Source organism: Eleutherodactylus coqui, chromosome 12 (genome assembly GCF_035609145.1).
Source record: "Eleutherodactylus coqui strain aEleCoq1 chromosome 12, aEleCoq1.hap1, whole genome shotgun sequence".
Classification (NCBI taxonomy): Eukaryota; Metazoa; Chordata; class Amphibia; order Anura; family Eleutherodactylidae; genus Eleutherodactylus; species Eleutherodactylus coqui.
The window spans coordinates 17,992,824-18,064,912 of NC_089848.1; the positions used below are offsets into that span (position 1 = coordinate 17,992,824).

The 72,089-nt window shown below is 47.1% G+C and overlaps 1 protein-coding gene across 1 annotated transcript; it reads left to right on the top strand.

Annotated features, from left to right (window-relative positions):
* Window positions 1–15,990: 15,990 nt before the first annotated feature.
* GPR141 (G protein-coupled receptor 141) lies at window positions 15,991–32,782 on the top strand. Its single transcript, XM_066584514.1, has 2 exons — window positions 15,991–16,083; window positions 29,417–32,782. Exon 2 carries the CDS (start codon window positions 29,428–29,430, stop codon window positions 30,346–30,348), a length of 921 nt encoding a protein of 306 aa, XP_066440611.1. The 5' UTR covers window positions 15,991–16,083; window positions 29,417–29,427; the 3' UTR covers window positions 30,349–32,782.
* Window positions 32,783–72,089: the final 39,307 nt, after the last annotated feature.

Below are 72,089 nucleotides of genomic sequence, written 5' to 3' on the forward strand. Positions count from 1 at the left end.
CATCATCGACCTCCTCACCCACTGAAAGCTCTTGAGACAGTTGCCGGAAGTCCCCAACCTCATCACCCGGACCCCGGGAACTTTCCAAAGGTTGGGCATCAGTCACAACAAACTCCTCAGGTGGGAGAGGAACCATTTTTTCCCAATCAAGGCAGGGGCCCGAGAACAGTTCCTGGGAGTCTGCCTGCTCATCAGAATGTGTCATTTTCATGGAGTGAGGAGGCTGGGAGGAAAGAGGAACAGCAGCAAGAGGATTCAGAGTTGTAGCAGTGGACGGCGTAGAAGACTGGGTGGTCGATACATTTCTGGATGCATTTTCTGCCATCCACGACAGGACCTGCTCACACTGCTCAGTTTGTAATAAAGGTCTGCCACGTGGACCCAAAAATTGTGATATGAAGCTGGGGACCCCAGAAACTTTCGTCTCTCCTAATCCCACAACAGCCGGCTGCGATTCTCCTGGACCAGGAACTCGGCCTGTGCCCACACCCTCACTTGGACCTCGCCCATGTCCACGGCCACGTCCTCTAGGCCTACCCCTACCCCTTAGCATGGTGTATTAGCAATAGAGCAGACACAGAGCGGTCTGAATAATTATGCAATTATTGGCCTGCAGTTGGAGGCTGACAGCGGTTATGTTGCACACACTGCAGTCCGTAAATATTTATACGCTATGCTGCAAAAAGGCCTAGCTGGGTAATAGTGAGCCACTACAACTCCCAGCGGCCACGCAGTAAAATGCACACTGTCACAGGTAGCCCTAAGAAGGAGTTTTTTTTCAAATTTTTTTGAAAAAGCAAACAGCCTAGATAGTGTGTATATGTCTTTCCCTCTATCAGTGGCTGTGGGCGTACGCTGTGCGTGAAGTTGCCGGGACGCACAGAGCGGTGTAAAAAATTAGGCAGTTATTGGCCTGCACTTGGAGGGTCACAGCGGTTATGTAACGCACACTGTAGGCTGAAAAAAATTATATGCTGGGCTGCAGAAAGGCTCTCTGCCAGCGTGTGTCTGAGGCGACCAGCGGGCGGGACTGCTTTATATACTCGGCGGTCACTTGTTCTCGCCAGCCACTCACTGCAGGGGGGTGGGATAGGGCTGGAACGTCACAGGAGGAAGTTGTATTGCCTTCCCTGCATGTCTATTGGCCAGAAAATGGCGTAAAACATGCAGCGAAGGAAATGGAATTGACTCAACTACTGCGTGGTGCTTGTCTCGAATAACGAGCATCTCGAGTACCCTAATACTCGGGCGAGCATCAAGCTCGGACAAGTACGTTCGCTCATGTCTATCTCCTACTCATCTGTATTTACACAAGAAAATCCGCTGACAGATGGCGTGATTAGGGATAATGTCAGTACTTCATTAAGTGTCACCTTCTTCACCCTGCGAGGAGTGCAACACTAAAAACACTAAAATAGACAAAATCACCAGATTCTGAAGAGGTTAAGTAATGTGATGAACCCTCATATCTTATTTTTAAAAGGATTTTGCCATTAGCGTCACCCTTAGGTTGGGGACGGTTTGTTTTGGCCTCTGATTGGCCATAGTGATTATGTGCTTCCACCCCGCTGTCTGACTCCAGGCACTGTGAGTATACCCTGATTTTTTTCTATTTTACGCAGGCCCCCTCTGTTAATTCCTTATTGCCACAGGATGCAAGTTTACGACCTGGTAGGGTAGTAGTTAACACAACAGGACGTAAACTTATGTCGTGCGGATGGCACAGGCTCAGAAGTGAGCCCGCGCCATCTCACACGCTGCCACCTTGAGGATCAATGAGAACACAGATCCCAATGTATATCACGTCATCTAAAGGGTTCACAGAGGTAATTACTAGAGATGAGCGAGCACCAAAATGCTCGGGTGCTCGTTACTCGAGACGAACTTTCCGCGATGCTCGAGGGTTCGTTTCGAGTAACGAACCCCATTGAAGTCAATGGGCGACTCGAGCATTTTTGTATATCGCCGATGCTCGCTAAGATTTTCATTTGTGACAATCTGGGCAATTCAAGAAAGTGATGGGAACGACACAGAAACGGATAGGGCAGGCGAGGGGCTACATGTTGGGCTGCATCTCAAGTTCCCCGGTCCCACTATTAAGCCACAATAGCGGCAAGAGTGCCCCCCCCCCCAACAATTTTTACTTCTGAAAAACCCTCATTAGCAAGGCATACCTTAGCTAAACACCACACTACCTCCAAAAAAGCACAATCACTGCCTGCACGACACTCCGCTGCCACTTCTCCTGGGTAACATGCTGCCCAACCCCCCTGCACGACCCAGTGTCCACAGCGCACACCAAAGTGTCCCTGCGCAGCCTTCAGTTGCACTCATGCCATACGCTGGCCTCATAGCCACACCACCCTCATGTCTATTTATAAGTGCGTCTGCCATGAGGAGGAACTGCAGGCACACACTGCAGAGGGTTGGCATGGCCAGGCAGCGACCCTCTTTAAAAGGGGCGGGGCGATAGCCCACAATGCTGTACAGAATGATAAATCCAATCCTGTGCCACCTCCATCAGGAGCTGCACACGTGGGCATAGCAATGGGGAATCCATGTGCCACACACTATTTATTCTGTCAAGGTGTCTGCATGCCCCAGTCAGACCGGGGTTTTTTATAAATAGTCACAGGCAGGTACAACTCCGCAATGGGAATTCCGTGTGCACCCACAGCATGGGTGGCTCCCTGGAACCCACCGGCGGTACATAAATATATCCCATTGCATTGCCCATCACAGCTGAGGTAACGTCAGGTTTAATGCAGGTGGTCTTCGGCCCACACTGCATGCCCCAGTCTGACTGGGGTTTTTAATACATAGACACTGGCAGGTACAACTCCCTAATGTGAAGTCCCTGTGGACCCACAGCATGGGTGGCTCCCTGGAACTCATCGGCGGTACATAAATGTATCCCATTGCAGTGTCCTGCTCAGCAGAGCTAACGTCACATACAATATAGGTGTGCTTCGGCCCACAGTGCATGTCCCAGTCAGACTGGTAATGTGTACCTTAACAGTAACCGCGTTGGTGGGAATGTGGTGGCGACTGCGGACCTAGTAGCGTGGTTTTATTTCGTTGGTTTTCGGAATGTGGCCAGGATTAAGTGGGCCGTGGCGGGGGGATGGTGGGGGGGCTCTCTTGTGTCGTTAAAGATGAAATTCTTGGACTGCCACCAGACGGACCTATGCAGAAGAATGTTTTCATTGTTGGAGGAGGAGGGGGATGTTTTTGAGGCACTACGTGTCCTCTCCACGTGTCCGTGGTCATATGCACCTTAACAGTAACCGCATTGGTGGGAAATGGCCTCGCCACCATCATGTCTTTGGGAAGCCTCCATTTCCACGCCCCAGTGACATAGCATTAGCAGTGGTATAGGTAGAGCCCAGAATTAGTAACATTTCAGCGGTAGCATTAGGACAGGCCCCAGTAACATATCACTTGCAGCATTATAGGGGGAGCACAGTATTAGTTCCATTTCAGTAGTAGTAGCAGTCCAGACAGGCCCCAGTAACAATTCCGAAGCAGCAGTATAGGGGGAGTACAGTATTAGTTCCATTTTAGTAGTAGTAGCAGTCAAGACAGGCCACAGTAACATTCCCGTTGCAGCAGTTTAGGGAGACATTAGTCTCTTTCACATTTCAGTAGTTGCAGTATAGACAAGGCCCCAGTTACATTTATGTTTATGTAGCAAAAGTGTAGGCCAACCCCACACACCTTGCTGTAGCATGAGTGCAGGCGAAGCCCATAAAAATTACTAGGATTACACTGTAGGCGAGGGCCCAAAAAAATTGGTGTACCAACAGTACTAATGTACCTCAGAAAAATTGCCCATGCCCAACCAAGAGGGCAGGTGAAACCCATTATTCGCTTTGGTTAATGTGGCTTAATTTGTAACTAGGCCTGTAGGCAGCCCAGTTAAAATAAAAATTGGTTCAGGTGCAACTTTCAACGCTTTAATGAGAATTGAAACGTATAAACATTGTTTACTAAAGTAATATGACTGAGCCTTGTGGGCCTAAGAAAAATTGCCCGTTCGGCGTAATTACGTGAGGTTTCAGGAGGAGGAGCAGGAGGATGAATATAATACACAGATTGATGAAGCTAAAAGGTCCCCGTTTTTGATGGTGATAGAGAACGATGCTTCCATCCGCGGGTGCAGCCTACGTATTGCTTAGGTATCGCTGCTGTCCCCTGCTGGAGAAGAGAAGTCTGGGGAAATCCTCTTTGAGTGTAAGCCTGTCGGCACTGTCGGTTGACAGGCGGGTACGCTTATCGGTGATGATTCCCCCAGCCGCACTAAACACCCTCTCTGACAAGACGCCAGCCGCAGGACAAGCAAGCACCTCCAGGGCATACAGCGCGAGTTCAGGCCACGTGTCCAGCTTCGACACCCAGTAGTTGTAGGGGGCAGAGGCGTCACGGAGGACGGTCGTGCGATCGGCTACGTACTCCCTCACCATCCTTTTACAGGGCTCCCGCTGACTCAGCCTTGACTGGGGAGCAGTGACACAGTCTTGCTGGGGAGCCATAAAGCTGGCAAAGGCCTTGGAGAGTGTTCCCCTGCCTGTGCTGTACATGCTGCCTGATCTCCGCGCCTCCCCTGCTACCTGGCCCTTGGAACTGCGCCTTCTGCCACTAGTGCTGTCGGATGGGAAGTTTACCATCAGTTTGTCCACCAGCGCCCTGTGGTATAGCATCACTCTCGAACCCCTTTCCTCTTCGGGTATGAGAGTGGAAAGGTTCTCCTTATACCGTGGGTCGAGCAGTGTGTACACCCAGTAATCCGTAGTGGCCAGAATGTGTGTAACGCGAGGGTCACGAGAAAGGCATCCTAACATGAAGTCCGCCATGTGTGCCAGGGTACCTGTACGCAACACATGGCTGTCCGCACTAGGAAGATCACTTTCAGGATCCTCCTCCTATCTATCTATCTATCTATCTATCTGTCTGTCTGTCTGTCTGTCTGTCTGTCTGTCTGTCTGTCTATCTGTCTATCTATCTGTCTATCTCTCTCATATCTGTCTATCTATCTGTCTATCTCTCTCATATCTATCTATCTATCTGTCTATCTCTCTCATATCTATCTATCTGTCTATCTCATATCTATCTATCTATCTATCTATCTATCTCTCTCATATCTATCTATCTATCTATCTATCTATCTATCTGTCTATCTCTCTCATATCTATCTAGCTATCTCTCTCATATCTATCTATCTATCTATCTATCTATCTCTCTCATATCTATCTATCTGTCTATCTGTCTATCTCATATCTATCTATCTGTCTGTCTCTCTCATATCTATCTATCTGTCTATCTCTCTCATATCTATCTATCTGTCTATCTCTCTCATATCTATGTATCTATCTGTCTATCTCTCTCATATCTATGTATCTCGTATCTATCTATCCCTCTCATATCTATCTATCTCGTATCTATCTATCCCTCTCATATCTATCTATCTATCTATCCATCTATGTCATATCATCTCTCTCTCTCTCTCATATCTCTCTCTCTCTCATATCTATCTCTCTCTCTCATATCTCTCTCTCTCTCATATCTCTCTCTCTCATATCTCTCTCTCATATCTATCTCTCTCTCTCTCATATCTATCTCTCTCTTTCATATCTATCTCTCTCTCTCTCATATCTCTCTCTCTCTCATATCTCTCTCTCTCTCATATCTCTCTCTCTCTCTCATATCTCTCTCTCTCTCATATCTCTCTCTCTCATATCTCTCTCTCATATCTCTCTCTCTTTCATATCTATCTATCTATCTATCTCTCTCTCTCATATCTCTCTCTCTCATCTCTCTCTCTCTCTCTCATATCTCTCTCTCTCTCATATCTGTCTATCTATCTGTCTATCTCTCTCATATCTGTCTATCTATCTGTCTATCTCTCTCATATCTGTCTATCTATCTGTCTATCTCTCTCATATCTATCTATCTATCTGTCTATCTCTCTCATATCTATCTATCTGTCTATCTCATATCTATCTATCTATCTATCTATCTATCTATCTCTCTCATATCTATCTATCTATCTATCTATCTGTCTATCTCTCTCATATCTATCTAGCTATCTCTCTCATATCTATCTATCTATCTATCTATCTATCTATCTATCTATCTATCTATCTATCTATCTATCTATCTCTCTCATATCTATCTATCTGTCTATCTGTCTATCTCATATCTATCTATCTGTCTGTCTCTCTCATATCTATCTATCTGTCTATCTCTCTCATATCTATGTATCTATCTGTCTATCTCTCTCATATCTATGTATCTCGTATCTATCTATCCCTCTCATATCTATCTATCTCGTATCTATCTATCCCTCTCATATCTATCTATCTATCCATCTATGTCATATCATCTCTCTCTCTCTCTCATATCTCTCTCTCTCTCATATCTATCTCTCTCTCTCTCATATCTCTCTCTCTCTCTCTCATATCTCTCTCTCTCATATCTCTCTCTCATATCTATCTCTCTCTCTCTCATATCTATCTCTCTCTTTCATATCTATCTATCTCTCTCTCATATCTCTCTCTCTCTCATATCTCTCTCTCTCTCTCTCTCTCTCATATCTCTCTCTCTCTCATATCTCTCTCTCTCTCATATCTCTCTCTCTCATATCTCTCTCTCATATCTCTCTCTCTTTCATATCTATCTCTCTCTCTCTCTCTCTCATATCTCTCTCTCTCATCTCTCTCTCTCTCTCATATCTCTCTCTCTCTCATATCTATCTCTCTCTCATATCTCTCTCTCTCTCTCTCTCTCTCTCTCATTTCTATCTCTCTCTCTCATATCTGTCAATCTATCTAGCTTTCTATCTATCCAATTTCAGTCACCTATCTTTATATTGATCTATCTATCCCAGATCTATCTATCTATCTATCCCAGATCTATCTATCTATCCCAGATCAATCTATCTATCCTAGATCTATCTATCTATCTATCCTAGATCTATCTATCTATCTATCGTAGATCTATCTATCTATCTATCCCAGATCTATCTATCTATCCCAGATCTATCTATCTATCCCAGATCTATCTATTTATCTATCCCAGATCTATCTATCTATCTATCTATCTATCTATCTATCTATCTATCTATCTATCTATCTATCTATCCCAGATCTATCTATCTATCTATCTATCCCAGATCTATCTATCTATCTATCTATCCTAGATCTATCTATCTATCTATCTATCTATCTATCTATCTATCTATCCTAGATCTATCTATCTATCCCAGATCTATCTATCTATCCCAGATCTATCTATCTATCCTAGATCTATCTATCTATCCCAGATCTATCTATCTATCCCAGATCTATCTATCTATCCCAGATCTATCTATCTATCCCAGATCTATCTATCTATCCCAGATCTATCTATCTATCCCAGATCTATCTATCTATCTATCTATCTATCCCAGATCTATCTATCTATCCCAGATCTATCTATCTATCTATCTATCCCAGATCTATCTATCTATCCCAGATCTATCTATCTATCCCAGATCTATCTATCTATCTATCTATCTATCTATCTATCTATCTATCTATCTATCTATCTATCTATCCCAGATCTATCTATCTATCCCAGATCTATCTATCCCAGATCTATCTATCTATCTATCTATCTATCTATCTATCTATCTATCCTAGATCTATCTATCTATCTATCCCAGATCTATCTATCTATCCCAGATCTATCTATCTATCCCAGATCTATCTATCTATCCCAGATTTATCTATCTATCTATCTATCCTAGATCTATCTATCTATCTATCCCAGATCTATCTATCTATCCCAGATCTATCTATCTATCCCAGATCTATCTATCTATCCCAGATTTATCTATCTATCTATCTATCCCAGATCTATCCCAGATCTATCTATCTATCTATCTATCTATCTATCTATCTATCTATCTATCTATCTATCTATCCCAGATCTATCTATCTATCTATCTATCCATCTATCCCAGATCTATCTATCTATCTATCCCAGATCTATCTATCTATCTATCCCAGATCTATCTATCTATCCCAGATCTATCTATATATCCCAGATCTATCTATCTATCCCAGATCTATCTATCTATCTATCCCAGATCTATCTATCTATCTATCTATCTATCTATCTATCTATCTATCTATCCTAGATCTATCTATCTATCTATCCCAGATCTATCTATCTATCTATCTATCTATCTATCCCAGATCTATCTATCTATCTATCCCAGATCTATCTATCTATCTATCCCAGATCTATCTATCTATCTATCTATCCCAGATCTATCTATCTATCTATCTATCTATCTATCCCAGATCTATCTATCTATCCCAGATCTATCTATCTATCTATCTATCTATCCCAGATCTATCTATCTATCCCAGATCTATCTATCTATCTATCCCAGATCTATCTATCTATCCCAGATCTATCTATGTATCTATCCCAGATCTATCTATCTATCCCAGATCTATCTATCTATCTATCTATCTATCTATCCCAGATCTATCTATCTATCTATCCCAGATCTATCTATCTATCTATCTATCTATCTATCTATCTATCTATCTATCTATCTATCCCAGATCTATCTATCTATCTATCTATCTATCTATCTATCTATCTATCTATCTATCCCAGATCTATCTATCTATCTATCTATCTATCTATCTATCCCAGATCTATCTATCCCAGATCTATCTATCTATCTATCTATCTATCTATCTATCTATCTATCTATCTATCTATCTATCCCAGATCTATCTATCTATCCCAGACCTATCTATCTATCCCAGACCTATCTATCTATCTATCTATCTATCTATCTATCTATCTATCCCAGATCTATCTATCTATCTATCTATCCCAGATCTATCTATCTATCCCAGATCTATCTATCTCAGATCTATCTATCTATCCCAGATCTATCTATCTATCTATCTATCTATCTATCTATCTATCTATCTATCTATCTATCTATCCCAGATCTATCTATCTATCCCGGATCTATCTATCTATCCCAGATCTATCTATCTATCCCGGATCTATCTATCTATCCCGGATCTATCTATCTATCCCAGATCTATCTATCTATCCCAGATCTATCTATCCCAGATCTATCTATCTATCCCAGATCTATCTATCTATCTATCTATCTATCTATCTATCTATCTATCTATCTATCCCAGATCTATCTATCTATCTATCTATCCCATATCTTCTATCTATCTATCTATATCATATCTCTCTATCTATATATCTCCTATCTATCTCTCTCTCATATCTATCTATCCCATATCTATCTATCTCATATCTGTCTATCTATCTCTCTCATATCTATCTATCTAACTCAAATCTATCTCTCTCATATCTATCTATGTATCTAGCTATCTATCTATCCCGTATCTATCTATCCCGTATCTATCTATCTCGTATCTATCTCATATCTATCTATACCATATCTATCCCCTATCTATCTATCTATCCCATATCTATCTATCTATCTATCCCATATCTATCTATCTATCTATCTATCTATCTATCTATCTATCCCATATCTATCTAGCTCTCTCTCTCATATCTGTCTATCTAGCTCTCTCTCTCATATCTGTCTATCTATCTCTTTCATATCTATGTATCTATCTCCTATCTATGTATCTCAAATCTATCTATCTCTCTAATATCTATCTATGTATCTATCCAGCTATCTAATATCTATCTATCTCGTATCTATCTATCCATCTCATAGCTTTCTATCTATCTTTCTATCTACTAATTATCTATCTATCTATCTATCTATCCAATATCTATCACCTATCTATCTATCCATCCATCTGTCTCATATCTATCTACCTTGTATCCATCTATCTATATCATATCTATCTATCCATCTATCTATATCATATCTATCTATCCATCTATCTATATCATATCTATCTATCCATCTCATACCTATATCATATCTATCTATCCATCTCATACCTATCTCGTATCTATCTATCCATCTCATACCTATCTCGTATCTATCTATCCATCTCTTATCTGTCTATCTATTTCTCTCTCTCATATTTGTCTGTCTATCTCCTATCTATCCCATTATCTATCTATCTATCTATCTATGTATCTATCTCCTATCTATGTATCTCAAATCTATCTATCTCTCTAATATCTATCTATGTATCTATCCAGCTATCTAATATCTATCTATGTATCCATCCAGCTATCTAATATCTATCTATGTCGTATCTATCCATCTCATAGCTTTCTATCTCGTATCTATCTATCCATCTTCTATCTATCTTTCTATCTATCTCCTAATAGTCTATCTATCCATATATCTATCTACCATCTATCTATCTATCTCATATCTATGGATCTATCTCGTATCTATCTATGGATCTATCTCGTATCTATCTATGGATCTATCTCGTATCTATCTATGGATCTATCTCGTATCTATCTATGGATCTATCTCGTATCTATCTATGGATCTATCTCGTATCTATCTATGGATCTATCTCATATCTATCTATGGATCTATCTCGTATCTATCTATGGATCTATCTTGTATCTATCTATGGATCTATCTCGTATCTATCTCGTATCTATCTCGTATCTATCTCGTATCTATCTCGTATCTATCTCGTATCTATCCGTCGATCGATCTCGTATCTATCTATGTATCTATCTATCTGTCTATCTCATATCTATCTATTCCGTATCTATCTCATATGTATCTCCTATCTATCCATCTATCTAATATCTATCTATTCCATATCTATCCATCTCCGATCTATCCCATATCTATCCATCTCCGATCTATCCCATATCTATCCCTCTCCGATCTATCCCATATGTATCCCTCTCCAATCTATCCCATATCTATCCCTCTCCGATCTATCCCTCCCCGATCTATCCCATATCTATCCCTCCCCGATCTATCCCTCCCATTTCTATCCCTCCCCGATCTATCCCTCCCCGATCTATCCCATCCCGATCTATCCCATCCCGATCTATCCCATCCCGATCTATCCCATCCCGATCTATCCCATCCCGATCTATCCCATATCTATCCCTCCCCGATCTATCCCATATCTATCCCTCCCCGATCTATCCCATATCTATCCCTCCCCGATCTATCCCATATCTATCCCTCCCCGATCTATCCCATATCTATCCCTCCCTGATCTATCCCATATCTATCCTTCCCCGATCTATCCTATATCTATCCCTCTCCGATCTATCCCATATCTATCCCTCCCCGATCTATCCCATATCTATCTATCTATCCATGCATCTATTGCACATCCATCCCACATCCATCTCTCTATCCCACATCCATCCATCTATCCCACATCCATCCATCTATCCCACATCCATCCATCTATCCCACATCCCTCCCTCTATCCCATATCCCTCCCTCTATCCCATATCCCTCCCTCTATCCCATATCCCTCCCTCCCTCCCTCTATCCCATATCCCTCCCTCCCTCTATCCCATATCCCTCCCTCCCTCTATCCCATATCCCTCCCTCCCTCTATCCCATATCCCTCCCTCCCTCCATCCCATATCCCTCCCTCCCTCCATCCCATATCCCTCCCTCCCTCTATTCCATATCCCTCCCTCCCTCTATCCCATATCCCTCCCTCTATCCCATATCCCTCCCTCCCTCTATCCCATATCCCTCCCTCCCTCCCTCCCTCTATCCCATATTCTTCCCTCCCTCCCTCTATCCCATATCCCTCCCTCTATCCCATATCCCTCCCTCCCTCCCTCTATCCCATATCCCTCCATCCCTCCCTCTATCCCATATCCCTCTATCCCATATCCCTCTATCCCATATCCCTCTATCCCATATCCCTCTATCCCATATCCCTCTATCCCATATCCCTCTATCCCATATCCCTCCATCCCATATCCCTCCATCCCATATCCCTCCATCCCATATCCCTCCATCCCATATCCCTCCATCCCTCTATCCCATATCCCTCTATCCATCTCTTGTATAATTTATACATCTCCCTGGATATTTGTTTTACACAATTTACACACAATAAAAAAAACGCATCAAACCACATGCAGTTTTTAATAGTGTCTGCAGCTCCTTAATAACGTACGTGGTCTTTAGTGGATTTTTCCCATTTCTTCGTTCCCCCCATCATGTGAGATAAATAATGTAATATTTTGATGAATTGGACTTTTATGGACATGGTGATGCCAGTTATGTGAAAACTTTCCAATTCAAATAGAGCGCCTACAGCACAAATAGAATACCCTTGCTTAAGGGGAGGTTCTCACTGCACAGCCACTTCAGGGAGATGGATTCTAATCCTCCACTTGTCACAGCACGAAATCCTATACGAATGGCAGCAGACACACTTAGGTGCAATAAAACAGGTTCTCTTCTTTATTCCATTCTTAGTACAATACACGCTGTACTGAGGATGGAATAAAGAAAAGAACCTGTTTTATTGCACCTAAGTGTGTCTGCTGCCATTCGTATAGGATTTAGTTATGTGAAAACTGGGAAGAGAAGGGTTTTTAGAACTCTAACCCAAAGACGCAGCACTTTATTTTTTCGTTTTTTCCTCCTCACTTAAAAAAAATGATAACTCTTATTTATCCATCACTGTCGCTATCATAAGGCTTGTTTTGGGTGGGATAAGTTGTATTTTTAATGATATTAGGCCAATTCCGCTCCAGAGCCTACATTTACGTCCTGCAGCGTCGGGGTATGTATGAAGAGAGATTGCGGGGCGACCTCTCTGCATACAGTGCAGGCGTCACCTGTTTATTACAGCTGACATCCATGGGCAATAGCTGCAATCGGCCGCACGTCTGTCCGTGGCTATTGACCCGTTAAATGCCGCTGTCAATTCTGCCAGCCGCATTTAGATCCCCCAAACAATGTTCAGGAGTCCCCTATAGCCTCCCCGCGATGAGATCACAGGGAGATGTGCATGTCTCATGGCAGCCGGGGGTCTTCTGAAAGGCCCCAGGGCTGTCTTAGCAGCCCCACTACCGCCGGCCGTCCTCTCCCACCTCTGGTCCCCGCTGGCACTCTCCCTTTTCGTGGGACATTCCCAACAGCTGTCCTCTCGCACCTCTGGTCCCCGCTATCACTCTCCCCGTCTCCCCTGTATTGGCCCTGCTCTTGCTGGCTGTCCTCTCCCACCAGCGATCCCCTTAGCAGTCCCGCTGTCAGTCGTTTTCCCCCGAGTGCTGCTGCCATACACAGGTGGGTTGGCTGAGGAGGGAGCGCACCACAGAGAGGCCTCTGTGAAGGGAAGTAGCTGAGCTCTGCTGCATCAGTGTTCCCCTGTCACAGCAGCGTCTGTATTGATTTGGCTTGCCCTAAGGGTTAGGGCTAGGGTTGCTTTTGCTGGTAGGCTTACGTTATTAGCTGTGGAAGCATGTACAGCTAATAACATAGACCTAACAGGAAAAATTACCCGAATGCTTACCCTGGGGCAGGGCAGCCAAAACTCAATAGAAACGCTGCTAGGACCTTCTGCTATACAGCCAATTGGAAGCTAGAGGTGTAACAGGGCATTCCTGCATCCAAGCCCTGTCAAACCCCTAGCGTCTGATGGCATCAAGATACAATAATACCGATATACAGTATAATATTACATTATGCTGCAAACTGACAGGTAGTCTATCAAGCCACACCATAGGCATGGCTTTATTGGCAATCTGCAATGGCAGCCCTGGGAGCCTTCAGAAGGCCCCTGACTGCAATAGCAACCAAACATCACTCTACAATCTTGTTGCAGGGGGGCTGTTTGGGACGCCCAAACTCCGAACAGGGCAATTAAAGGGTTAACAGCCGTGATTAGCATGAATGCTGATCACAATCAGGATAATGCCACACACACAAAAGGGGGGGGGGGTCACAGGAATGCTTCCACAAGATTGTCACACTTTCGTGGCTGCCTGTTCACCAGATTTATTCCCAATAGAACATGTATCACATCTTGTATCCAAGCTAGAGGCGGTACAAGAGTGTACCTGAGCTTCCATGCAACACCCATATCACATCTTGTATCCAAGCTAGAGGAAATACAACAGGATACGAGAGCCTCCATGCCCGCATCACATCTTTTATCCAAGCTAGAGGCCATACAACAGGGTACTAGAGCCTCCATGCCTGCCCGTATCACATCTTGTATCCAAGCTAGAGGCGGTACAATAGGGTACTAGAGCCTCCATGCCTGCCCGTATCACATCTTGTATCCAAGCTAGAGGCGGTACAATAGGGTACTAGAGCCTCCATACCGCCTGTATCACAACTTGTATCCAATGTAGATGTGGTACCACAGGGTACTAGAGCCTCCATGCCCACCCGGATCACATCTTGCATCCAAGCTAGAGGCGGTATAACAGGGTACTAGAGCATCCATGACCGCCTGTATCATATCTTGTTTCCAAGCTAGAGGCGGTACAACAGGGTACTAGAGCCTCCTTTCAAGGGGTCAGTTTTCCGCAATAAATGACCCTTTTACTCTAATATTGTAATCACTTACATTAACGTTACACTCACACAGAGAAAGTTTCATTCCATTCTGACAACTTCTAGGGGAGGGAGGTTACTGATAATGAGTGTACCTGGGTTTTATGTACTCCGTTTTTACAGTCAGCATAACTCCTTTGATGGACCTTACCACACAAACTCTTTAGAGGGGGACACAGAAAATCTTATCATAATTACTGATGATGTTCATACTGCTCATATAATTATAATAGAGGAGATCCCGGCTCAGCATCCTGATTCTATACATAAGGGGTGAAGAGAAGTTGGGGGGCCCCAAGATAAACATTTGCACCCTGGCCCATGAGCCTTTAGACACGCCCCTGACTTATTGTATGTAGTTTACTTAGGTAATGGCAGTGTCTTCCTTGCAGGCAGAGATGGTACCGGTCCTAGCTGATCATGTGATGTAGTGGTGATGCATCATGAAATTGTTAGCAGAGCATAGGGAAATTGAGCAGGGAAGAAAACTCAGCATCAAGATGCTGTCTGAAAAGTATCAGACAGGAGGCTGTGCTACATGGAATTGACTGCAGTATATAGAGGAAATTTGTGCGACAAGCAATCAGGTGAGGGGGGCAGGTAAAGAAAAATGTCTTTTCAGTGTGACCCACCTTGCATTAGGCCTCTTTCACACAGGCGACGTAATATCGCCGTGAGGAAATCACAGCAATATCGCATCTGTGTTTTATGCAATATCACTGCATTTTCTCACGGCGATATCATGATTTTGTGCTGCTACAAAGTCAAGCGACTTTGTAGCGCTCTTTTGCTGGGATTGGGGGGGGGGGAGGAGTTTGAAATATAAGCCCTATCCTGAAAATAATCACTAGCTGCATAAAAAAAAATAATAAAAAATAAAACCTCACCTAAGAGACGCTGTCAGTTCTGGCACACACCTTCTCTTCAGCTGTTGCACTTGTCTTTAGTATTCTGCCAGCCCTTCCTGGATTGGAGATTCAAATTCCCGCCTCCAGGAAGCGCTTGCTGTGATTGGTTCTTGATCGCTGCACCTCAGCCAATGAGAGCCAGCGTTCGATGAACCAATCATGGCCATTGCAAATTACATTGATCTATCATAGACTCCCATGTAAAGAACGCAACAGTATTACACGTGTATACACACCAAAATAGTGCATGGCGACTGGCGGTCTGCAGCAAGTACGCAATGTCATGGTAAACTCGGTGTGTGCCACGCAAATGTCACATGCTGATGGCACGCAGACAATTACACTCATTTGAAGCTGCCCTAAACCTTCTAAAGAAGGTTTTGGAGACCCGTATACCGTCCGCACAGGTGAAGCAGCGCTAGAGGATGCTTTGTGCAGTTCCTCATTACGCTGCCCCCCGCCGCTTGTTTGTGGAGAAGTATTTCATTCTCACTTGTGTCTTCACACGTACTGACAGGAGTGGTCATCTTCTGTTCGTCTAGCATTTGAGGAAGAAGCAGAAATAGTTTCTGAAAACTTGTGGTGGTGCAGAGGAAACTGAGTGCCTTACAGCTGGGGACGACAATCACACATGTAAGTATTGTTCACGGCGGTTTCTAGTCTTGTATGATTTTATTTTACATCTATTGTTACAGTTATAAATACCCAAGAGAGATCTTTTCTGTAGGATGGAATTTAGTCTGTGTGATTATTGGGTCACTTTTTATAATCCAGACATATTACAAAGGATGTCATACAGACAGGTTACAGTACTCTATGTGGCCTAGTAGCTGGAGGTGGAGCATGCATTCACGTTTCCAGTAGATATCAGTAAGAGCCAATGCAACACCATCTGAGATGTAAAGTAGATCTATCTCTAAGGCCAGTATCACATGAACATATTTGTGCAGCGTTGATTTTGCAGTGAATAAAACCTATTGATTTCAATGGGTTCCTTCACATAATTGTCTTTCAGGTGCAGATTTTGTTTGCACAAAAAACACGTAGCATGCTCTCTTTTCCTGTGCATTTTCCCACTAGAATAGCACATATTGAACTAATTGATGTAATTGCTGACTTCAATGGATGGCAGCATACCAGCATGTTTTTTTTGCACATGCACAGATGTGTGTGCAAATACGCAACACCCATTGCGCAACAATGAGATATTCTAAAGAGCAAAGTGGGTTTGCTACACAGGATCCACAGTATGAAGGGGGCGTTTTGATTTTACTGTGAGTCCTTCCCTCTTCAGTATGTTTCCTCTACATAGAAGTTTCAGTGAAATGGTAGATTGCGTGTGCTATTAGGGCACGATCACGCGGGCTTATGCCTCTCAGATGCACAGTAGATTTTTCGACTTGGATCTGATAGTTGAATGTGCTACGGGATCCCGAGGCTGAGATGTGGTGTTCTGTCGTGGATTTTCGTGCAGATTTGCATCTGGATTTCATAGCCCTAATCAATGGGGCAATTCCGCATTAAGCCACACCGACATGGCATTCACGCATATTTCACATGCAAGCTGCACCAAGAGTTGACATGTCAATTCTTTTTTTCCGCATTGCAGATTTCAGAATCCCTATAAGGAAAAGCCCTTTCCACATGATCTAGATGGTGGATTTACAATGCCAGATTTTACACAGGAGCAATAGTCGTTCAGTTAATGGAGACAGAGTGAGCCGGTGATCGTTTCTGCTGCCTGCCTCCGTTCACATTAAACAGCTGTTGCTCAGACATTGAGCAGCTCCTATTTACATGGGCCGATAGTCGTTTGGTCTTTGGTTCTGCTAAAAACTAAGGGACTCCAAAAAGTGAGCGACTTCTCACTCAGTGTTCTGTCTACACGGGACAGTTATCATCTGAAGACGCTGTTTCACGCAATAATCACTCTGTTTACAAATTTCTTTCACCTATATTTTTTGTACTAATTAAAACTAGATAGTGAAACATGCTTCTCTTCTAATCTGTTTTTATTTTCTGATTTTAACCTTTTTATTGTATTTTATGGTTACGATTATGGGGCGACCATCTTGCCTAAGCTGCTGGTCTGCTTTGTTAAAAGCATTCGGAGATTTGCTTTACAGCAGTCATATGGACCATAGGAAATAATAGTCTGGAGATGTTCATTGATTTCTAGGGATGAGTGTTCTAATCATGTTTTGTGACTGTGCAGAAATCAGTATGCAGTGAGGGGGAGGAGGTGAACTATGACCATCACCTATTGTGAATGGTGGCTTCTTTGTTATCTGTATCTAGTGCTACCTTTCATTTTAATCCCGCTTGTGATGATAATTAGATGCCTACTGAGAAGTTTCCTCTGCAGAACAGGAAGTGTCAGACTATATTATGAGGCTCTGTGGTCAGAGTGAAAAATGCAGGATTTTAAGATTGTTTTAATATACAGTAGAAAGTATGAAGGCAAATTGAAAACTACTTGGTCTATTTCGGTACAAGTTTTGTGCATCTTGCAAGGCATAAAACTCGCAAGAGAGATTCGCTCTTGTGAATTCACTCTTAGGCTCCATTCATACGGACGTGCAATTTTCATGGCGATGCAAAGCATTTTTGATTGAAAATCTGATCACTTCTGTGAAATTGCGATCCTCACGCAGTGTTTTATGCCCGTGAAAGGATAGCAAGCGTTTCCCATTGACTTCAAATAGAAACATTGCTTTTGCAGGTGCACGGTATGTGAGCGCCACGTGATGTCTTTCAAGGTCCCATTGGAAACAATGGGCAAGGCATCCTGAGGGAATGCCCAAGGATTGAAAATGCTATGGATTTCATATTCATGCGACGTTTTGGGGAGCAGGAAGAGGGAATTCCTTGGATCAATGGATCCATCTTATGATCTAACCGAACATCTCTGAATGAACTTTACTGCTTACTAATGGGGTCCATTTGGTTTCTGCTCAGCTGCCCGGAATTTTACTGGAAGAAAAAGTGCTTTATTTAGCGCTTTTTATTCTGGTATTCTGTCCTGGATCTGTCCTGGAACCTTCCAATGGCGGTTCCAGCACAGATGTGAATTTGGGCTTTCATGACCTAAAAGTCCTGACTGTTTAACTACTATTTAAACTCCAGCTATGACTCGTCTGAGTGCAGGAAACCAACAGTAAAATTAAAGTTAGGTTTAGCTACAGTATCAATGAATCATTATCAGTTACATGAAACATCATGTAACTAAAAATAGAACACAAATTACAAGACAGTAAGGCCGGCTGCACACGGCCGTGACGGCCTCTGCCGCGAAATTCCGCGGCGGAGCCCATCACGGCGCCCCCCAGGAGACCCCATACTTACCTGCGGATCCAGCGTCCTCGCTCTCGCATGACGCTTCCCCGCCCACCTCCGCCGCGTCATGTGACAAGCCCACCGCGTCACATAATGCGGCGGCGGTGGGCGGGGAAGCCTTTTCACGCTATCTTCCTCTGTGCTACAGCGGGAGATAGCGTGAACGGATGGCTTCCATTGACTGCAATGAAAGCCGTCCGTGCGTACACCCGCAGCAAATAGAGCATGCCATGGGTGAGAACAGGTGAATTCACAGTGCGGAATTCCGCGGTGGAATTCCGCACTGTGAGCACTGAGCTATTAGGTTCAGTAGAACCTAATAGCTGCGGGCAACGCAGCGGATTTCCGCCGCGAATTACGCGGCGGAAATCCGTTTGTGGGAAGGAGGCCTAAAGCAAAAAAATCTAATTTTATGTAGCACCTAAAGCAGCTACCTTGCTATCATGTGATCCCCACCAGTCTGACTCTTCGAGCCCGCTGTGATTAGCTGATATCACTGGCAGACATCTCTTCCAGCACATGAGCAACCATGATATACACTGCCTCTCAGAGGAGACACCACAGCGTGAATATTTTGTCGCGGCATTATGGTATTTTCTGGGTTTCAGTTCTGGTTTCAGTTATGAAACAAGTTATGAAAATTGATTTCGGATCAATCATGTGATCTGATGGTGTGGTAAAAGAGGAAAACCAGTCTGTGAAGCTAACTTTTTGAAACATTGTCACTAGAGATGAGTGAACATACTCATCCGAGCTTAATGCTCGCTCAAGTATTAGGGTGCTCGAGATGCTCGTTACTCGAGACGAGCACCACGCGGTACTCGGGTCAATTCCATTTCCTTCCCTGCATGTTTAGTGCCATTTTCTGGCTAATAGACATGCAGGGAAGGCATTACCACTTCCTCCTGTGGCGTGCCAGCCCTATCCCACCCCCCTGCAGTGAGTTGCTGGTGAGATCAAGTGACCGCAGAGTATTTAAAGCGGTCCCGCCCGCAGCTCGCCTCAGACACATGCTGGCAGAGATTAGGGAGAGTGCTGTTCCTGCTATAGGGAGAGTGTTAGGCTACTGTTGGCGTCTTCAAGAACCCTTCAGGAACTTCTTAGGGCCACATCTGACCGTGTTCTTTACTGTTGTGGCTGCTTGGAGCAGTTTTGCTCAATGTTTTTTTTTTCATCTTGGGCTGTGCAGGCTATAGCGTTCTCAGTCTGCAGTCAATTATACAGAGTATAGGGGCAGTACTGGTGAGGCAGGGACAGTGGTAGTGTAGAATCCTGTCTACAAGAACCCCAACGGTCCTTCTTAGGGCCACATCTGACTGTGTGCATTACTGTTGTGGCTGCTGGGAGCAGTTTTGCACATTTTTTTTCCATCTTGGGCTGTGCAGGCTATAGCGTTCTCAGTCTGCAGTCAATTATACAGAGTATAGGGGCAGTACTGGTGAGGCAGGGACAGTGGTAGTGTAGAATCCTGTCAACAAGTACCCCAAAAAAGCTCCTTCTTAGGGCTACCTGTGACCGTGTGCATTTTACTGTGTGGCTGCTGGGAGTTGTAGTGCTTCACTATTACCAAGCTAGGCCTTTTCGCAGCCTTGCGTATAATTTTTGGGGGACTGCAGTGTGCGTTACATAACCGCTGTGAGCCTCCAACTGCAGGCCAATAATTGCATATTTTTTACACCGCTCTGTGTGTGCCGTCAACTTCACGCGCAGCGTGCGGTGACAGCCCCTGATAGAGGGAAAGACATATATGCGCTTTCTAGGCTGTTGGTTTTTAAAAAAAAAAATTTGAAAAAAACCTTCTTAGGGCTACCTGTGACCGTGTGCATTATACTGCGTGGCTGCTGGGAGTTGTAGTGGCTCGCTATTACCCAGCTAGGCCTTTTTGCAGCCTAGAGTATAATTTTTTTGGGACTGCAGTGTGCGTTACATAACCACTGTCAGCCTCAAACTGCAGGCCAATAATTGCATAATTATTCAGACCGCTCTGTGTCTGCTCTATTCGTAGTCCACCATGCTGAGGGGTAGGGGTAGGCCTAGAGGACGTGGATGCGGGCAAGGACGCAGAGGTCCAAGTGAGGGTGTGGGCACAGGCCGAGTTCCTGGTCCAGGAGAATCGCAGCCGGCTGTTGTGGGATTAGGAGAGACGAAAGTTTCTGGGGTCCCCAGCTTCATATCACAATTTTTGGGTCCACGTGGCAGACCTTTATTACAAACTGAGCAGTGTGAGCAGGTCCTGTCGTGGATGGCAGAAAATGCATCCAGAAATGTATCGACCACCCAGTCTTCTACGCCGTCCACTGCTACAACTCTGAATCCTCTTGCTGCTGTTCCTCTTTCCTCCCAGCCTCCTCACTCCATAAAAATGACACATTCTGATGAGCAGGCAGACTCCCAGGAACTGTTCTCGGGCCCCTGCCTTGATTGGAAAAAAGTGGTTCCTCTCTCACCTGAGGAGTTTGGCGTGATCGATGTCCAACCTTTGGAAAGTTCCCAGGGGTCCGGGTGATGATGATGGGGACTTCCGGCAACTGTCTCAAGAGCTTTCAGTGGGTGAGGAGGTCGATGATGATGCGACACAGTTGTCTATCTGTGAGGTAGTAGTAAGGGCAGTAAGTCCCAGGGAGGAGCGCACAGAGGATTTGGAGGAAGAGCCGCTGGACGATGAGGTGACTGACCCCACCTGGTTCGTTAAGCCAACTGAGGAGAGGTCTTCAGAAAGGGAGGCAAGTGCAGCAGCAGGACAGGTTGGAAGAGGCAGTGGGGTGGCCAGGGGCAGAGGCAGGGCCAGAGCGAAGACTCCCCCAAATTTTTCCCAAAGCACCCCCTCACGCCAAGTCACCCTGCAGAGGCCTAGGTGTTCAAAGGTGTGGAAGTTTTTCAGTGAGAGCGTGGACGACTGACGAACAGTGGTGTGCAACCTATGTCGCGCCAAGATCAGCCGGGGAGCCACCAGTACCAGCCTCACCACCACCAGCATGCGCAGGCATATGATGGCCAAGCACCCCACAAGGTGGGATGAAGGCCGTTCACCGCCTCCGGGTCGCACCACCGCCTCTCCCCCTGTGCCCCAACCTGCCACTCAGATCCAAATCCCCTCTCAGGACACAGGCATGAGCGCCTCCTGGCCTGCACCCTCACCCTCACCTCCGCTGCCCCTCGGCCCCATCCAGCAATGTCTCACAGCGCAGCATCCAGCTGTCGCTATCGCAAGCGTTGGGGCGCAAGCACAAATACGCCACCACGCATCCGCACGCTCAAGCATTAAACGTGCACATTGCCAAATTGATCAGCCTGGAGATGCTGCCATACAGGCTTGTGGAGACGGAGGCTTTCAAAATCATGATGGCGGCGGCGGTCCCACGCTACTCGGTCCCCAGTCACCACTATTTTTTCCTGTGTGCCGTCCCAGCCCTACACCAGCATGTCTCCCGCAACATCAATCGTGCCCTCACCAACGCGGTTACTGACCAGGTCCACTTAACCACGGACACGTGGACAAGTACTGGCGGGCAGGGCCACTATATCTCCCTGATGGCACATTGGGTGAATTTGGTGGAGGCTGGGACCGCACACGTCCTACCTACACCCAGAATTGCGGGTCCTTTCTTAGTTCTGGTATCTGCGGCGGTCTATGCCAGCTCCTCTAAACCCTCCCCCTCCTCCTCCTACGCAACCTCTACCCCTCAATTAAGAAAAGTGAGCAGCACGTCGCCAGCAGTCGGTGTGGCGCGGCAGCACAGCGGTGGGCAAGCGTCAGCAGGCCGTGCTGAAACTCCTCAGCCTAGGTGACAAGAGGCACACAGCCCCCGAACTGTTGCAGGGTCTGACTGAGCAGACCGACTTCTGGCTTTCGCTGCTGAGCCTCCAACCGGGCATGGTCGTGTGTGACAACGGCCGTAACCTTGTGGCAGCTCGGCAGCCTCACACACTGGCCATGCCTGGCCCACGTCTTCAATCTGGTGGTTCAGCGGTTTCTGAAAAACTACCAGCACTTGTCAGACCTGCTCAGCAAGGAACGCCGTGTCTGCACACATTTCCGCAAGTCCACCGCGGACGCTGCCACCCTGCAGACCCTGCAACATCGGTTTAATCTGCCAGAGCACCGACTGCTGTGCGACGTGCCCACACGGTGGATTTCTACGCTGCACATGTTGGCAAGGCTGTATGAGCAGCGTAGAGCAATAGTGGAATACCAACGCCACCATGGGCGGCGTAGTGGGAGTCAGCCTCCTCAATTCTTTACCGAGGAGTGGGCCTGGATGGCAGACATCTGCCAGGTCCTCGGAAACTTTGAGGAGTCTACCCAGCTGGTGGGCGGCAATGCTGCAATCATTAGCGTCTCCATTCCTCTGCTATGCCTGCTGAGAGGTTCGCTGCAAAGCATAAAGGCAGACGCTTTGTGGTCGGAGCAGGAGATGGGGAAGAGAGTATGTCGCTTGATAGAAAGAGCAACCTCATGTCTATATCTCAGCGCGTTTTGGAGAAGGAGGAAGAGGTGGAGGAGCAGGAGGAGGAGGGGGAAGAGACAGCTGGGCCCACTGCAGAGGGTATCCATGCTGCTTGCCTCCCATCTGTTCAACGTGTATGGCCTGTGGACAAGGAGGAGGAGGAGGATCCTGAAACTGGTCTTCCTAGTGAGGACAGCCATGTGTTGCGTACTGGTACCCTGGCACACATGGCTGACTTCATGTTAGGCTGCCTTTCTCGTGACCCTCGTGTTAGACGCATTCTGGCCACTACGGATTACTGGGTGTACACCCTTCTCGACCCACGGTATGAAGAGAACCTTTCCACTCTCATTCCCGAAGAGGAAAGGGGTTCGAGAGTGATGCAATACCACAAGGCCCTGGTGGACAAACTGATGGTAAACTTCCCATCTGACAGCGTTAGTGGCAGAAGGCGCACTGCCGAGGGCCAAGTAGCAGGGGAGGCGCGGAGATCAGGCAGCATGTTCAGCGCAGGCAGGGGAACACTCTCCAAGGCCTTTGCCAGCTTTATGGCTCCCCAGTAAGACTGCGTCACCACTCCCCAGTCAAGGCTGAGTCGGAGGGAGCACTGTAAAAAGATGGTGAGGGGGTACGCAGCCGATCGTACCACCGTCCTCCGTGATGACTCAGCTCCATTCAACTATTGGGTGTCAAAGCTAGACACGTGGCACGAACTTGCACTGTATGCCCTGGAGGTGCTGGCTTGCCCTGCCGCTAGCGTCTTGTCAGAGAGGGTGTTTATTGCAGCTGGGGGAATCATCACGGACAAGCGTACCCACCTGTCAACTGCCAGTACTCATAAATATGAACAAAGTCTGGATTTCCCCAGACTTCTCTTCTCCACCAGCGGAGAGCAGCGAAACCTAAAGATTCTTTTCGCTGCAACCGCAGATAAAAGCACTCTTCTCTATCACCGGGAAAACGGGGCATTTCTCTTTGTCAATCTGTCTCTGACATTAGTCCTCCTCCTGCTACTCCTCCTTCAGAAACATGTCATCGCGCTGAACGGCCAATTTTTCTGCGGCCCAAAAGGCTCATCTACATCTACCAATGTTTTTACAATTTTGCTAAGTTTTTTAAAAGTATTGAGACTGTAACATGAACCAATTTTTCAACAGGGCTGCCTACAGGCTCTGTTACAAATTAAGCAACAGTGAGCTGTATCTTTAAAAAAATGTTTATGGGTTTCAACTGCCCTCTCGGTTGATAAATTTTTCAGAGGTACACTTGTACTTTTGGTACACTAATTTTTTTTGGCCCACGCCTACACTCTTATCCAACTAATTTTTCCGGCCTTCGCCTACGCTCATGTTATCCCAATGATTCAGAGGTAGGCCTATACTATTACTAGAGAGATTTTACTGGGGTCTGCCTGCCTGCCTATACTTCTGCTACAAGAAAGTTACAGGGGTCTGCCTATACTGCTGCCACTTACATGTTACAGGGGTCTGCCTATACTTCAGCCACGTAAATGTTACAGGGGTCTTCCTATACTGCTGCCACAAGGATGTTACTGGGGTCTGCCTATACTGCTGCCACTTTAATGTTACAGGGGTCTGCCTATTCTTCTGCTACAGAAATGTTACAGGGGTCTGCTTATACTGCTGCTACAGAAATGTTACAGGGGTCTGCCTATACTGCTGCTGCAGAAATGTTACAGGGGTCTGCCTATACTGCTGCTGCAGAAATGTTACAGGGGTCTGCCTATACTGCTGCTGCAGAAATGTTACAGGGGTCTGCCTATACTGCTGCTACAGAAATGTGACAGGGGGCTGCCTATACTGCTGCTATAGAAATGTTACAGGGGTCTGCCTATACTTCTGCCACATAAATGTTACTAGGGGGTCTGCGTATACTTCTGCTACTAAAATGTTACAGGGGTCTGCCTATACTTCTGCCACGTAATTGTTACAGGGGTCTGCCTATACGTCTGCTACAGAAATGTTACAGGGGTCTGCCTATACTTCTGATAATGAAATGTTACTGGCGTCTGTCTATACTGTTATTACAGAAATGTTACTGGGGTCTCCCTAGACTTCTGCAACATAACTGTTACTGGGGTCAGCTTATACCTTTGCTACAGGAATATTACAGGGGTCTGTGTATAGTATGGGTGCACTAAGTCTTCCCATCGCTGTGTTCTACCTATCTGGCCCCAAAAAACCATGACTGACTAGGGCATGGATTGTGGGCCGCAGCCAACATGTATTTCCTTTCACGTAACTTCAGCTATTCGGGGCACTGCAATGGGATTTCTTTATGTACCGTCTGTGGGTTCCTGCTAGCCACCCATACTGTGGGTGCACACAGACTTGCCATAGCGGAGTTGTACCTGCCTGTCCCCAAAACACTGACAGACTTGGGTAGGGTGCAGTGTGCAGATAGTTTACCCCTTACGTTGTCGATGAGTATCTGACACCCAAACAGAATGAGTAGTGTGTGGACACATGGAGTCCCCATTGCTATGTCACTCGCAGCACCTTGGGCCACACAAGGTGTTTGCTGGGACAGAGGCTGACCCTGCGCCTGCTCACATACTTCCCACACCGAGTATTGCTGCATTGTGGAGATGTGTAGAAGTGCTGGGCTGGCAGCGGAGTCCCCTTTATGCCCACGTTTGCAGCTCCTGACGGAGGTGGGACAGGATTGGAATGAGGATCGAACGTCAATCTATTATCAATTCCCAACTGCATTGTGGGCTATCGCCCCCCCTTCCTTTCAAAGAGGGTTGCTACCTGGCCCTGCCAACCCTCTGCAGTGTGTGCCTCTGGTTCCTCCTCATGGCAGACGCACTTATAAATAGACATGAGGGTGGTGTGGCTATGAAGCGAGCGTGTGGCATGAGGGCAGCTGAAGGCTGCGCAGGGACACTTTTGTGTGCACTGCGGACACTGGGTCGTGCGGGGGGGGGGGGGGGGGGGTTGGGCAGCATGTTACCCAGGAGAAGAGGCAGCGGTGTGTCCCGCAGGCAGTGATTGTTCTTGGTTGGAGGTAGTGTGGTGCTTAGCTAAGGTATGCCTTGCTAATGACGGTTTGTCCGAAGTAAAAATTGTTAGGGGGGGGGGGGGGAATTTTGCCGCTATTGTGGCTTAAAGGGGTTGTCCCGCGCCGAAACGGGTTTTTTTTTCCAATAGCCCCCCCGTTCGTCGCGAGACAAACCCGATGCAGGAATAAAAAAAAACAGAAACGGCCAGTACTTACCCGAATCCCCGCGCTCCGGCGACTTCTTACTTACCTAAGTAAGATGGCCGCCGGGATCTTCACCCACGGTGCACCATGCGGTGCACCGTGCGGTCCATTGCCGATTCCAGCCTCCTGATTGGCTGGAATCGGCACACGTGACGGGGCGGAGCTACGAGGAGCCGCTCTCCGGTACGAGCGGCCCCATTCAGAAAGGCAGAAGACCGGACTGCGCAAGCGCGTCTAATCGGGCGATTAGACGCTGAAAATTAGACGGCACCATGGAGACGAGGACGCTAGCAACGGAACAGGTAAGGGAATAACTTCTGTATGGCTCATAATTAATGCACAATGTACATTACAAAGTGCATTAATATGGCCATACAGAAGTGTATACCCCCACTTTGTTTCGCGGGACAACCCCTTTAATAGTGAGACCTGGGAACCTGAGATGCAGCCCTGCATGTTGCTCCTCGCCTGCCCTATCCGTTTCTGTGTCGTTTCCATCACTTTCGTAGCGAGCATCGGTCATATACAAAAATGCTCGAGTCGCCCATTAACTTCAATGGGGGTCGTTACTCGAAACGAACTCTTGAGCATCGCAGAAAGCTCGACTCGAGCAACGAGCACCCAAGCATTTTGGTGCTCGCTCATCTCTAATTGTCACACCTATGAAACTGATTTTGTGCTGTGACTTTTTGTATCTGTATAAGGGCTTATTCACACACATTCTCAGGTGAGTTTTATGCAATGCACAAAAAACTTGCACAAATATGAATCGCAGCGTGTTGTATCTTTTGACGTTCCCTTGGAAAGCTTTAGCAGTTGTTTTCAATTGGGCTTTAATAGCCATCGCATGTCACTCACATGCCTGCAATGTGCATGTGAGTGACGTGTAATGTTTCCCATTGAAGTCAAGGGGAAACACTTGCGATCCTCTGACGTGCATGAAACTTGTGCCTGAGGATCGCAATTTCACCGAACTGATGCAATGCTTTTTAATCAAAAACACTTTGCATTGCCATGACAAATGTATGTTGGGAAGCACGATATTGGCCCATGTGAATCTGGAGTAATTATTAACAAATGAAGATGCCTCTAACAAAGGAAAAAAGACTGCTCCTTAAAAACACTTTTATTAAAAAAATCCATAAAATTACAAATGGTAGGTATTATGTAATACCATATCTACGCTCAAACGCGTTTTGAAAGACACTTCTTTCTTCATCACAGTTATTTAAACCATTTGTCTCACGGTCCGCCTGAGCACCTGAAAATCTTCAAGCCAAAATGGGTAAATACTACCTACTAACTAGAGGAAGATAAGATTGAATTATGTGTTTTGGCAGATGCCTCTAAAGGCTATGTTCGCATCTGCATTCGGAGGTTCCGTTTTCATGCTACATTTTGGAAGCAGTAGAGGTGAATTCCATGGCCGAGCGCTTCTGTCTCATGACGGAAACAAATGGCTCTGATATGTGTATCGTCGTAGTGAGACTAAAGCGCTGAGTTTAACTCCACAATGCACACATCCAGCATCATGCAGCAGCAGCTCCATAATCTACAGTTTGCGACATGCTGCTGACTGCAAGAGCAGATTTGGATGCTCCATTATCGACAATGACAGTTTTGCTTAGATTGACTGAAATAGGTTTGTAGTCAAGCTGTCCGTTACGAAGACTGTCCTTCACACATCATCATCATGAACACTTGCAGTGGTGTCACTCCAGAGCTACTCGTCATTACAATGATTATTGTCTCAACCATGATGGCCACCAAGTGAGGGTCTAGACGCGACGTAGCGATCAGACTGATCCTTCTGCCATTCTAAAGCACCACACAGCTCATTAATGTAAAGTCAGGGTTTGAGATGCTATCACCTTTGAAAGCTGATCACCTCTAGTACGCATCAGGGGCATATTAACGGCATGCCATTATATTGATGTGGTGCTACAGCTCATCGCATCACCATATCTTAAGGGTTCACCTAATGCCATTTTCCAGCAGGATAACATATTCCCACACATTTTACATCAACAAGCATGTTTTACAAGGCATCCCAGTGATTCCTTGACCAGGATGATTCCCAGATCACTCTCCAATTGAGAATCTGTGGGACATGCTTGGACATTGAATTCTCTCCCACAGCCTCGTAATTAAGATGAAAGGGTGAAAGGAGAGTGGAGGAGCTACTCCATGGGTGAATATACAAAGTTTGTTTCAGTGCATGTTTTTTTTATAGACACGAGTTACTCTCTCTAAGTTAGAGGCTTCCAATTGACTGTGACACATTTTTTGCTATACATCTATATGGAGACATTGTTTGTGCCATTGAATGAGTCACTATTAGAGATGAGCGAGCACCAAAATGTTTGGGTGTTCATTATTCAAGTCGAGCTTTTCGAAATATTCGAGAGCTCTATTCGAGTAACGAACCCCAGAGACCCGAGCTTTTTTGCAATGGACCCAGGTGCTGTTTTTTTTTTTTTGTTTGTTTTCTCTCTCTCCCCCTCTCTCTTTCTCCCAAGCCAGCCACATACTGCTGTGGACGTGCGCACGCTGGCACATCACAGCAGGAGGTCGTAAAGCGGGGAGGGGTCAAAACGGGGAAAGGTCGAACACGGCGTGGTTCTCGCTCAAGTAACGAGTACCATCGAGTATGCTAATACTCGAACGAGCATCAAGCTCGGATAAGCATGTTCGCTCAACTCTAGTCACTATGTACCTTCTTAATGAATTTATTGTTATCAACATTATTACTACTATTATGAGGCCATATATATTGCTTGGCTACCACTTTGTAGCTTTCTGCTTCTGCTCATTAAGTGGGGATCCTAAATGAAGACTAATAGGCTGATAGCGCAACAGAATGTTGTGAAATTTTGAATTTCCCCTTATATATGTTTGTAGTGTTTTGCATATTAGTGTTTATTTCTACTGATTTTATTCTGTTTTTCTTGTAGATGAATATCACATGATGGATAAAATGGCTCATTATGTAAATAAAACTGCCAACCAGACAATCTGCTTTATACCATCTGATGTTGCAAATGGCATCCTGATTGCTCTCTATGTTACAGTAATTATTGGTGGGACAATTGGAATCATTACAATGGTATTTCTGTTATGTAAAACCAACACTCGATCTGTGACCACCACTGCAATCATCAACCTTCTAGTCATCCATGGCATCTTTATTCTCACGGTTCCCTTTCGGATTGCCTATTACATTCAGGGAAGATGGATATTTAGTTTTGAATTTTGCAGGTTCGTAAGCTCCATGATACACATCCACATGTATCTCTCATTTATATTTTACGTTGCTTTGCTCAGCATCAGATACATTAGTTACTTCAAACAAAAGGACAAGATTGAGTTCTACAGGAAAATGCATTCGGTGGTGGCCAGCGCCGCCGTCTGGATTATAATATTGCTAGTTTTTTTGCCTGCATTTTACCTCAATTATGGTAGCGATAAACAAAAATATGAAACTTGTAAGTGTTTCTCGTTCCAAAAGGAAATTGAGAAACCTTCTGTGCTCGTCTTGAATTATATCACGATTGCAGTAGTTTTCATGGTTGTATGTATTCTTCTGATTGTCCAAATCTTCATCATTATGAAGATCATGAAGAAACTGAAACGTGCAGCTTTAGGTCATCAAGAATTCTGGGTTCAGTTGAAGAGCTTATTTTTCATTTTGGTGATGATCACTTGCTTCTTTCCCTATCACATGTTTCGTTTCTATTATCTAAGTCATACCAACGACTGCTCCTATTACAATGAGATTTTTCTAGGTATAACAGCCCTCAGTTGTTTAGATCTTCTGTCATTTGCAGTACAAACCTATTTCCAAAAAGTGTTTCAACACATGACATGCACAGTAAAATGTCTGTGACAATCTTTTTGTTGATGTTACATCCTCTTGACCAATTTCCTGATTTGTTTTCCTGATGATAAGCTCAATTTCCTATAAACAACAATTCTTCAACTGGTCAAACCTGTTCTTATATGATAGCAAACATGTAAACTAGCAACAGTACAAATCACCCTATTTGCCCGAGGTTGCCTTTGCACCTGCGTTGGAACGTCTGGTCGGACGTTCCATTGCAGATCCGGCATGAAATACCGGAAGAAATAGTGGTAGAATGCTGGGCAGATGATCGGAAAACAAACACATCCCATTATAGTCAATTGGGTCTGTTTGGCGCTATTTGGTTCTTTCGTAAGATGGATATGTTCGGCCAGGGGATTCCCTTTTCCTGCTCCCTGAAGGAAGCAGCAAAATGGAATCTCCACTGCAGATGTAAAGGAAGCCTAAAATTATGTTTTGTGCTGAAAAATCACTGTCAACTGCTGGCCAGTAGGGATTCTAATAATTTACTATTTGCTGTCTGTGAACTCTGTCTGTAGTAATAGAGGCACCGAATGCAGGAAGTGAGGGTCGATGCTGTCTCATGCTTCCCATAGAAGTCTATAGAGAGGAAAGGGGAATTGCTGCTGGCAGAAGACAGAAGCAGAAAGTCACACAGATGTGGCTGCTGCAGCTAAAGCCACTTTCACATCCGTGAGGAAATCTCCAGTCACAGTTTGCAATGCAGATCTGGCTCAAAATCCCAAAAGAAAAAGCAATACATGCAGCGCTTTTTCTTCCGTCCAAAAGCCGGGCAGCTGGGTGGAAAGTGGGTGGACCCCATTATAGTCAACTATAGGGAATGCAGGGGATGTGGTTGCACCCTGGCCCAGGAGCCTTAGGGGGCCCATAGGGCCTCTCTACTCCAAAGAGGGAGTCTAGTACTATGAATAAAGCATTATGGTTGGGGCCCTGTTACAGGTTTTGCATTGGGGCCCAGGAACTTCAATTTACGCCTCTGCATTAAGGGGTTAAGAGAAGTTTGGGCGGCCCAGATAAACTTTTGCACCTGGGCCCATGAGCCTTTAGCTTCGCCTCTATGCACACACATAGATATCTGAAAATAGTCATGATGTGTGCATGCGCTGATTTCTTAGGGACACAATACAGTAACAGAGCACCAAGTGAGAATAAAAAACACTGCTCCCCAGACTCTCCGTTCCCTCACTTTTGAGTTCCCTTTAATAGCTACACTAATATCAGTACTGCTGTATAATGTCCTCCATGATGTTACCGATTTTCTATCTGTATATTACAAATAGAAAAGAAGATATCCTGCTGTCTTTATTGGGCAGTGAGAGACATCATAGCAGCTATTCTCCTATCAGCCTAGGGAAAGTCGGAACTAGATTGGGAGCCATCAGATAGGAAAACTGGGGAAAAATACAAGATACAAGTCATACAGAAATAGTGTTACTCGTGTACACACATGGCAATTTATTCTGAAAAGTCACATGAAAGTGCTGGTACCCTTGAAGATTTTGTTTTCTGTAAAAATAATGAGGAAATCTAACAATAGAAATACCATAAAAACGTGTGTTTTTTTTTTTTAGAAAGGCTGCCCAATCTTAGCTTATATATAATTGGATATAAAATGCCATAAGGCTAAAATCACACATCAGTACTTTTGGCAGTTTTTGATGTTGTTTGAGCCAAACACAGGAATGTGTATTAAACAGAGAAGTATCAGTCTTTCTTTTATACTTGTCATTACTTTAGATTCACTCTTACCTTTGGCTCAAATAATTGCATCAGAAAGTATCACAAAAACTACATCTGATGCCAGCTGAAGGGCTCCTACAAATTACTTTTCTGTGGTTTCAAATGCTTGTAAAAAAACTAGAAATTTCAAGCATTTTTCACAATAACTTTTTACAAGCATTTTTGGTTGTGTTCGTTATTTTGTAACAAAAAATGTAAAAAATGTAAAAAAAATGTACTTGGACAACCACTTTAACTACAATGTACTAAAATGTTAGAAATTGAGTTATTACTACCCTCAAGCCAGTTCTACATGAGTGTATTGTAATATGTCAGTAATATGGATGTGTTGCTGATGATGTAGCAACCGTATGTCATCAGTATCAGATATGCATAAAGAAATCATCTTCATTGCAGTATGGAGAGAATATTCATAAATGTTATTGTTAAATAACATTAATAAGTCATATTTGGTCTGAGAACACCCTTATTAGTATGTGCAGTTGCCCTATATTTAGAGCCAAGGATAGAATTGCATCTTGTCTTCAGGAAGCCTTTCCAAATGTACAAGAGCTATCTCTGTGCTGGACTATAAATGTTTAAGTCCTGCAAACTTGTTATACATTAAATACAGAGCCATACGGCTGCTGCCTGCTGCTGTACAAATGTTCTGTATCACTGTGATGGGCACCTGCGGTGCCAGCTGCCTCTGCCTATTTAATTGTCTTGGCTAAATAAAAAGTTCCTTTAAAAAAAAAAAAAGGAATATCCTCCTTATTAAGCGTGCACATGTATAAAGAAATATCCACCTCCGCACCGATAGATCTACAACTTCCGACATCCTTGTTCAACATCACTATGTGTGAGTATAATCGTACGGCGTACTCACATTCATGTTCTTACATGCGTACGTTTGTGTTTAGAGATGAGCGAGCACACTCGTCCGAGCTTGATGCTCGTTCGAGCATTAGGGTGTTCGAGATGCTCGCTACTCGAGACGAGCACGACGCGGTACTCGAGTCAATTCCATTTCCTTCCCTACAAGTTTAGCACCATTTTTTAGCCAATAGACATGCAGGGAAGGCATTACCACTTCCTCCTGTGACGTGCCAGCCCAGTGAGAGCATAGGGAAAGTGCTGCTGCTATAGGGAGAGTGTTAGTGTAGGATCCTGTCTACAAGAACCCCAACGGTCCTTCTTAGGGCCACATCTGACCGTGTGCATTACTGCTGTGGCTGCTGGGAGCAGTTTTGCACCAATTTTTTTTCTTTCATCTCGGGCTATGCAGGCTATTACAGCTAGAGCATTCTAAATCTGCAGTCTGTAATACAGAGTATAGGGAAAGTGGTGCTGAGACAGGGACAGTGGTAGTGTAGGATCCTGTCTACAAGAACCCGAACGGTCCTTCTTAGGGCTACCTCTGACCGTCTGCATTTTACAGGATGTCTGGTGGTAGTTGTAGTGCATCACTATTGCAGAGCCAGCCCTTTTTGCAGCCTTTCGTATAATTTTTTTCTGGCTGCAGTTTGCGTTACAATACGGCTCTCGGCATCAAACTGTACGCCAATAATTCCATAATTTTTTACAGCGGTCTGTGTCTGCAGTGAACTTCACGCACAGTATACGGCCACAGCCACTGGTAGAGGGGAAGTCATATACACGCTATAAAGCCTGTATTCTTTTTCAAAAGAATTTATAAAAAAGCTCCTTCGTTGGGCTACCTCTGACTGTCTAAAATTTATAGGGTGTCTGGTGGGAGTAGTAGTGCATCACTATTGCACAGCTAGGCCTGTTTGCAGCCTTCCATTTTCTTTGTTTCTGCCTGAAGTTAGCGTTACAATACGGCTCTGAGCCTCAAACTGTACGCCAATAATTTCATAATTTTTTACACCGCTCTGTGTCTGCAGTGAACTTTACGCACAGCGTATGGCCACAGCCACTGGTAGAGGGGAAGTCATATACACACTATATAGCCTGTATTCTTTTTCAAAAAGAAAAAAAAAAGTTTCATCGTTGGGCTGACCGTCTGAAATTTACTGGGTGTCTGATGGGAGTTGTAGTGCATCACTGTTGCACAGCTAGGGCTGTTTGCAGCCTTCCATATTCTTTGTTTCTGCTGGGAGCTAGTGTTACAATACCGCTGTCAGCGTGAAAGTGTACGCAAATAATTCCATAATTATTTACACCACTCTGTGTCTGTTCTATTTGTAATCCACCATGCTGAGGGGTCGGGCTCGAGGACGTGGACGGGGGCGAGAATGCGGAGGTACAAGTGAGGGTGTGGGCACAGGGCGAGTTCCTGGTCCAGGTGAATCGCAGCGAGGTGCTGCGGAATTAGGAGAGAGGAAAGTTTCTGGGGTCCCCAGCTTCATATCACAATTTATGGGTCCACGTGGTAGACCTTTATTACAAACAGAGCAGTGGGAGCAGGTCCTGTCGTGGATGGCAGAAAATGCATCCAGCAATGTATCGACCACCCAGTCTTCTACACCGTCTACTGCTGCAACTCTGAATCCTTTCGCTACTGCTCCTCCTTCCTCCCAGCCTCCTCACTCCATGAAAATGACACATTCTGATGAGCAGGCAGACTCCCAGGAACTGTTCTTGGGTACCTGCCTTGATTGGGAAAAAATGGTTCCTCTCTCACCTGAGGAGGTTGTCGTGACCGATGCCCAACCTTTGGAAAGTTCCCGGGGTTCGGGTGATGAGGCTGGGGACTTACGGCAACTGTCTTAAGAGCTTTAAGTGGGTGAGGTGCACGATGATGATGAGATACATTTGTCTATCTGTGAGGTAGTAGTAAGGGCAGTAAGTCCGAGGGAGGAGCGCACAGAGGATTTGGAGGAAGAGCCGCTGGACGATGAAGTGACTGACCCCACCTGGTTTGCTAAGCCAACTGAGGAGAGGTCTTCAGAGGGGGAGGCAAGTGCAGCAGCAGGACAGGTTGAAAGAGGCAGGGCCAGAGCGAAGAATCCCCCAACTATTTCCCAAAGCACCGCCTCGCGCCAAGCCACCGTGCAGAGGCCTAGGTGTTCAAAGGTGTGTATGTTTTTCAGTGAGAGTGCGGACGACCGACGAACAATAGTGTGTATCCTGTGTCGCGCCAAGATCAGCCGGGGAGCCACCACTACCAGCCTCACCACCACCAGCATGCGCAGGCATATGATGGCCAAGCACCCCACAAGGTGGGATAAAGGCCGTTCACCGCCTCCAGGTCGCACCACTGCCTCTCGCCCTGTGCCCCAACCTGCCACTCAGATCCAACCTCCCTCTCAGGACACAGGCACTAGCGCCTCCCGGCCTGCACCCACACCCTCACCTCCGCTTTCCTCGACCCCATCCAGCAAGTGTTGGAGCAAAAGCGCAAATACGCCGCCACGCACCCGCACGCACAAGCTTTAAACGTCCACATTGCCAAATTGATCAGCCTGGAGATGCTGCCGTATAGGCTTGTGGAAAGGGAAGCTTTTAAAAACATGATGGCGGCGGCGGTCCCACGCTACTCGATCCCCAGTCGCCACTATTTTTCCCGGTGTGCCGTCCCAGCCCTACACCAGCACGTCTCCCGCAACATCAATCGTGCCCTCACCAACGCGGTTACTGGGAAGGTACACTTAACCACGGACACGTGGCCAATTACTGGTGGGCAGGGCCACTATATCTCCCTAATGGCACATTGGGTGAATTTGGTGGAGGCTGGGACCGAGTCAGAGCCTGGGACCGCACATATCCTACCCACACCCAGAATAGCGGGTCCTACCTCGGTGCTGGTATCTGCGGCTGTCTATGCAACCTACTCTAAACCCTCCCCCTCCTCCTCCTCTGTGTGGTGCGGCAGCACAGCGGTGGGCAAGCGTCAGCAGGCCGTGCTGAAACTACTCAGCCTAGGTGACAAGAGGCACACAGCCCCCGAACTGATGCAGGGTCTGACTGAGCAGACCGACTTCTGGCTTTCCCTGCTGAGCCTCCAACCGGGCATGGTCGTGTGTGACAACGGCCGTAAACTGGTGGTGGCTCTGCAGCTCGGCAGCCTCACACACGTGCCTTGCCTGGCCCACGTCTTCAATCTGGTGTTTCAGCGGTTTCTGAAAAACTATCCGCACTTAGCTGACCTGCTCGGCAAGGTGCACCACGTCTGCGCACATTTCCGCAAGTCCACCACGGACGCTGCCACCCTGAGGACCATGCAACATCGGTTTAATCTGCCAGAGCACCGACTGCTGTGCGACGTGCCCACACGGTGGAATTCTACGCTCCACATGTTGGCCAGGCTCTATAAGCAGCGTAGAGCAATAGTGGAATACCAACTCCAACATGGGCGGCGTAGTGGTAGTCAGCCTCCCCAATTTTTTACCGAGGAGTGGGCCTGGATGGCAAACATCTGCCAGGTCCTCGGAAACTTTGAGGAGTCTACCCAGATGGTGAGCGGCGACCCTGCAATCATTAGCGTTACCATTCCCGCTGCTATGCCTGCTGAGACGTTTGCTGCAAGGCATAAAGGCTGACGCTTTGCGGTTGGAACAGGAGACGGGGGATGACAGTATGTCACTTGATATGAAGTGTGGTTAAACAGCAGCACCAAACATAAAATCCGCGCTGCGGATGTGGAGGAATTGCTTAATACTCGCCGTGCTCGCCTTCCGGATCCTGGATACAAGGAATTCAACAAGAACTGTAAACTATAGAATAATGGAGGGCAGCATCAATCCTCAGGATACAACCGAGAAGTAGAAGACTTTACTTGTATAACATCCTTTTATTCAAGAGTTACTATGCCGCCAAATGCATTCCTAGAGGCTACGACCCCATGTGCGCCCCACTTTAATGGCAGATAATAAAGAATTTTGTGCAAAATTCGTGCCGTTTGATTTGATATTGTTAAACCTAGAATTTCTTCATACAGAAATCACTCTGGCTGATGACACAGCCAAGAGGTTGGAACAGGAGCTATTGGATACAGTGGGTGAACAGGAGTGGTTACATCAGAAAACCAAATGTGACACCCTTCTAAAAAAGTATAAGGAGGAAATGGAAGCTAATATGAAGGCTACGACCCCATGTGCACCCCACTTTAATGGCAGATAATAAAGAATTTTGTGCAAAATTCGTGCCGTTTGATTTGATATTGTTAAACCTAGAATTTCTTCATACAGAAATCACTCTGGCTGATGACACAGCCAAGAGGTTGGAACAGGAGCTATTGGATACAGTGGGTGAACAGGAGTGGTTACATCAGAAAACCAAATGTGACACCCTTCTAAAAAAGTATAAGGAGGAAATGGAAGCTAATATGAAAAGAAAGTGGCAACGTGATCTTGACGATTACAGAACAGGGGCTGTCTATAATTGGCAAGTCAACAAATCTGGTGGGCAAACTCGTCAGGATAATCCTATTCCATTCAAACATAGACAGCAAAGCCCTAACAGACTATGCAATTTCAGACCTACCCTGTTTCCCTGAAAATAAGACATACCCTGAAAATAAGACATAGCATGATTTTCCAGAATTTTTGAGGATGCAAAATGATTTTTCAGGCTTTTTGAGGATGCTTGAAATATAAGCCCTACTCCAAAATTAAACCCTGCTAACAGTTAATTAAATAAAGTCAATTTAAATAGTGTCCAGGCAGCTATACATGTAAAAAAGTTAAACCTTTTTGAACAGAAATTAATATAAGACACTGTCTTATTTTGGGGGAAACACGGTAGAAGCTTGGATTCAATTACCATATATACGTCAGACTCTGCTGATGACTCTGGGGCATCCATTTCCAGAGATACCCGCACTAATCCTTTTTTAGGGACTCGTACCCCGGTTACGACCGGTCTGCAGCGCCCCCGAGAGGACACAGGCGAAGGGGTGGGTGGAAGCATAACCGGTCGAGAAAGAAGCAGACAACGAATGACAACTCCTGCGAAAACACAACAGAGAAACATCCATTAGTAATCAACATATCTTCAAAGGTACTCACTAAAGAACAATCTATGCTGCTGTCTAAAGGATTATCATTTTGTCCATTACCTGATTTGAACTGGTTCCAGTTGGACTTAGACTGTAGAAGATTATTTCGCAATATGCGTCTTAAAACATATTTTTCTTCATTACAACAGTCTACATCTACGGATGTTGCGCAGTCCAACTCCCGTGATGGTTTCACATCGAGGGAGGTTGGACTGCGCAACAAAAGTACTTTTGTTCCTCCAACTACTGATCATAGTGTTAATGTATTTGAACATATGGTTCAGAGAGACATTGCACAACTTCGTGCATCACATAAATATAGGCCCTATCACAATAACCTTACTAGGAATGAATTGTCTATATTAAATACATTGAGTACAGATGACTATTGCCAGCTGACAAGTGGGGAGCCGTGGTTATCATGGACTCCCCTAAATATACATCAGAAGTTATATGCCAACTCAATGATATTGATACGTACGAAGCCCTTACTACTGATCCGACCCCTATGTTTCAGAGGAATTTGCAACTCTTGCTCGATGATGCTCTCTTTGAGAGTATCGTCGATAAAAAACTTCATGACTTCCTTCTAGTTAAACATCCCGTCATGCCAGCGTTATACATTCTCCCAAAGGTCCACAAAAGCCTGGTGGACCTGCCAGGACGACCTATTGTATCGGGCCGAGGGTCACTCTACAATAATTCCTCCAGGTTTTTAAACATAATTCTCCGCAAATATGTACATTCTGCCAAATCGTATATACGGGATACTTCAGATTTCTTATCCAAAATTAAGAATGTCTCTGTAGCCTCCAATGCCATCCTGTGTACATGTGATATTGTCTCGCTATATACAAATATAGAACATGGATTGGGCACTGATGCAGTGAGAAATATTCTTATACAAACAGATATGTCTAACAATAGTCTGAATTTCGTGATGTCTCTACTGGACGAGGTACTACTAAATAACAACTTCCTATTTAACGGTAACTTCTACCGTCAATGCGTAGGAACAGCAATTGGGACTAACGTAGCCCCAATGTACGCCAATTTGTACGTAGCCAGCGTTGAGGAGTCAGCAATATATACCTCCCCACACTGGACTTCGGTACAGATGTGCTGGAGGTATATTGATGATGTCTTTTTTTATCTGGACTAGTACTGTGGAAAAACTGAACCTTTTCCTTCAGGAACTCAACAACATCCACCCCAAATTGAACTTTACCCTATTGTATTCGGATGAGCACATCCAATTTTTGGATGTTCGGATTCTGAAATCTGGTCAGGGACTTTCCACTGATCTATATGTAAAATCCACAGATCGTAATAACATACTTAGATACGAAAGTTGCCATCCACCTAATATAACGAAGTCACTCCCATGGAGTCAGTTCTTAAGAGTCCGACGAATTGTGGATGATGACTTCATAGATGAACGTTTGGCACAAATGTGTCACAAATTATTGACAGAGGGTACCCTAGTGAGCTGGTGGAGCCACTGAAAATCCGTGCCAAATTACAAGATCGTAATAGTTTGTTGATATCTAAGTCCCGACAGGATAAACATCTCACAAGAATCCCCTTCGTCAGCACATACGGCCCTACCAGCGGTGCTATTTCACAAATTATTCATAAAAATTGGTCAATACTTAATGTATGCCATCCTAACATCCCTGAATTTAAATTTCCGCCACTGATGGCCTACAGGCGGGGACCTAATTTCCGTGATAAATTAGTCCATACTTATGTGGACTCTACTAAGGAATTATCATCACTCACTAAGGGCAAAGTGGGTAATTACCCTTGTATATCCTGTGCCAGCTATAACAATCTGGTAAAAGGAACCTCCTTCACGCACCCACGCACAGGTAAACTATACAGAATTAAATATCGATTCACATGTTTATCTCGATATGTGATCTATGTGATCACATGTCCGTGTGGTTATATGTGGGGGAGACCACTCAGATGGTGTGATACGTATGTGACATGATTGAGCTGAGAGACTGTGTATAGCAAAGGTATCCTGTCATAGGTAGGTAGTGATCACTAACTAGTTGTCCTATGATTTTCCATTTGGGTTATACAAGTTCAATAAACTTTTGAACTGGCCTGAACATCCTACTAAAATTCTGTACAGATGCAGCATATTCCAGTTAAAACCAGGTAGAATGACTCAGTCACGGTATGTTGCAAAGTAAGAGTCTAGATGTGGATAACTTCATAGAGAAGTTATGCACTAGTATATGTTGCCAGAGTAGTACGGAGCATGCATACGCCTGATTAGTTATATAAGAATGACGTATATACTCATAACTGCGCAGAAGCGAATATGTTACATAATAAAAAAGTAGTATAAAAAAGGGGGGATTTTCAGGGGAGTTTGGGGACTCAAATTGTTGTCTAGTAAACATGCTGGCGTTTTCCCGGATTCCTCCTACCAGTCGTACTTGGAGATACCCCGATTGCGGAGTGATGCCACAATATCCGGTGATGTATTGATGCTTATCTTTGTTACCCATGGGATCTGTATGCTTTACATGTTAATTAACAGTTTCACTTAAATTTATATACTAAAGAGTAAATAAACTCATGTTTTATATCTGTTTTACCTCAAAACTGTCTCAGTTTGCTTAGTTTGTATGCTAATGAGGCTGTAGAATTGCTAAATCTTGAGCAGGTAAGACATAAATTGGCGTAGTCGGCAGGATATTGTTGTCTTTTGGTAAGGTTGTATTACTGCATAATTTGGTAATGCCATAGTGATTCTCAGTGCACGGGGGGTTGCTGACAGCCATATCAAATTTTGGCCCATTGCCAAGGGGTTCAAATGGTTATAACTAGAGATGAGCGAGCACCAAAATGCTCGGGTGCTCGTTACTCGGGACGAAATTATCGCGATGCTCGAGGGTTCGTTTCGAATAACGAACCCCATTGAAGTCAATGGGCGACCCGAGCATTTTTGTATTTCGCCGATGCTCGCTAAGATTTTCATGTGTGAAAATCTGGGCAATTCAAGAAAGTGATGGGAACGACACAGCAACGGATAGGGCAGGCGAGGGGCTACATGTTGGGCTGCATCTCAAGTTCACAGGTCCCACTATTAAGCCACAATAGCGGCAAGAGTGGGGCCCCCCCTCCCAACAACTTTTACTTCTGAAAAGCCCTCATTAGCATGGCATACCTTAGCTAAGCACCACACTACCTCCAACAAAGCACAATCACTGCCTGCATGACACTCCGCTGCCACTTCTCCTGGGTTACATGCTGCCCAACCCCGCCGCACGACCCAGTGTCCACAGCGCACACCAAACTGTCCCTGCCCAGCCTTCAGCTGCCCTCATGCCACGCCACCCTCATGTCTATTTATAAGTGCGTCTGCCACAGGAAAAGCAGGCACACACTGCAGAGGGTTGGCATGGCTAGGCAGCGACCCCCCCATAAAAAGGGGCGGGCCGATAGTCCACAATGCTGTACAGAAGCAATGAGAAATCCAATCCTGTGCCACCTCCATCTGGAGCTGCACACGTGGGCATAGCAATGGGGAACCTATGTGCCACACACTATTCATTCTGTCAAGGTGTCTGCATGCCCCAGTCAGACCGTGGTTTTTTATAAATAGTCACAGCCAGGTACAACTCCGCAATGGGAATTCCGTGTGCACCCACAGCATGGGTGGCTCCCTGGAACCCACCCGCTGTACATAAATGTATCCCATTGCAGTGCCCATCACAGCTGAGGTAACGTCCGATTAAATGCAGGTGGGCTTCGGCCCACACTGCATGCCCCAGTCAGACTGGGGTTCTTTACAAGTGGACAGATGTAGTAACAACTCCCTGTGGACCCACAGCATGGGTGGGTGCCAGGAAGCCACCGGCGGTACATAAAAATATCCCATTGCATTGCCCAACACAGCTGAGGTAGTAATGTCGTGCTTAATACAGGTGGGCTTCGGCCCACACTGCATGCCCCAGTCTGACTGGGGTTCTTTACAAGTGGACAGATGTAGGTTAAACTCTGTGTGCACCTACAGCATGGGTGGCTCCCTGGAACCCACCGGCGGTACATAAAAATATCCCATTGCATTGCCCATCACAGCTGAGGTAATGTCGTGGTTAATGCAGGTGGGCTTCGGCCCACACTGCATGCCCCAGTCAGACTGGGGTTCTTTACAAGTGTACAGATGTAGTAACAACTCCCTGTGGACCCACAGCATGGGTGGGTGCCAGGAACCCACCGGCGGTACATAAAAATATCCCATTGCATTGCCCAACACAGCTGAGGTAGTAATGTCGTGCTTAATGCAGGTGGGCTTCGGCCCACACTGCATGCCCCAGTCAGACTGGTAATATGTACCTTAACAGTAACCTCGTTGGTGGTAATGTGGTGGTGACTGCGGACCTGGTAGCGCGGTTTTATGTAGTTGGTTTTCGGAATGTGGCCAGGATTAAGTGGGCCGTGGCGGGGGGATGGTGGTGGTGCTCTCTTGTTGTGTCGTTAAAGGTGAAATTCTTGGACTGTCACCAGACGGACCAATGCAAAGGTATTTGCCAAGAATGTTTTCATTGTTGGAGGAGGAGGGGGATGTTTTGGAGGCACTATGTGTCCTCTACACATGTCCGTGGTTATATGCACCTTAACAGTAACAGCGTTGGTGGGAAATGGCCTCGCCGCCATCATGTCTTTGTGAAGCCTGTGTTTCCACACCCCAGTGACATACCATTAGCAGCGGTATAGGCAGAGCCCAGAATTATTAACATTTCAGCGGTAGCATTAGGGACAGGCCCTACTAACATATCACTAGCAGCAGTATAGGGGGAGCGCAGTCTTAGTTCCATTTCAGTAATAGTAGCACTCAAGACAGGCCCCAGTAACATTCCCATTGCAGCAGTTTAGGGAGATAACAGTCTCTTTCACATTTCAGTAGCTGCAGTATAGACAAGGCCCCAGTTACATTTATGTAGCTAAAGTGTAGGCCAACCCCACACACCTTTCTGTACCATGAGTGCAGGCGAAGAACATAGAAATTACTATGATTACACTGTAGGTGAGGGCCCAAAAAAATTGGTGTACCAACAATAGTAATGTACCTCAGAAAAAATTGGCCATGCCCAACCAAGATGGCAGGTGAAACCCATTAATCGCTTTGGTTAATGTGGCTTAAGTGGTAACTAGGCCTGGAGGCAGCCCAGTTTAACGAAAAATTGGTTCAAGTTAAAGTTTCAACGCTTTTAAGAGCATTGAAACGTATAAAAATTGTTTAGAAAAATTATATGAGTGAGCCTTGTGGCCCTAAGAAAAATTGCCCGTTCGGCGTGATTACGTGAGGTTTCAGGAGGAGGAGCAGGAGGAGGAGGAGGAATATTATACACAGATTGATGAAGCAGAAACGTCCCTGTTTTGGATGGTGAGAGAGAACGATGCTTCCATCCACGGGTGCAGCCTACGTATTGCTTAGGTATCGCTGCTGTCCGCTGGTGGAGAAGAGAAGTCTGGGGAAATCCAGGCTTTGTTCATCTTGATGAGTGTAAGCCTGTCGGCACTGTCGGTTGACAAGCGGGTACGCTTATCTGTGATGATTCCTCCAGCTGCACTAAACACCCTCTCTGACAAGACGCTAGCCGCAGGACAAGCAAGCACCTCCAGGGCATACAGCGCGAGATCAGGCCACGTGTCCAGCTTCGACACCCAGTAGTTGTAGGTGGCAGAGGCGTCAGGGAGGACGGTCGTGCGATCGGCTACGTACTCCCTCACCATCCTTTTACAGTGCTCCCGCCGACTCAGCCTTGACTGGGGAGCGGTGACACAGTCTTGCTGGGGAGCCATAAAGCTGTCCAGGGCCTTAAAGACTGTTGCACTGCCTGTGCTGTACATGCTGCTCGATCTCCGCACCTCCCCTGCTACCTGGCCCTCGGAACTGCGCCTTCTGCCACTAGCGCTGTCGGATGGGAATTTTACCATCAGCTTGTCCGCCAGGGTCCTGTGGTATAGCAACACTCTCGAACCCCTTTCCTCTTCGGGAATGAGAGTGGAAAGGTTCTCCTTATACCGTGGGTCGAGCAGTGTGTACACCCAGTAATCCGTAGTGGCCAGAATGCGTGTAACGCGAGGGTCACGAGAAAGGCATCCTAACATGAAGTCAGCCATGTGTGCCAGGGTACCTGTACGCAACACATGGCTGTCTTCACTAGGAAGATCACTTTCAGGATCCTCCTCCTCCTCCGGCCATACACGCTGAAAGGATGACAGGCAAGAAGCATGGGTACCGTCAGCAGTGGGCCAAGCTGTCTCTTCCCCCTCCTCCTCATCCTCCTCATGCTCCTCCTCCTCCTCCTGAACGCGCTGAGATATAGACAGGAGGGTGCTCTGACTATCCAGCGACATACTGTCTTCCCCCGCCTCCGTTTCCGAGCGCAAAGCATCTGCCTTTATGCTTTGCAGGGAACTTCTCAAGATGCATAGCAGAGGAATGGTGACGCTAATGATTGCAGCATCGCCGCTCACCACCTGGGTAGACTCCTCAAAGTTTCGAAGGACCTGGCAGATGTCTGCCAACCAGGCCCACTCTTCTGAAAATAATTGAGGAGCCTGGCCAACATGTGGAGCGTAGAGTTCCACCGTGTGGGCACGTCGCACAGCAGTCGGTGCACTGGCAGATTAAACCGATGTTGCAGGGTCCGCAGGGTGGCAGCGTTCGTATGGGACTTGCGGAAATGTGCGCAGAGCCGGCGCACCTTTACGAGCAGGTCTGACAAGCGTGGGTAGCTTTTCAGAAAGCGCTGAACCACCAAATTAAAGACGTGGGCCAGGCATGGCACGTGCGTGAGGCTGCCGAGCTGCAGAGCCGCCACCAGGTTACGGCCGTTGTCACACACGACCATGCCCGGTTGGAGGCTCAGCGGCGCAAGCCAGCGGTCGGTCTGCTCTGTCAGACCCTGCAGCAGTTCGTGGGCCGTGTGCCTCTTGCCCACGCTGTGCTGCCACGCCGCGCGACACCGACTGCTGGCGACGTGCTGCTGCTGCTGCTGACACATCTTGATTGCGAGACAGAGGTTGCGTTGGAGGAGGAGGAGGAGGGTGCTTTAGTGGAGGAAGCATACACCGCCGCAGATACCACCACCGAGCTGGGGCCCGCAATTCTGGGGGTGGGTAGGACGTGAGCGGTCCCAGGCTCTGACTCTGTCCGAGCCTCCACTAAATTCACCCAATGTGCCATCAGGGAGATGTAGTGGCCCTGCCCGCCTGTGCTTGTCCACGTGTCCGTTGTTAAGTGGACCTTGGCAGTAACCGCGTTGGTGAGGGCGCGTACAATGTTGCGGGATGACGTGGTCGTGCAGGGCTGGGACGGCACATCGGGAAAAGTAGTGGCGACTGGGAACTGAGTAGCGCGGGGCCGCCGCCATCATACTTTTGAAGGACTCTGTTTCCACAACCCTATACGGCAGCATCTCAAGGCTGATAAATTTGGCTATGTGGACAGTTAACGCTTGAGCGTGCGGGTGCGTGGCGGCGTACTTGCGCTTGCGCTCAAACACTTGCGCTAGCGACGGCTGGACGGTGCGAGACATTGGTGGATTGGGCCGAGGACAGCGGAGGTGAGGGTGTGGGTGCAGGCCAGGAGACGGTAGTGCCTGTGTCCTCAGAGCGGGGTTGGATCTCAGTGGCAGGTTGGGGCACAGGGGGAGAGGCAGCAGTGCAAACCGGAGGCGGTGAACGGCCTTCGTCCCACCTTGTGGGGTGCTTGGCCATCATATGTCTGCGCATGCTGGTGGTGGTGAGGCTGTTGGTGGTGGCTCCCCGGCTGATCTTGGCGCGACAAAGGTTGCACACCACTGTTCGTCGGTCGTCAGGCGTCTCTGTGAAAAACTGCAAGACCTTAGAGCACCTTGGCCTCTGCAGGGTGGCATGGCGCGAGGGTGCGCTTTGGGAAACAGTTGGTGGATTATTCGGTCTGGCCCTGCCTCTACCCCTGGCCACCGCACTGCCTCTTGCAACCTGCCCTGCTGCTACCCTTGCCTCCCCCTCTGAAGACCTGTCCTGAGTAGGCGTTGCAAACCAGGCTGGGTCAGTCACCTCATCGTCCTGCTGCTCTTCCTCAGAATCCTCTGTGCGCTCCTCCCTCGGACTTACTGCCCTTACTACTACCTCACCGATAGACAACTGTGTCTCATCGTCATCGTCCTCCTCACCCACTGAAAGGTCTTGAGACAGTTGCCGGAAGTCCACAGCCTCATCCCCCGGACCCCGGGAACTTTCCAATGGTTGGGCATCAGTGACGATAAACTCCTCTGGTGGGAGAGGAACCACTGCTGCCCAATCTGAGCAGGGGCCCGAGAACAGTTCCTGGGAGTCTTCCCGCTCCTGAGCATATGTCATTGTAGTGGAGTGAGGAGGCTGGGAGGAAGGAGGAGCAGCAGACAGAGGATTCGGATTTGCAGCAGTGGACGGCGCAGAACTGTGGGTGGATGATAGGTTGCTCGAAGCACTTTCTGCCATCCATGACAGGACCTGCTCACACTGCTCATTTTCTAATAAAGGTCTCCCGCGTGGACCCATTAATTGTGCGATGAATGTGGGGACGCCAGAAACGTGCCTCTCTCCTAATCGCGCAGTCGGCTGCGATACACCTGGATCAGGAGTTCGGCCTGTGCCCACACCCTCACTTGGCTTCCGCGTCCTCGGCCGCGTCCACGTCCTCTAGGCCTACCCCTACCCTTCAGCATGCTGTATTACCAGTGATTTGATTTCCCAGCCAGGAAATAAATTGGCGCAAGCCTGCTGTTAAACTTAGCTGGCTGCGTATGATTTTTGTTTAAGTTCTCCACCCAGCACACACGTACCCAGAACGCTGAGGACTGTCAGAGGCAGGCCAAACAGAATAGTTCCCCTTTTTTTTTTTTAAAGGAAAGGCCCACTGCGTATATTCAATCAATAATAAATGTGTTGTGGCCCTGTAGTGTGTCACAGAACTGCAGTGTTGCACAGTTATTAACTACAGCAGAGCGGTGATTTCCCAGGCAGGAAATAAATTGGCGCAAGCCTGCTGTTAAACTTAGCTGGCTGCGTATGATTTTTTTTACGTTCTCCACCCAGCACACACGTACCCAGAACGCTGAGGACTGTCAGAGGGAGGCCAAATAGAATAGTAGTTGCCCTTTTTTTTTTTAAAGGAAAGGCCCACTGCGTATATTCAATCAATAATAAATGTGTTGTGGCCCTGCACTGTGTCACAGAACTGCAGTGTTGCACAGTTATTAACTACAGCAGAGCGGTGATTTCCCAGCCAGGAAATAAATTGGCGCAATCAATAAAATGTCTTCTGGCCCTGCCTACACAATTCTGTCACTGTAGTATTACTGCAGGGCGCAATGCTCTGCACGGCCAATTTGGAAAAAAAAAATAAATGTGCAATACTGCTAACAGCAGCCTCCACAGTACTGCACACTGTTAGATGTGGCCCTAAGAAGGACCGTTGGGGTTCTTGAAGCCTACACTAACTCCTAACACTCTCCCTGCCTAACCACCACTTCTGTCCCTGTAGTATTACTGCAGGGCGCAATGCTCTGCACGGCCGATTTGGAAAAAAAAAAAAAAAAGTGCAACACTGCTAACAGCAGCCTCCACAGTACTGCACACTGTTAGATGTGGCCCTAAGAAGGACCGTTGGGGTTCTTGAAGCCTACACTAACTCATCACACTCTCCCTGCCTAACCACCACTTCTGTCCCTGTAGTATTACTGCAGGGCGCAATGCTCTGGATGGCCGATTTGGAAAAAAAAAAATGTGCAACACTGCTAACAGCAGCCTCCACACTACTGCACACTGTTAGATGTGGCCATAAGAAGGACCGTTGGGGTTCTTGAAGCCTACACTAACTCCTAACGCTCTCCCTACAGCAGCTCCGGCACCAGCAACACTGTCCCTCAGCTATCTCACAAGGCATCTGGAGTGAGCCGCGGGAGGGGCCGACTTTTATACTCGGGTGACATCTGATCTCCCCAGCCACTCACAGCAGGGGGGTGGTATAGGGCTGGAACATCACAGGGGGAAGTTGTAATGCCTTCCCTGTCTTTCAATTGGCCAGAAAATCGCGCTAACGTCTCAGAGAGGAAACTGAAAGTAACCCGAACATCGCGTGGTACTTGTTACAAGTAACGAGCATCCCGAACACGCTAATATTCGCCCGAGCATCAAGCTCGGACGAGTACGTTCGCTCATCTCTAGTTATAACTTTGCTTTGGTAAGTGATATAGTAATAATAGTTATTACACATTGATAGTCGCAGTAAGTAATCCTTATTGAACCCATTGGCACGTTGCCAAAATCTTATAAGTTCTGTAACTTTAAGGCAGGTCTCGGGAAATTGGTGCCAGTTTGCAGGGTGGTGTCTCGCAGTAAGGGGGACCTCTGTGCAAAATTTCACCAATTGGCATTCTGCCAAAATTTTGTGAGTTCTGTAACTTTAAGGCAGGACTCGGGAAATTGGTGCCAGTTTGCAGGGTGGTGTCTCGCAGTAAGGGGGACCTCTGTGCAAAATTTTACCAATTGGCATTTTGCCAATAAGACAGCAATATGTTTACAAAAAAGACCAAAAAAGATAAATCTTAACAGGAAATAGACGTCCCCGGCTGGTCCGAGGGTCCCTATGATATATTAGTTCAGGAGTTGATGCATAGTGGGCTTGCAGAATCGTGGGATAGTAAGCTAAAAGATTCAGAGCCCCTCGATGTTGTAAAGGTACTCGAGGGGACCTCTGCCAAGGCAGGTGATGCAGTTCAGTTGGGTAGGAGAAATTGGGTATTGGCCTCAGCCTATAGGAATATCCTTAAAAATAAGTCCCAACTAGGGAGAAAACTTAATCAGGCGGAACAAAAGTTAGCAGAATCTGAAGGAAAGAGAGTGTTGTTGGAATGTTATCAAAAGCTGATAAAGGAAAAATTAGAACATTATCAGAATATTGCAGAAAAGGTTGTTGTAAAAGTTGCTCAAAATAAATATAAGAGACGTAAAGGTAAAGTTGATAAGCGAAAGGTATCGAAAGTTATAGCTTCTGCTTCTGTGGACTGGGACCCAGATAAGTGGGATGGAGACTTATGGGAGTCCTCATCTTCTTCGGGGGAGGAGGACTGGCATAAGGGGGATTGGGAAGACCCACCCAATCCAACAATTGATCCACCCGTTTTAAAACGTGCCCAGCCCATTAGCAGAAGGAAGGAAACTACTGAATATGGACCCGATACCCAGCCTATCCTAGGTCATGATGGGCAATGGTTGCCCAGGTATGATGATCAGGGAAACTATATGTACGATGCCGATGGGAGACTGTTGGTGTAAGAAGAATTGGTGCCACATAGGCGCACCAGGCTTACCCTAGAGGATTTTTCTCAGTCAGAAGTTGATGATATACTGAGTAGATTTAGGCCGCCTGCAGACGAGCGGGTCGGATCCGGCAGCGAGAATTCTCGCCGCGGGACCCGACCCGAGAGCCTGCAGTGACGAGCGCGTACTCTCCCGCGCCTGGCGGCCCCAGCTCTTTCATGTGCCGGCTGCGGCGCAGCCGGCGCATGCGCAGACCGGAGCCGGCGGCCGGGTGAGTGCGTGCCCCGCACAAAAATAGGACATGTCGCGGTTTGTTTCCCACGCGAAATTTCACGCGGCCAAACCGCGGCCGTCTGCATAGGAGTGCGTATTGTAATGCACTCCTATGCAAACTTTCAGCGGCGAAAAACCCGCGGCGGGATTTCCGCCCGTGTGCAGGCGGCCATAGGCAAAAGCCTGGGGAGTCTGACATACCATGGTTGGTCCGTCTATTTGAGCACGGGGAGACTGGGGTGATGTTGCATCCAAAAGATGCAATGAGATTTGTTACTCTAACTAGAGAACCAGTAATCAGTAGAAATTTTAGAGAATACTTTCCTAATCATCAAGGAGAAAGTGGTACTTCCCTGTTTAATATAGTGACAAGTGGGTTTCTTAACAAATTCCTGACAGAGGCAGACATTTCAATCAATAACAAACCTTGGTACACTATCAGGGATGGCATTGAAAGGTTGAAGGAGGAAGCTATGAGGGTCTCACTAATTATCATCGAGCAAAATGGAAGATTTGGAGACTCGGCTGACAGCAGGAATTAGAAATCGCTTAATTAAGACTGCACCTCCGGCTTATAAAGCCGTGATGATGACCCTACTTTTATCCATGACTAATGAGCCAATATCTGCGGTTGTGGCTAGAATGCGGGAATTGCAAGATATGGGAAACTGGGATAGAGAGGAAAAGCGAACAGATCGTGATAGGTCTAGGAATCCTAGTTCCCAGGGGACTAGTGATTCAGGGGTGCCAAGGGTATCTCGTAGAGATATGTTTCAGGCTCTCCTGAAAGCTGGAGTATCCAAGGACACCATTGATGGAAAAGATACAGGTGATTTGTGGCGTCTTTATAAACAGAAGTTATTATCCAACAAAAAGGTGGATAAAAGGGAAGATTCAGTGGCCCCAAAAACTTCTAAAAAGAAAGAGAAGCAGGTCACTAATTCAGAACCTAAGGAATTAGAATGGGAGGACTTTCAAAAGATCTATCCATGGGAGAAGATGGCTGCAATGGTAGCTACCCAAGTGCAGGACCATATGAAGCCATCTGTTTCGCTCCTGGAGGAATCAGATTCTGATTCTGCATAGGTAGCAAGCCAAGCCCCTGTCTGGGTTAGGCGGGATGACAGACCCTACGTCCCGCTAGCCATACATTGGAAAGGGGGTAATGTCCAAAGGGTCTCAGCTTTAGTAGATACAGGGGCGGAGGCTACTCTGATTTATGGAAATCCAAAAAAGTTTAAAGGTCCAAAAAGCTAATATTTCAGGATTGGGAGGAAAAGATACCGAAGGAGTACAGACACAGGTAACTTTGAAACTGGGCAATTTGCCCTTACGTAAATACACGGTGTTAGTAGTACCTATTCCAGAATATATCATTGGCACACATATTCTGAAGGGATTGGCACTACACCTGGAGGATGGCAAGTTTGCTTTTGGTGTAAGGAAAATGGGGATAAAAGCTTGTCCAGTTACGGTGAGAAAGGTTAAAATGCCACCCATACATATCCCCCCTGCAGGAAAACTGGTTGCTATGAAGCAATACAGAATTCCTGGAGGTCACAAGGAAATAGGAGAAACATTAAGGATTTGGTCGATGCTGGGGTTGTGAGGCCTACAATCACAGCATGGAACAATCCGGTATGGCCTTTGAAGAAAAGTGATGGGTCTTGGAGGATGACTGTTGATTACAGGGAGTTGAATAAACAAACACCTCCCTTGATGGCAGCTGTACCAGATACCATTACAATTGTGGAGCAGATCCAAAGCTACAGTGGACAATAGTATACTGTGTTAGATTTGGCACAAGCCTTCTTCACAATTCCAATAGAAGAAAAGGCACAAGATCAGTTTGCCTTTACGTGGCAAGGACGTCAATATACGTTCACTCGATTGCCACAAGGTTGGATACATAGTCCGACCATCTGTCACCGGACGGTGGCAGAACATTTAGATGAGTTTGATTTACCATCAGAAATGCAGTTTTCACATTATATCGATGATATAATGATTCAGGGACCGGATGAACAATCTGTAAAGAAACAATTGGACAGATTGTTACATCATATGCGAGAAAAAGGATGGGAAATAAATGATAGCAAGGTGCAGGGCCCCTCTCAGACGGTGAAATTCTTAAGAATTCAATGGAATAAGGGCCATAGGGAGATTCTCCCTAAGGCGAGGCAGAAAATCTTAAATTTTCCCACCCTGAAAGACAAGAAGGAAACATAATCCTACTTAGGATTGGTTTGATTTTGGAGACAACACATTCCACATCTGGGGCAGCTTCGTGCTCCTCTTTACAAGGTGACTCGCAAGAAGTACGAGTTCACGTGGGGAGAGGAGCAACAGGTTGCGTTTGAGGCAGTAAAAGAAGCCATACAACCTAACGCAGATCTATGGCCCTTAGAAGATGGTGAGATAGAACTTCATGTATCAGTTCCGCATATGTATGCAAACTGGTCATTGTGGCAGAAGCAAGGGGGCAAAAGAGTGCCACTGGGCTTCTGGAATCGAAAATTACCAGATGCAGGAGAAAAACACACTCCACTGGAGCAACAGCTGTTGGCATGTTATTGGGCCCTGGTGGATACTGAACAATAGACAACAGGACACATAGTCCTTCTGAGGCTGCAAATACCCATCACGAGCTGGGTATTATCTAATCCAAAGTCCAACCGAATAGGACATGCGCAGGAGCAGAGTATCATTAAGTGGAAATGGTACATCTCGGAAAGAACTAAGAAAGGTGAAGGGGGGATAGCTGCCCTGCATGAAAAGATAGCTGATATCCCTCCAGATGGTCAGGTTACACCAGTAGGACAAATGGAGGAATCCCCAGTAAAGTGGGGAATACCTTACTCTGAGTTGACAGACTCTCAAAAAGAGCATGCTTGGTTCACGGATGGTTCAGCCAAGTATATCAGTGGAAGGCGTAGATGGAAAAGTGTAGCCTTTAATCCAAAATTGGACAAGACGTTGGTCATGGAGGGGGAGAGTAAGGGCAGTCAATATGCAGAACTTTGTGCGGTATTCTTAGCTCTGAAGCAGGAACAAGGGCAAAAATGTCATTTGTATACAGACTCATGGTCAGTTACCAATGGTTTGGCCACTTGGATCATGGGGTGGAAGAAGATCAATTGGAACAATAATGGTAAGGAATTGTGGGGGAAAGAGCTTTGGCAAGACATAGAGGAATTCATTAGGAGTACCAAAAGTACTGTGTTTCATGTTGCTGCTCATGTCCCTCTTGACTCATTGGAACGTTTATTTAATTCTCAAGCAGATGCGGCAGCATCAATCTCTGTTGCCGTACAAGAACCGGACAAGGAAAAGGAAGCATGGCTTCAAGGTACAGCTGTTTGGGCTCACCAAAAAAGTGGACACTTGAGAGAGAAGGCCACTTACAGGTGGGCACAAGAAAGAGGTATCCTATTGACAGTGGACAAGTAATTGCACAATGTCCAGTATGTCAACATGTTCAAACACGAGAAGTGCCTCATACAGTAATGGGACACACAGGGAGAGGCCAGTTGCCAGCGCAGATTTGGCAGATGGATTTTGTAGGGCCCCTTCCTGAGAGCAGAGGATGTAAGTATATTTGTACAGCAGTACATACATTCTCAGGTCTGATGGTGGGATTCCCGTGTAAAACAGCAACACAATGGAGTACTTTACGTACTCTGGAAATTATTACCCAGTATTATGGGACTCCCCTGCAGATCCAGACAGACAATGGTTCACATTTTACCGGTAATCAAGTAAAAGTATGCCAGTAAAAACAACATAGAGTGGGTATATCATATGTCCTACTATCCACAGGCCGCGGGCTTGGTGGAACGAATGAATGGGACATTAAAATCTACCCTGAAGAAGCTTACGGAGACCGACAAATATGGCCAATGGAGAGATAATCTCACTGATGCTTTACAGATTATCAACAACAGGCCCATCACTGATTCCATGACACCTTTAGGCTGGGTTCACACAGGGCGGAATTGCCGCGGTGTTGCCGCGGCAAATCCGCCCGCGGCCGCTAATCTCGGGGTTAGCCAGCCATGTGGACGAGATTTCTCAGAAATCTCGTCCACACGGGACGGCCAATCCGCTGTGGTAAGTCAGGCTGGAACCGTGGCTGCGGCGGCCGCAGCTGCGGTTTCAGAATTTGCAGCATGTCTATCTTTTCTTTCTGCCGCGGCCGCGCTCTCCTCTATGGGAGCACCGGCCGCAACGGAAAAGCGAGCAGCCAGGCCGCTTCAAAGCCGCCGCGGGTTTTCCTGCGGCGGTTCTCCCGGCGGAAATCTCACGGTTTTTGCTGCGGCCAAACCGCGGGATTTCTGCTGGGAATAAGGCCTGTGTGAACTCAGCCTTAATGCGCATGCTAACACCTAATCTCAGCATAGATGTAGCTAAGGTAGAGACAATTTTATACTGGAAAATTAATCCAGATGCGCAGGCACCTTATAGAGCTACCCCTGCCGCTGCAGGGTTGGATCTATACGCTCTGGATACGGCTGTGATAGCCCTGGGAAAGGTGAGTACTATTCCCACAGGAATAGGATGCAAGATCCCGGAGAATCACTTCGGGCAGATAGCTACTAGATCAAGTTTTGCTCTGAGAGGTGCGGTGGTCCTAGGGGGAGTTATAGATGCGGATTATCAGGGGGAAATTAAAGTAATCATGATAAATTTAGGAACAGATCCTCTGATAATAGAGAAAAAGAAGCGCATGGCACAGCTGCTATTAATACCAGTGTATTTGACACACTTGGAAGAAGGGGCGGCTCCCACTGAACTTACAGTGAGAGGAGATAAAGGCTTTGGCTCAACTGATGTTACTAATGTAGGGGCCAAAATATGGGTTCAGAATCATCAAGGACCGCCCTTTCCGGCAGAAGTTATTGCTGTGGGGAAAGATCGAACTTCGCTCATTATGCGACCCGGAGTAGAGACATGGGAATATGTCCCACAAGAAAAGTGCTATTTGCGGGAATAATGCTTGTTTCCTTACTTTCTCTGTAATCACATAATCATTTTTGGAATCCTTGGCATCATGTGTTCGGTGTTCGCAGTAGGTGATGCGTGGACGCCAGGGATCCGCATCAATGACACCGGAAGGAATGACTATTCGTGGGGCTGGAGGAATTCAACCAGAACAAGGAAGTAAGACAACTACACTTGTGAAGCCAACCAGAAATGTTATATCGTGCTCGTTACTCGAGTCAAACTTTTCGCGATGCTCGAGGGTTCGTTTCGAATAACGAACCCCATTGAAGTCAATGGGCGACCCGAGCATTTTTGTATATCGCCGATGCTCGCTAAGGTTTTCATTTGTGAAAATCTGGGCAATTCAAGAAAGTGCTGGAAACGACACAGAAACGGATAGGGCAGGCGAGGGGCAACATGCTGGGCTGCATTTCAGGTTCCCAGGTCCCACTATTCAGCCACAATAGCGGCAAGAGTGGGCCCCCCCCTACCAATTTTTACTTCGGACAAACCCTCATTAGCAAGGCACACCTTAGCTAAGCACCACACTACCTCCAACAAAGCACAAGCACTGCCTGCGGGACACACTCCTGCCTCTTCTCTTGGGTTACATGCTGCCCAACCCCCCCGCACGACCAAGTGTCCACAGCGCACACCAAAGTGTCCCTGCGCAGCCTTCAGTTGCCCTCATGCCACACGCTGGCCTCATAGCCACACCACCCTCATGTCTATTTATAAGTGCGTCTGCCATGAGGAGGAACCGCAGGCACACACTGCAGAGGGTTGGCAGGGCCAGGCAGCGACCCTCTTTAAAAGGGGCAGGGTGATAGCCCACAATGCTGGGCAGAAGCAATGAGAAATCCAATCCTGTTCCAACTCCGTCAGGAGCTGCAAACGTGGGCATAGCAATGGGGAATCCATGCGCCACACAGTATTCATTCTGTCAAGGTGTCGCATAGCTCAATCCACACTGCAAGGGGAAAGCCGTCAGCGCTCTGCCCTCTACCTAAGTCAGTCAGTGCCTTTGTGCCAGACAGGTCAAACACCGCGATGGGAACTAAGTTTGCACCAACAGCATAGGGGGGTCCTAGGAAGCCCAAGACATGAACCAAAAATTGATCTGAGCGGCCAAACATGGCAGACTTACACCGCGCCCACGACATAGGCCTCGGCCCACAGCTTCAGCATTCCTAGGCAGGAAGCGGACTTTCACTGCACCAAGGACATAGGCCTCTGCACAAACCCTCAGCAATCGCGTGCCTACAGCGGACTCCTATGCTAGCGTAGCTGTGCACGTCTCAGCGCTGTATTGCTCCTGTAGTTTGTCCCAATGCAGTGCCCCGGATAATAGAGCTAACGTCAGATTAAATACAGGTGGGCTTCGGCCCACACTGCATGCCCCAGTCAAACTGGGTTTTTTTATAAGTAGACACAGGCAGGTACAGCTCCGTGAGGACCGACAGCATGGGTGCGTCCCAGGAAGCCACCGGCGGTACATAAATCCCATTGCAGTGCCCAGCACAGCTGAGGTTACGTCCGATGAAATGTAGGTGGGCTTCGGCCCACACTGCATGCCCCAGTCTGACCGGGGTTTTTAATACATAGACACAGGCAGGTACAGCTCCCTAATGTGAAGTCCGTGTGGACCGACAGCATGGATGGCTCCCTGGAACCCACCGGCGGTACATAAATAAATCCCATTGCAGTGCCCTGCTCAGCAGAGCTAACGTCACATACAATACAGGTGTGCTTTGGCCCACAGTGCATGCCCCAGTCAGACTGGTAATATGTACCTTAACAGTAACCGCGTTGGTGGGAATGTGGTGGCGACTGTGGACCTAGTAGCGCGGTTTTATTTAGTTGGTTTTCGGAATGTGGCCAGGATTAAGTGGGCTGTGGCGGGGGGATGGTGGGGGGGCTTTCTTGTTGTGTCGGTAAAGGTGAAATTCTTGGACTGCCACCAGACGGACCAATGCAAAGGTATTTGCCAAGAATGTTTTCATTGTTGGAGGAGGAGGGGGATGTTTTTGAGGCACTACGTGTTCTCTCCACGAGTCCGTGGTTATATGCACCTTAACAGTAACCGCGTTGGTGGGAAATGGCCTCGCCACCATCATGTCTTTGGGAAGCCTCCGTTTCCACACCCCAGTGACATAGCATTAGCAGCGGTATAGGCAGAGCCCAGAATTAGTAACATTTCAGCGGTAGCATTAGGGACAGGCCCCAGTAACATATCACTAGCAGCATTATAGGGGGAGCACAGTATTAGTTCCATTTCAGTAGTAGTAGCTGTCCAGACAGGCTCCAGTAACAATTCCGAAGCAGCAGTATAGGGGGAGCACAGTCTTAGTTCCATTTCAGTAGTAGTAGCAGTCAAGACAGACCCCAGTAACAATTCCGAAGCAGCAGTATAGGTGGGCACAGTATTAGTTCCATTTCAGTAGTAGTAGCAGTCAAGACAGGCCACAGTAACAATTCCGAAGCCGCAGTATAGGGGGAGCACAGTCTTAGTTCCATTTCAGTAGTAGTAGCAGTCAAGACAGACCCCAGTAACAATTCCGAAGCAGCAGTATAGGTGGGCACAGTATTAGTTCCATTTCAGTAGTAGTAGCAGTCAAGACAGGCCACAGTAACAATTCCGAAGCCGCAGTATAGGGGGAGCACAGTATTAGTTCCATTTCAGTAGTAGTAGCAGTCAAGACAGGCCACAGTAACATTCCCGTTGCAGCAGTTTAGGGAGATAACAGTCTCTTTCACATTTTAGTAGTTGCAGTATAGACAAGGCCCCAGTTACATTTATGTAGCAAAAGTGTAGGCCAACCCCACACACCTTGCTGTAGCATGAGTGCAGGCGAAGCCCATAAAAATTACTAGGATTACACTGTAGGCGATGGCCCAAAAAAATTGGTGTACCAACAGTACTAATGTACCTCAGAAAAATTGCCCATGCCCAACCAAGAGGGCAGGTGAAACCCATTAATCGCTTTGGTTAATGTGGCTTAATTTGTAACTAGGCCTGGAGGCAGCCCAGTTAAAGTAAAAATTGGTTCAGGTGCAAGTTTCAACGCTTTAATGAGAATTGAAACGTATAAACATTGTTTACAAAAGTAATATGACTGAGCCTTGTGGGCCTAAGAAAAACTGCCCATTTGGCGTGATTACGTGAGGTTTCAGGAGGAGGAGCAGGAGGAGGATGAATATGATACACAGATTGATGAAGCTAAAAGGTCCCCGTTTTTTATGGTGATAGAGAACGATGCTTCCATCAGCGGGTGCAGCCTACGTATTGTTTCGGTACCGCTGCTGTCCGCTGGTGGAGAAGAGAAGTCTGGGGAAATCCAGGCTTTGTTCATCTTTATGAGTGTAAGCTTGTCGGCACTGTCAGTTGACAGGCGGGTACGCTTATCCGTGATGATTCCCCCAGCCGCACTAAACACCCTCTCTGACAAGACGCTAGCCGCAGGACAAGCAAGCACCTCCAGGGCATACAGCTCGAGTTCAGGCCACGTGTCCAGCTTCGACACCCAGTAGTTGTAGGGAGCAGAGGCGTCACGGAGGATGGTCGTGCAATCGGCTACGTACTCCCTCACCATCCTTTTACAGTGCTCCCGCCGACTCAGCCTTGACTGGGGAGCGGTGACACAGGCTTGCTGGGGAGCCATAAAGCTGGCAAAGGCCTTGGAGAGTGTTCCCCTGCCTGCGCTGTACATGCTGCCTGATCTCCGCGCCTCCCCTGCTACCTGGCCCTCGGAACTGCGCCTTCTGCCACTAGCGCTGTCGGATGGGAATTTTACCATCAGTTTGTCCGCCAGGGTCCTGTGGTATAGCATCACTCTCAAACCCCTTTCCTCTTCGGGTATGAGAGTGGAAAGGTTCTCCTTATACTGTGGGTAGAGCAGTGTGTACACCCAGTAATCCGTAGTGGCCAGAATGCATGTAACGCGAGGGTCACGAGAAAGGCATCCTAACATGAAGTCAGCCATGTGTGCCAGGGTACCTGTACGCAACACAAGGCTGTCCTCACTAGGAAGATCACTTTCAGGATCCTCCTCCGGCCATACACGCTGAAAGGATGACAGGCAAGCAGCATGGGTACCCTCAGCAGTGGGCCAAGCTGTCTCTTCCCCCTCCTCCTCATGCTCCTCCCCCCCCTCCTCCTCCTCAACGCGCTGAGATATAGACAGGAGGGTGCTCTGACTATCCAGCAACATACTGTCTTCCCCCACCTCCGTATCCGAGCGCAAAGCGTCTGCCTTTATGCTTTGCAGGGAACTTCTCAAGAGGCATAGCAGAGGAATGGTGACGCTTATGATTGCAGCATCGCCACTCACCATCTGGGTAGACTCCTCAAAGTTTCCAAGGACCTGGCAGATGTCTGCAACCAGGCCCACTCTTGTGTAAAGAATTGAGGAGGCTGACTCCCACTACGCTGCCCATGTTGGAGTTGGTATTCCACTATAGCTCTACGCTGCTCATAGAGCCTGGCCAACATGTGGAGCATAGAGTTCCACCGTGTGGGCACGGCGCACAGCAGTCGGTGCACTGGCAGATTAAACCGATGTTGCATGGTTCGCAGGGTGGCAGCATCCGTGTTGGACTTGCGGAAATGTGCGCAGACGCGGCACACATTTCCGAGCAGGTCTGACAAGCGTGGGTAGCTTTTCAGAAACCGCTGAACCACCAAATTAAAGACGTGGGCCAGGCATGGCATGTGCGTGAGGCTGCAGAGCTGCCACCAGGTTACGGCCGTTGTCACACACGACCATGCCCGGTTGGAGGTTCAGCGGCAAAAGCCAGCGGTCGGTCTGCTCTGTCAGACCCTGCAGCAGTTCGTGGGCAGTGTGCCTCTTCTCTCCTAAGCTGAGTAGTTTCAGCACGGCCTGCTGGCGCTTGCCCACTGCTGTGCTGCCACCCCGCGCGCCACCGACTGGTGGCGACGTGCTGCTGACACATCTTGATTGCGAGACAGAGGTTGCGTAGGAGGAGGAGGAGGGTGGTTTAGTGGAGGAAGCATACACCGCCGTAGATACCACCACCGAGCTGGGGCCCGCAATTCTGGGGGTGGGTAGGACGTGAGCTGTCCCAGGCTCTGACTCGGTCCCAGCCTCCACTAAATTCACCCAATGTGCCGTCAGGGAGGGCGCGTACAATGTTGCGGGAGACGTGGTCGTGCAGGGCTGGGACAGCACATCGGGAAAAGTAGTGGCGACTGGGAACCGAGTAGCGCGGGGCCGCCGCCGCCGCCATCATGTTTTTGAAAGCCTCCATTTCCACAAGCCTATACGGCAGCATCTCCAGGCTGATCAATTTCGCTATGTGCACGTTTAACGCTTGAGCGTGCGGGTGCATGGCGGCGTGCTTGCGCTTAAACAGTTGCGCTAGCGACGGCTGGACGCTGCGCTGAGAGACATTGCTGGATGCGGCCGAGGACAGCGGAGGTGAGCGTGTGGGTGCAGACCGGGAGACGGTCGTGCCTGTGTCCTGAGGGGGGAGTTGGATTTCAGTGGCAGGTTGGGGCACAGGGGAAGAGGCAGTGGTGCAAACCGGAGGCGGTGAACGGCCTTCGTCCCACCTTGTGGGGTGCTTGGCCATCATATGCCTGCGCATGCTGGTGGTGGTGAGGCTGGTGGTGGTGGCTCCCCAGCTGATCTTGGCGCGACAAACCTTGCACACCACAGTTCGTCGGTCGTCTGCACTCTCAGTGAAAAACTGCCACAACTTTGAGCACCTAGGCCTCTGCAGGGGGGCATGGCGTGAGGGGGCGCTTTGGGGAACAGTTGGTGGATTATTCGATCTGGCCCTTCCTCTACCCCTGGCCACCCCACTGCCTCTTCCAACCTGTGCTGCGGCTACAATTGCCTCCCCCTCTGAAGACCGGTCCTCAGTTGGCTTATCACACCAGGTGGGGTCAGTCACCTCATCGTCCAGCGGCTCTTCCTCCGAATCCTCTGTGCGCTCCTCCCTGGGACTTACTGCCCTTACTACTACCTCACTGATAGACAACTAAGTCTCATCATCATCGTCCTCCTCACCCACTGAAAGCTCTTGAGACAGTTGCCAAAAGTCCCCAGCCTCATCCCCCGGACGCCGGGAACTTTCCAAAGGTTGGGCATCGGTCACGATAAACTCCTCTGTTGGGAGAGGAACGATTGCTGCCCAATCTGGGCAGGGGCCCGGGAACAGTTCCTGGGAGTCTGCCCTCTCCTCAGAATGTGTCATTTTCATGGAGTGAGGAGGCTGGGAGGAAGGAGGAGCAGCAGCCAGAGGATTCAGAGTTGCAGCTGTGGACGGCCTAGAAGACTGTGTGGTCGATAGATTGCTGGATGCACTTTCTGCCATCCACGACAGGACCTGCTCACACTGCTCATTTTCTAATAAAGGTCTACCGCGTGGACCCATTAATTGTGAGATGAATCTGGGGACCCCAGAAACTTGCCTCTCTCCTAATATCGCAGCAGTCGGCTGCGATACACCTGGACCAAGAGCTCGGCCTGTGCCCACACCCTGACTTGGGCCTCCGCGTCCTCGCCCCCGTCCACGTCCTCTAGGCCTACCCCTACCCCTCAGCATGGTGTATTACGAGATTAGCAGAAACGGAACGCTGTAATTAAATGTGCCGCTTATTGGCCTGTGGTTGGAGGCTGACTTCACTTACGTAACGCACTGCAGAGGCAGGCAACAATTATGTGCAAGGCTGGGTATTAATTCAACAACTACTACCCCCAGCAGAGACGCAGTAAACTGAAGGCAGTGACAGGCAGACCTAATATTGTATTTTTTTGGAAGTTTTTGTGAACAACCACACTGCCTGTGATATAGTCTGTATTTCGATTTCTCTGTTGGAGGCTGACTTCGCGTACGTAACGCACTGCAGAGGCAGGCAACAATTATGCACAAGGCTGGGTATTAATTCAACAACTACTACCCCCAGCAGAGATGCAGTAAACTGAAGGCAGTGACAGGCAGGCCTAATATTGTATTTTTTGGAAGTTTTTGTGAACAACCACACTGCCTGTGATATAGTCTGTATTTCGATTTACCTCTTGGAGGCTGACTTCGCGTACGTAACGCACTGCAGAGGCAGGCAACAATTATGCACAAGGCTGGGTATTAATTCAACAACTACTACCCCCAGCAGAGATGCAGTAAACTGAAGGCAGTGACAGGCAGGCCTAATATTGTATTTTTTGGAAGTTTTTGTGAACAACCACACTGCCTGTGATATAGTCTGTATTTCGATTTCCCTGTTGGAGGCTGACTTCGCGTACGTAACGCACTGCAGAGGCAGGCCTAATATTGTATTTTTTGGAAGTCTTTGTGAACAACCACACTGCCTGTGATATAGTCTGTATTTCGATTTCCCTGTTGGAGGCTGACTTCGCGTACGTACTGCACTGCAGAGGCAGGCAACAATTATGCGCAAGGCTGGGTATTAATTCAACAACTACTACCCCCAGCAGAGACGCAGTAAACTGAAGGCAGTGACAGGCAGGCCTAATATTGTATTTTTTGGAAGTTTTTGGGAAAAAGCCCACTGCCTATATAGCCAGTATACCTCTTTCCCTGCCTCACCAGTACTGCCCCTATACTGAGTAAAATGACTGCAGACTGAGGACGCTATGGTCTGCACCCCCGATATACAAAAAAATAATAATTGTGCAACACTGCTAAAAGCAGCCTCAACAGTACTGCACACGGTCAGATGTGGCCCTAAGAAGGACCGTTGGGGTTCTTGAAGACTAAAATAACACCTAACACTCTCCCTATAGCAGCATCAGCACCACTTTCCCTGATCTCTGTCAGCATGCATCTGTGGCGAGCCGCGGGCGGGGCAGATTTAAATACTCGGGTATCATCTGATCTCCCCAGCCACTCACTGCAGGGGGGTGGTATAGGGCTGGAACGTCAGAGGAGGAAGTTGTAATGCCTTCCCTGTCTTTCTATTGGCCAGAAAAGCGCGCAAATTTCTCAGAGACGAAAGTGAAAGTAACTCGAACATCACGTGGTGCTCGTCTTGAGTAAGGAGCATCTTGAACACCCTAATGCTTGACAAGTATCAAGCTCGGACGAGTACGCTCACTCATCTCTAATCGTGAACATTACCTTTGATGGGACTATCTGGAGTGGAGATCCATTATCGCATATAGGTTCGGCCTACCATCCTACATATGCACTGCATAATGCCATGGGACGAATAAACATTACATCACTTGTAAACTTGTCATGTTGTCAGAGACCAAAAGAGTTGCCATATCTCGTTTACTCCCTGGTGATGCAATATATTCAGAATTCTACAAGTACGGGAGTGCAGTTTTCATTTCCTTTGAATGAGACAGAAGTAATTACATGTGGGAATGCAACGGAGATCCAGAATCGAACCATTTGGGGCCAGTTCCTAGTGTTTGTGAACATTAATGCTTCGAAAATAGATCCTGGACATATAATAAGGCTTCCATCCACCTGTCGTCAGGTGGGACGAGAAGCTCAAAAGACTGTTATACAAGCCTCCGTGCAGTTTCCATCTTCAAGGACTTGTTCTACCGGGCGTTCCCGTCGAGCTTGGTATGATACCTTACTCGGAGGTTACGGAGCATTTACTGTGACTATTAAAGGGGTTGTCCCGCGCCGAAACGGGGTTTTTTTTTTTTCAACAGCCCCCCCCCCGTTCGGCGCGAGACAAACCCGATGCAGGGGTTAAAAATAAAAACCGGACAGTGCCTACCTGAATCCCCGCGCTCCGGTGACTTCTTACTTACCTGGTGAAGATGGCCGCCGGGATCTTCTCCCTCGGTGGACCGCAGCTCTTCTGTGCGGTCCATTGCCGATTCCAGCCTCCTGATTGGCTGGAATCGGCACATGACGGGGCGGAGCTACGAGGAGCCGCTCTCCGGCACGAGCGGCCCCATTGAGAAAAGAAGACCGGACTGCGCAAGCGCGTCTAATCGGGCGATTAGACGCTGAAAATTAGACGGCACCATGGAGACGAGGACGCTAGCAACGGAACAGGTAAGTGAATAACTTCTGATAACTTCTGTATGGCTCATAATTAATGCACAATGTACATTACAAAGTGCATTAATATGGCCATACAGAAGTGTATAACCCCACTTGCTTTCGCGGGACAACCCTTTTAATGGCTTTGATATAAATACTTTAGCTAGTCGAATGCATAACGCGGGAAGTGGTATTAAAGATGTGCTCACATTGCAGGCTAAATGGATGCCAACTGTATGTCAGCCTTTTAGTATGCAAATGGATGTGGACACAATAATGCTTGATTTGCAAGATACATCTAATAGAATTTATTTCATATGAAAACCTAACATATCTAACTATGTTAATTGGTCAATATGTACCTTGCAGACCATTTATCAGCAACAACAAAAGAACACACTTCAAACTATGCTTATGACTGGCAATGAGCAGGTGTGGAGGACCGTGTTCAATCAGACTATAACTGAGACTGATTAGATACAGTTGGAGGCTCAAAAAATGGTTTGCAATGATACATTATGTAAAGGGACCATATTCATATATAATGTTACTAAAAAGAGTGTGATGTGTAAGTTTGTAGTTCTCCCCTTACTTATAGGTGTTCCGGAAGATATGCATTTCTGGGTACCTAGATTTAACGGGATATACATTGATGAGCAAAATAGAACTCATGACTTATCATTGTGTGATGATACATTAGAAGGGACCATATGCAAGGTCCAATTGGCTGTTTATGAACCCTGTTTGTTACAAAATACAATCAATGTATGTGCTGCCACTCACTTTTAAGATGATGGTTGAAATTGCCCCAGAGGAGGTATGTTTGGCAAGTAATCATCCTGTTGTACCTGGGATGGTTGTTCCGTTTTCAGGATGCTTGCGAAACATATCAGCACTTGTTTGGGAAAATGAGACCTTTGTGTTATTACCCGAACAAGAGAAGACAGTGGCTGTCAATTGGCAACCACTGCCTTTAAATGTGTCAAATTGGGATCTAAATTTGACTAAATTCAAAAAGTTGTTAGAAGACACAGAAGAAGTACAACAACATATTAAATTGCTTAATAAATCTTTGGCAACGAATATTGTAAGTACTACTGTAATAGCTGGCAAAATTGTAAAAATGGGATCGGCTATTGCTGATGCCACGTCACACCATTGATATGACATCTTTATGGGTTATTCATCATCTGCACAAACCACTCTTAATTGGCTAATACATCCTGTTTTGGTATTGGCCATAGTTGTAATACTTTTATCGCTATAGAATTGTTTCATGGCATATAAGGTATTCTGTAGAAAACCCCAAGTTTTAATGACATCATACGGCAAATAGTGAATGATCAAGGACTGATTGTGATACGTGTGTGACACGATTTAGCTGAGAGACTGTGTATAGCAAAGGTATCCTGTCATAGGTGGGTAGTGATCACTAACTAGTTGCCCTATGATTTTCCATTTGGGTTATACAAGTTCAATAAACTTTTGAACTGGCCTGAACATCCTACTAAAATTCTGTACAGATGCAGCATATTCCAGTTAAAACCAGCTAGAATAACTCAGTCATGGTATGTTGCAAAGTAATAGAGTCCAGATGTGGATAACTTCATAGAGAAGTTATGCACCAGTATATATTGCCAGAGTAGTACGGAGCATGCGTATGCCTGATTAGTTATATAAGAATGACGTATATACTCATAACTGCGCAGAAGCGGATATGTTACATAATGAAAAAGTAGTATAAAAAAGGGGGGGAATTTCAGGGGACTTTGGGGACTCAACTTGTGGTCTAGCAGACATGCTGGCTTTTTCCTGGATTCCTCCTACCAATCGTACCTGGAGATCCCCCGATTGTGGAGTGATGCCACAATATCTGGTGATGTATTGATGCTCATCTTTGTTACCCATGTGATCTGTATGCTTTATATGTTAATTAACAGTTTCACTTAAATTTATATACTAAAGAGTAAATAAACTCATGTTTTATATCTGTTTTACCTCAAAACTGTCTGTTTGCTTAGTTGGTATGCTAATGAGGCTGTAGAATTGCTAAATCTTGAGCAGGTAAGACAGATAGTTAAAGGGGTTGTCCCGTGAAACAAAGTGGGTCTATACACTTCTGTATGGCCATATTAATGCACTTTGTAATGTACATTGTGCATTAATTATGAGCCATACAGAAGTTATAAGAAATTTTTCACTTACCTGTTCCGTTGCTGGCGTCCTCGTTTCCATGGAGCCCATCTAATTTTCAGCGTCTAATGGCCAAATTAGACGCGCTTGCACAGTCTGGGTCTTCTTCTTTTCTCAATGGGGCTCCGTGTAGCTCCGCCCCGTCACGTGCCGATTCCAGCCAATCAGGAGGCTGGAATCGGCAATGGACCGCACAGAAGCCCTGCGGTCCACCGAGGGAGAAGATCCCGGCGGCCATCTTCAGCAGGTAAGTAAGAAGTCACCGGAGCGCCGGGATTCAGGTAAGCGCTGTCCGGTGTTCTTGTTTAACCCCTGCATCGGGGTTGTCTCGCACCGAACGGGGGGGCTGTTGAAAAAAAAAAAAAAAAAAAACGTTTCGGCGCGGGACAACCCCTTTAAGGATAGAATCAGCCAACATAAAAGTACTGTCAGGACCAAAAAACTTGAGGCACCAGTAGCAAAACATTTGTGACGCTGATCACACAGTAGCTCAGCTTCAGTACCAAGTCATAGACTGTGTGCCACCTAACAGCAGGGGTGGCGATAGGGAAAGGAAGCTAAAACTGTTAGAGCTCAGATGGATTTTTGAGCTTGATACACTGCAACTAGAGATGAGCGAGCACCAAAATGCTTGGGTGCTCGTTGCTCAAGTCGAACTTTCCGCGATGCTCGAGAGTTCATTTCGAGTAACGAACCCCATTGAAGTCAATGGGTGACTCAAGCATTTTTGTATATGACCCATGCTCCGCTAAGGTTTTCATTTGTGTAAATCTGCAAAACCTACGAAAGTGATAGAAACGACACAGAAACGGACAGGGCAGGCGAGGGGCAACATGCTGGGCTGCATTTCAGGATCCCAGGTCCCACTATTAAAGGGGTTGTCCCGAGCCAAAACCTCAAAATTTTCTATTAGCCCATTCCCTCTGTCACCCCCTGGCATAAAGCAGCCCTTTAAAGCGGTTATAAACCACTTCCTACTTACTGTTTAGAAGAAATAATAACTTTTATAAAGTTCTTCATCTAAGATGGCGCCTGTGATGTCCCAGGGTGCGTTCCACGGTGCACCGCGCTTCCAGGAGGCTTTCATGCGCGCTCCCGAGACGGTGGTCACATTAGCAGGTGACTGACGTCATCGGTGGAGGCGTGCACTTGTAATGAATGAAACGCCGATCCAGCCACCCCATTGGCTGGTCAGCAGAACGCATCACAGCGGGAGGTGGAGTCTGCCAGAGAATACAGCAAACAGCTGTTTCTCCCTTCTCTTGACAACACAGAAAACTGGCCCCTCGACCCCACAGAACTGGCCCCAGGTACGCTGCGGTAGTGCCCGGGGCACAGTGGTAGGCGAACCATAAATACAGCAGGGGACTCAGATTCTGAGTCCCAGGCAAAGACAGTCCCCCCCCCAGCGCCCACAGCACACCAGACACCTCACTTACCCAGGCGGCTGCACGGCTTGGATTGTGTTCGTCCCGGCTGGCGGCTGCTGGTCCCGTATGGCTGGTGGCTGCTGGTCCCGTATGGCTGGCGGCTGCTGGCTGATGGCCCTGGCTGGCTGCTGCTGGTTCTAGGTGAAAGCCTTGACTGCGCCTTCACCAGTATTTAAAGGGAGGCCAGGAGCTGAATGGCCGCCCCTGCGTGCTCCCGTGCAGTGATAGCTCGTCTGCTCATGCGCAGACGAGCTGTATCGCGCGGGCACGCTGGAGCGGCTCGTTCACAGCGGGGAGAGTACAGACTGCGCAAGCGTGTCTAAAACAGACTGCTGAGGAAGAAATTAGACGGCACCATGGCGACGGGGACGCAGAGACAGCGTGAGGACGGAGACAAGTGAGTGAATAACTTCTGTATGGCTCATATTTAATGCACGATGTATATTACAAAGTGCATTAATATGGCCATACAGAAGTGCTGAACCCCACTTGCTGTCTCGGGACAACCCCTTTAAGCCACAATAGCGGCAAGAGTGAGCCCCCCCAACAATTTTTACTTCGGACAAACCCTCATTAGCAAGGCACACCTTAGCTAAGCACCACACTACCTCCAACTAAGCACAATCACTTCCTGCGGGACACACCGCTGCCTCTTCTCCTGGGTTACATGCTGCCCAACCCCCGCCCCTCACACGACCCTGCGTCCGCAGCGCACACAAAAGTGTCCCTGCGCAGCCTTTAGCTGCCCTCATGCTACACGCTGACTGCATAGCCACACCACCCTCATGTCTATTTCTCAGTACATCTGCGATGAGGAGGAACCGGAGGCACATACTGCAGAGGGTTGGCAGGGCCAGGCAGCGACCCTCTTTAAAAGGGGCAGGGCAATAGCCCACAATGCTGTACAAAAGCAATGAGAAATCCAATCCTGTGCCATGTCCGTCAGGAGCTGCAAACGTGGGCATAGCAATGGGGAATCCATGTGCCCACACAGTATTTATTCTGTCAAGGTGCCGCATAGCTCAATCGACACTGCAAGGGGAAAGCCATCTGCACTCTGCCCCCTACCCAAGTCAGTCAGTGTCTTTGTGCCAGACAGGTCGAACACCGCAATGGGAACTAAGTGTGCACCAACAGCATAGGTGGGTCCTAGGCAACCCAAAACATGAACAAAAAATAAATCTGAGCGGCCAAACATGGCACGACATAGGCCTCGGGCCACAGCTTCAACAATCGTAGGCAGGAAGCGGACTTTCACTGCACCCAGGACATGGGCCTCTGCACAAACCCTCTGGGCCTAGAGCAGACTCCAATGCTAGCGTAGCTGCGAACGTCTCATTAGCGCTCTATTGCTCCTGTAGTTTGTCCCAATGCAGTGCCCCAGATAGTAGAGCTAATGTCAGATGAAATACAGGTGGGCTTCGGCCCACACTGCATGCCCCAGTCAGACTGGGGTTTTTTATAAATAGTCACAGGCAGGTACAACTCCGCAATGGGAATTCCATGTGCACCCACAGCATGGGTGGGTCCAAGGAAGCCACCGGCTGTACATAAATAAATCCCATTGCAGTGCCCTGCACAGCTGGGCTAACGTCAGAGTAAATACAGGTGGGCTTCGGCCCACACTGCATGCCCCAGTCAGACTGAGTTTTTTTTATAAATAGACACAGGCAGGTACAACTCCCCTATGTGAAGTCCCTGTGGACCCACAGCAGGGGTGGCTCCCTGGAACCCACTGGCGGTACATAAATAAATCCCATTGCAGTGCCCTGCACAGCTGAGCTAATGTCACATTAAATACAGGTGGGCTTCGGCCCACACTGCATGCCCCAGTCAGACTGGGTTTTTTTGTAAGTAGGCATAGGCAGGTACAACTCCCCTATGGGAATTGTGTATGCACCCGCAGCATGGGTGGGTCCCAGAAAGCCACCGGTGGTACATAAATAAATCCCATTGCAGTGCCCTGCACAGCGGAGCGAACGTCACATTAAATACAGGTGGGCTTCGGCCCACACTGCATGCCCTAGTCAGTCTGGGTTAGTTTTTTTTGGGCCATGTACGTTGAACACCGTGATGGGAACACTTAGTGCACGCATAGTATGCTCAGACCCCTGTAATACTCCTGTAGCAAAGGTATTGTTGCAGCCATTCTGAGGTTTCCACCTTGCTTTCAGGCCGGACCAGGGTTTGGCGGCATTCCTAACTCTCCTGGAGCTGAGGGGTATGGTGGAGGCAGGAGTGATGTCATTCAGCACCTGCTGCTGACTAGCTCAGCTGCTATTCAAGCTGTGCTAGCTTTGACCTCTGTGCTGGTCAATTCACTGCAGTTCTATGTTGGACAGTGACGGTGCAACACACAGAGGTGGAAGCTCTGCATCTTAAAGCTAAGCGCTTTGCTGTTTTGGTTTGGTTTTTGTTTCCCTTTTTGTTTTGTGCTAGAGCCCTCCTGATAGGGACTGATCAGTGGCCCAGGCACGAGTGCAGGCTCGCACTTATCAGCGCGGTCGGTCTGCCGAGCAGGCAGGGCCCCCTCCCGGGCTAGGGGAGTATAGGAAGAGAATTCCCCCATTTATTTTATTTATTCTTTGCACGGTTGTGCGTTTCAGTTTTGTTATTGAGGTTGCTCGTTCATAAGACGCAACAGGTATAAGCTGACCCCACTAATAGTATAGCCGGACCCAGTAACATTTCAGTAGCAGCAGTATAGGCAGATCCCAGTATCAGTTACATTTCCGTAGTAACTGTACCGACAGACCCCTGTAACATTTCCGTTACAGCAGGATAGGCAGGGCCCAGTATTAGTGGGATTTCAGTAGTAACAGTATAGACAGATAGACAACACCTATGTGGAAAAGCTAGTATTTTCTGAGACAAGAGAGGGGCATTTGATTGCAATGAAAAGGATATTCAAGGTACTGAAAGTCTGCACTCCTCATTTCAAGCTGAAATATGGAAAGGCTTCATTCATATGGTTTCTGTTGTCCATTTCAAAGTGTTAGCAAATAGCAATCCAAGTTTCCGGCTACTACCACGCATCTTTCTTAGGAATTACCAAAGATGATCACAAGTAAAGGCCTCATCATTGGTCAGTCCAAAATCATTAAGGGAGTATGTGGTTCTCAGCTGGCCTGCTTCCATTAAGGATCGGTACCTGCTGCAACTCTGTCCCTTGCCCCGCAGGGATGCTGTGTTCTAAAGTCACCTGTATTCCGACCTCAGCTATACGCTTATCTTTGGACTTAGCAGTACCAACAAGTTGGAAGCCACCATTGCTCTAGCAGTCGGCTGAAAGCTTCAGCTAGGGATAACGGACTACTACCGTGGTTTTATTTTGTTGGCTTTCAGAATGTGGCCAGGATTAAGTTGTGAAGTGTGGACCTATTAGCACAGTTTTATTTAGTTGGTTTTCGGAATGTGGCCAGGATTAAGTGGGCTGTGGCGGGGGAGGTGGGGGTGGGCGGCTTTCTTATTGTGTCGTTTAAGGTGAAATTCTTGGACTGCCGCCAGATGGACCACTGCAAAAGCAATTGCCAAGAATGTTTTCATTGTTGGAGGAGGGGGATGTTTGAGGCAGTACGTGTCCTGTCCACGTGTCCGTGGTTATATGCACCTTACCAGTAACCGCGTTGGTGGGAAAGTGGTCGCGACTGTGGACCTCGTAGCGCGTTTTTATTTAGTTGGTTTTCGGAATGTGGCCAGGATGAAGTTATGGAGTCTGGACATAATAGCGCGGTTTTATTTATTTGGTTTTCGGAATGTGGCCAGGATTAAGTGGGCCGTGGCGGGGGGCTTTCTTATTATGTTGTTTAAGGTGAAATTCTTGGACTGCCGCCAGACGGACCACTGCGAAAGCATTTGCCAAGAATGTTTTCATTGTTGGAGGAGGAGGAGGGGGATGTTTTTGAGGCAGTATGTGTCCTGTCTCTGTGTCCGTGGCTATATGCACATTCCAGTAACCGCGTCGCTGAAAAATTGTCGCGCCTGCAGACCTAGTAGCGCGGCCTCGCCACCATCATCTCTTTGGGAAGCCTCCGTTTCCACAACCCTGTAACATAGCAGTAGCAGCAGTATATCAGCAGAGCCCAGAATTAGTAACATTTCAGTGGTAACAGTATGGTCAGACCCCAGTAACATTTCATTGGCAGCAGTAGGGACAGACCCCAGTAACATTTCATTTGCAGCAGTATAGACAGATCCCAGTAACATTTCATTTGCAGCAGTATAGACAGACCCCAGTAACATTTAAATAGTATCAGTAGGACAGGCCCCAGTAACATTTCAGTTCCAGCAGTGCAGGCAGACCCCAGTAACATTTCATTGGCAGCAGTAGGGACAGACCCCAGTAACATTTCAGTACTATCAGTAGGGACAGGCCCCAGTAACATTTCAGTAGTATCAGTTTCCACAGACCCCAGTAACATTTCAGTTACAGCAGTGCAGACAGACCCCAGTAACATTTCATTTGCAGCAGTATAGACAGACCCAGTAACATTTCAGTAGTATAAGTTTAGACAGACCCCAGTAACAGTTCAGTAGTAACAGTAGGGAGAGACCCAAGTAACATTTCAGTAGCAACAGTATAGACAGACCCCTGTAACATTTCCATTGAAGCAGTATGGGCAAAGCAGCAGATTTACATTTCCCCTGCAGCAGTATAGGGAGAGCCCAGTATTTGTAACATTTCAGTACTTGTAGTATAGACAGACCCCAGTAACATTTACGTTGAAGCAGTATAGGGAGAGCACAGTATTTGTAACATTTCAGTAGTAGCAGTATAGACAGGCCCCAGTAACATTTCCGTAGAAGCAGTATGGGCAAAGCAGCAGATTAACATTTCCTTTGCAGCAGTATAGGGAGAGCACAGTATT

What these genes read in the sequence shown, in the direction of transcription:
- GPR141 (XM_066584514.1), top strand. Translation starts at nt 29,428, where the DNA reads ATGATGGATAAAATGGCTCATTATGTAAATAAAACTGCCAACCAGACA.